Raw genomic sequence first — 71,650 nt, 5'->3', positions numbered from 1 at the left:
TTTGTTTGTTTGTTGGTTTTTGTTGGTTGGTTTGTTTCTTCCTTTACTTCAATCTGCTCTCACAGAGGTGCAAAAGACATCGCTTACTGGCTCGGCTCTGGGCAGCAGCGGGTCCCTTTGGATCTGGCTGAAATCGGCCCTCATCTAACACGGGGCGGCTGCTGGGCTCTTCTCACAGAGGGCACCACTGCAGCCCTCTGCTACAAAACCCTTGCCACGTAAACCCACTACGCCTCGACTGGCTGGGTGCCTGATACACCCCAGGATACGGATGGCCCTCCTGGCTGCCCAGGCTCACTGCCGGCTCGTGTTCAGCTCGCCGCTGACCAGAACCCGCGATCACTTTCCGCAGGGCTGATCTCCAGCATCTCACCCCCAGGCAGTACATATAGCCAGGGCTGCCCCTTCCCAGGTGCACAATCGGGCACTTGTTCTTGTTAAACTTCAGATTGTTGGTGATTGCCCAGCTCTCCAACCTGTCTAGGTCTCTCTTCAGGGCCTCAGCACCCTCGCTGGAGTCAACAGCTCCACCCACTTTGGTATCGTCTGTATTGGTATCCCAGTTTGGTATGGGATATCCCTTTTGGCAGTTTGGGTCAGCTGTCCTTGCCCACTGCTCTTGCAGAGCCTCTTTGTCGTCAACAGAGCGCTGGGGGGCTGCTCTGGCTGCTCTTGCACAGCCTCTTTGCCACCATTTGTCCCTCGTGGGGCCTGGAGCTGAGCTCTCTGGGTGCCTGTTGCTCCAGAGCAGAAGGAGCTGAGCCCTCTACTCTTGCAGGGGACCTTTTCCCTTCCTTGAGCACCGTGGGGCCTGGTGCTATAGACGAGTCAGCTTCTTGGTGCTGAGCTGAGCACCTCTGAGCTGGGTTGCTTGCTCCTGCTGGACCTCTTTCCGCTCACTCATGTCCCACCACTGCTGGTACCAGGGCCTTTTACGGTGCCCTTTCCCTGAATCAAGCACCATGGCACCTGGCCCTCTGCTCCTACAGGGCTCGAAAGCCCTGCTCGGAGCTCCACAGAGAGGGGACGTGTGCTCTCGCAGGGGCTCTGCGCCCTGAGGAGAGAGCGCCCCATGGAGCTGGGCCTTCTGCATCAGTAGAGCCTCTGTGCCTTGCCTGGGCTGCAGTGAGCTCATTTGGGAACCCTGTCTCCATTTCACACGGGCGACGCTTTCCCTCCCGGGACTTCCTCGTGTGTCCCTTCCCAGGCTTGTGACCCTTGTGCTCTGGGCTGGGTCCGCTCAGCTCTTGAAAACCCCCATGCTCAGGGGTGACCCCAACTTGCTAGAAAACCCACTCCTAAGCCCGACAGGGCTTCCTGACTGTTCTTCATAACCCTGAGAAGACTTCTCTGGTTTTCCCTATCACCAGCCTGGACTTGTCCAGGCCCAGATCTGCCTCTGCTCTTCCTGCCAGCTACAGCGGGGAAGATCTTCAACGAGGTGAAGGGCAAAGTCCTGCAGCTGAGCAAGAACGGCCCCAGGAAGCAGCACTCGCTGGGAGCTGTCCAGCTGGGGAGAAGGGCTTTGCAGGGAAGGAGCTGGGGTCCTGCTGGACTCCACCTTGGAGTCACTGCTGCTTTGGAGCACCAAGAGTTGCTGGAGGGTCCTCCAGTGAGAGCCAGGTCCCAGTGGCAGAGCCACATCGGACCCTGCAGACACACAGCAGGAACCTGGGGAAAAGCTGAGCTGGGTGAAGCTCTGCAGCCAATGGACCCTCTGAAACAGCTACTTCTGGAATTTCTTGCATATTTGGAAATGTTTGCTGGATTTCACACTGGCAATGCTGTATCTTCCTGGACTTCCCCGGGAGTCCCTCCCTACATGGGCTTGTGACACTTGTGCCCTGGGTTGGGCCCACGCAGGTTTCAAAAACCTCCAAGCTCTGGGATGCCAACAACTTGCTGGACAAACCATTCAGGTGTTTTGTGAGCCTCACAGAACTTTTGGTATTTCCTGATCTCCAGCCTGAACCTCCCCAGTCCCAGCTGATGCTGCTTTTCTCTGCTCCTGTTGCCAGGCACCGCTGGGAAGAGCCTGTCCCCATCCCTGTCATCCCTTCTCCCAGGCGCCAGGCAGTGCTGTCAGGTGTCCCTAAGCCTCCTCTGGTCCATGCTGAGCCAGCCCCAGCTCCACGCACCCTCCTCACAGGGCAAGTGCTCCAGCCCCACCGCATCAGTGGCCTCTCCTGAACCCCTCTGGCTTGCTGATGTCTCTCCCACCCAGGACCCCCAAAGGATGACAAGTGCTGACCCCTCTCTGGGGTCATCTGCTCTAGATGACCCCAGAGAGGGGTGAAAGAAGGGAGAAAAACACTGAGAACAAGTCAAGGGCTGCCTTTGGCTTGGCGTGGGAAGAAGCAGGGCAACTCAGAGAACTGGCCAGCAGAGCTGGAGGGTGGGGAGAGCTTGTGGGACTGTGTGGTGCTGCCTCAAGGGCAGGCGTGAGGTTTTATTGACTGGACACTGTCGTCGAATGGACTTGGAGATGTCTGCCGTGGTCAGGGTGAGCTGATGGTGCCCTGCGGAGACACGGCCAAGGCTGCAGAGACTGGTGGAGAACACTGATGCCCAGAAGAAGACAACCACTTTGTGGGGCAGAGTGGTAATGACATTGTGCTAGGCACAGACGCAGGTGCCGGGGCCAGAGCCCTGCCAGAGCGAGCGCTGTGGGGCAGGACGGCCCATTGTGATGGCTCCGAGCGATGCCCTGTGAGAGCCGTGAGCGACGCATTGTGACTGCGTGGCCCTCGCTGCTCATATGCGGGCGCAGAGTCCCACCGCGCCGGCTAGTGCCCGCACTCCGGCTGAGCGGTTCCGTGAGGTCTGGAGTGAGGAGCGAGGTTGGCCTTGGTGCTGGTGTCGTGCCCTGGGAGTTGCTGCAGTAGCTCTCAGTGCCCTTCCCAGAGCCATCGGAGCTTCTTCCGCAGCCCTGCGTCGTTCGGGCCGTCGGGAGACCCAGGACGAGCGCTCAGAGCAGCAGAGGTGAGCTCAGAGCAGCAGCGGTGGGGACACCTTGCCCTGGGCCCTGGGCAGCTGGAAGGGTTTCGTCCTTGAGGGAGCTGCACAACTCTTGCAGCCGCCCCCGGCTCAGCCCATGACCATGGCCTCTTGTCTGCCTTTTGCAGCGTGACTCCTGCTGCTGCAGCGCCGGTGAGAGGGAGCGGCTCGTCATCGCCACTTCTCCCCAGCTCACCTCAGCAGGTGGAGAGCATGGCCACGGAGCTGGACACCCGCTGTCCCATCTGTCTGGACAGCTGGGTGAACCCCAGCTACGTGCTGCCATGCCTCCACCGCTTCTGCTTCGCCTGCATCCAGCGGTGGGCTGAGAGCAAGCCCGAGTGCCCCCTCTGCAAGCGCAGGGTGAGCTCCATCGTGCACTCGGTGCGGGCGGACAACAGCTTCAAGGAGCTCGTCATCCCACCACCTGCGGAGGCACCGGTCAGCGCCCAGCAGGCAGATGCAGACGCAGCTCCTGCCCAGCCAGCTGCCCGACCAGAGGCTGCAGGACCAGTGCCCACAGCCTCTGTGGGCGGCCTCCACCCCTTCGTCTGGGCGTCCCTCTTCCGCGTCTACCCTGCTGTGCTCCAGCCCCTGCTGCCCTGGCTGCGCCACGAGCTGGGGCAGCTCCTCGGGGATGGCGGCAGGGCAGCCTCAGAAGCGCAGCGCAACGTCATCTCAGGGCTGCGCTTCTTTGGCCTGGACGAGGGGGCCCTCGCCCTGCTGCTCAGGACCTCCCTGGGAAGGCAGACGGCCGGCTTCGTGCAGCGGCTCCTTGCCGCTGCCGTGCAGCGCTGCAGCGGGGAGGCCCGAAACATCCTGGGCCTGGGGGCCTCCCCAGCTGCCGGAGGACAGGAGGGCAGCCCTGCAGCAGTCCCCAGCCACGCCGCCGCATCGCTGGGGACACCAGCAGCCGGCCCAGAGAGCTCCGAGGGAAGCAACGCACAGGAGCTCCCTGGCACCTCATCCGCTGCCCTCCGCCGGGGACCCAGCCGCCGTCCATCCACCCCGGTTCCTGCGCCTGGAAACCAACAAGCGCCAGCGGAGGAGCCAGAGGAGGCCGCGGCCGGTCCCTCCAGTGCCGGCCAGGGCAGGGACCAAAGACGCAGGGGGCCCCGGCGAGCTGCAAAGAGGAGGGCCCCCGCTTCCCAGGACTCTGCCCCACCCGCAAAGAGGCCACCCCGCCGGCGACACTAGCGCAGTGCCCCAGGAGCTGGCCTAGCTGGGGCTGGGCCAGTAGATGGGGCACTGCCGGCAACCGGGGGGGAACAGGGAGGCTCACAGCAGTCTAAGGCTTTTAGACAGCAAATAAAGCCATGAAAACTGCAGAAAATGTCTCAGTATTTGTGACAACACAGCTGGTGTCTCTGTCCCTACCCTCGCTGCTTCCTCCCCCTTTGCCTCCTGATATTCCCACCACTTCCTCGTGTGTCCGCTGGGCCTGAAGGCCAGTGGCTTCAGACAGGTGGCAGAAGGATACGTCGATGCAGCCCTTCACAGGGCCAGCTGGGGTGTCGGTGTTGGTGTGATTTTTCCCCATGAACAAGGCACTACTGAGCTGCTCCCCCCAAAAACGCTTGCTGCCCGTTTCCAGGCCTGCACGTCTGCAGCTGCCCGGTGTCCAGACAAGGCAGGAACCCCAAGAAGCTCAACGAGGTGAAGGGCAAAGTCCTGAAGCTGAGCAAGAACGGCCCCAGGAAGCAGCACTCGCTGGGAGCTGTCCAGCTGGGGAGAAGGGCTTTGCTGGGAAGCTTCTGGGGTCCTGCTGGACACCACCTTGGAACCATAGGATCGCAGAATGGTTTGGGTTGGAAGGGTCCCTCGCGACCACCCAGTCACACTACCCCTCCCACCATGCCCCGTCATGGCCACGAACACCTGCCGTTAATTGAGGAGGCCCAAACCTCCGTCCACTGTGGTCTTGACCGCTTCCAGCGAAGGGGAATCCACAGCTTCTCTGAGCAAGCCGTTGCAGTGCTTCAGCACCCTCTGAGCAAAGAACGTCTGCCTCAAGTCTGATCTACGTCTACCCTCTTGAAGTATAGAAGCGTCACCCTTTCTCCTGTCACTACCTTCCCTTGTAATGCTGAGCGGGGAAGTGCGTTGGGCTGACGTGGCAAGGCCATGAAGGGGAGCTGCAGGGACGGCTTCTGCCAGAAGCGGGATGGAGCTGGCTCCCCCACAAGGGACCCGCTGGTGGCCAAAGCGGAGCCAGCGTGCAATGCGCAGGGTACAGCTCCAGCTGCAGCAGGCTTGCCTGTTAGGAAGAGTTTCTTCCTGGAGAGGCTTCTCCAGCCTCGGGACGGGCTGCCCAGGGAAGTGGTGGGATCCCCATCTAGCGGTCTTTGCTAACGGTCTGTCGCAACGGTCTTTGCCATCCGTGCTTGTCCGCTGCGTGGGAAGAGCCCAGCCATGGTATCCACCCCGCAGAAAGCCATGGCCTCCGCAGCTCTCGCGGCCTCTCCAGCCACAGCTAGCGACGTGGCGACCCAGACGGAGGTGTCGGGGAAACACGCGGCCGTCCCGCTCTTGGGCTGCAGGCTGTGCCCGAGTCTTCTGTCAGTGTCTGACAGCAGCAGCGCTGGGTATGCCTGTGGGAGGTGTGCCCAGGCTGAAGAATTGCTCAGCCTGGTGGCAGAGCTTTGCGAGGAGGTGATGCTGAGGAGCATCAGGGAGTCAGAGAGGGCAACTGGCTGCTGGAAGCATCCTCCAGCCACCCGGAGACAGACACAGGAGCCAGCCGCCACACAAGAAACAAAGGGTCCCCCGTCCCACCAGGCAGCCACTACCCAAAAGACAAGGTTTCCCCCATCGCGCCAGGCAGTAGGAGGGGACCTAGGTCAAGGGGGGAACGGAAGCAGGGTTCTGCTCGGCATGGTAGGTGAGCCCTCTCCCTGCCCACCTCACCTTCCCGACCACCCTTCTGTAACAGGTATGAGGCTCATAGAACTTGACAGTCAAAACAACGATGGAGATGAAAGCCCATCCCGGTTGGAGGGGGTGCCAAAGACAAGGCAGCCTCCCCCCTGCATCACTCCATCTCCTGTCTAGAAAGACGGAATGGTTATCACCATGGGGGACTCCCTGTCAAAAGGGACAGAGATTTGCCACCTGGACCCAACCCACAATGAAGTCTGTTGCCTCCCTGTGGCTCGGGTAAGAGACATTGCCAGGAAAGTCACTCGCCTGCTGCAGCCCTCTGACTACTACCCGCTAATGGATTTTTAAGGCTGGAATGACAACGTAGCAAGGAGAAGTCCAAGAGCAATCGAAAGGGACTTCAGGTCGACTGGTTGAAGGATCAGGGGCACAGGTCATGTTTGCCTCTGTCCTTCCGATGGGAGGGATCAATGTTGACAGGCAGACTCGGCTCGTCCAAATGTGACTCTTTGAGACTGGTGCCACCGGCAGAACTTTGGGCTTGTTGATCATGGGAAGGTCTACGTGACACCAGGCCCGCTGGCACCACCAGATGGGATGCACCTCTCTCAGAGCGGGGAAAGGAGTTTTGCCCAGGAGTTAGCGGGGCTGACAGATAGGGCTTTAAACTAGAATCGAAGGGGGAAAGGAGGGGCTGGACTGTGTGCAGCTTGCTGTTGGTGATGGCAAAGTTGAGAGCCTCCGGGTAAGGATTAAGGGACAAACAAATAAAGGGGATGTCGTCGTGGCAGTCTGTTATAGACCACCTGGCCAGCACGACGACACTGATGAATTAGTCTTTGAGGAACTACGAAATACCTCGAGATCAAGTGCCCTTGTCCTTACGGGGGACTTCAAGTTGCCAGACATCAACTGGGATTACCACATGGTCAGCCCAAGCGTGTCCAGGAGGTTCCTAAAGCACCTCTCTGATATCTTCCTGGTGCAGGTGCTAAGGGAGGCAAGTAGGAAAGGTGCCCTCCTAGAGCTGTTGCTGGAGAACAGAGAGGGTCTTGTGGGAGACATGGCAATGGGTGGCCGTCTTGGTCATAGTGACCATGGAGTGGTTGAGTTTAAAATTTTTGGTGACAGGAGGAAAACTGCCACCCAAACTTCAGCCCTGCATGTGGGGAGAGCAGACTGCAGGCTGCTCAGGGAACTAGTTAGCAAGGTGCACCAAGCGTGGCATTGCTAGTCGGTTGAGGGAAGTGATTGTCCGTCTACACTCTGCGCTGGTGTGGCCTCAGCTCGAGCACTGTGAGCAGTTCGGAGCACCTCAGTACAAAAGGGGTGTGAAACTATTGGAGAGTGTGCAGAGAAGGGCCACTAAGATGGAGAAGGGCCTAGAGGGGAAGGCATACGAGGAACGGCTGAGGTCACTAAGCCTGTTCAGCCTGCAACTTCCAGCAAAGCAGAGCGCATCATGCCTAACGGTTTCTTGAGAAGACAAACGCCATCACTTCAGATGCCCTGCCCTTCCTTCCTCCTTCTTTACGCCGGCTTTTACTGCTGAGCGTGGCAGCATTTGGTATCATAGAATCGTAGAAGACACCCACGTTGAGGGAACCCGCAAAGATCATAGAATCATTATGATAGGCTGGAAAAGACCTCTAGATCATCTGGTCCAACAACCACCCTACCACCAATATCACCCACTAAACCATGTCCCTAAGTTCCAGGTCCAACCTTTCCTTAAACACCCCCACGGACAATGACTCCACCACCTCCCTGAGCAACCCATTCCAATGCCTAACTACTCTACAGGAGAAGAAATATCTCTCAATTGCCATCCTGAAATGCCCCTGGCCATGCTCTCCAGTCCTATCATTAGTTATCTGTGAGAAGAGGCTGACCCCCAGATCCCCACACCTTCCTTTCAGGTAGCTGTAGAGAGCGGTGAGGTCTCCCCTGAGCCTCCTCTTCTCCAGACTAAACAACCCCAGTTCCCTCAGCCGCTCCTCACAGGACTTGTGCTCCAGGTCCGCCACCAGCTTCGTAGCCCTTCTCTGGACATGCTCCAGGCAGGGCCTTGATGTCTTTCTTCTGCTGAGGGGCACGGAACTGAGCACAGTGCTCGAGGTGCAGCCTCACCAGAGCAGAGCACAGGGGGACGATCACCTCCCTGCTCCTGCTGGCTGCACGATTCCTGATACAAGCCAGGATGCTGTTGGCCTTCTTGGCCACCTGGGCACGCTGCCAGCTCATGGTCAGGTGAGCGTCGATCAACATCCCCAGGTCCTTTTCCTCTGCACAGCTTTCCAGCCACTCTGTCCCAAGCCCGTAGCGGTGCATAGCCTTGTTGTGGCTGAAGTGGCCCACTGGCCTCTGCCCATCACTGCAGCGTGTCCAGGTCCCTCTGCAGGGCCTTCCTACCCCCCGGCAGATCAACACTTTCCCCCAACTTGGTGTCATCTGCCAACTTACTGAGGGAGCACTCAATTCCCTCCTCCAAATCATCAGTAAAGACATTAAAGAGGATGGGCCCCAACACCGACGCCTGGGGAACACCACTGGTGAGCAGCCTCCGGCTGGATCTCACTCCATTCACCACCACTCGCTGGGCCCAGACGGCAAGCCACTTTTCAAGCCAGCAAAGAGTGCACCTGTCCAAGCCACGGGCTGCCAGCTTCTCCACAAGAATACTGTGGGAAAGCATATCAAAGGCTTTGCTGAAGTCTAGGTCGACTATGTCAATAGCCTTTCCCTCATCCGCTAGGCAGGTGACCCGGTCAGAGAAGGAGATGGGGTTGGTCAGGCAGGACTTGACTTTCATGATGTCGCGCTGACTGGGCCTGATTCTGCGCTTGTTTTGCACATGCTGTGCGATTGCCTTCAAGATGACCTGTTCCACCTCCTTTCCTGGCACCGAGGTCAGGCTGACAGGCCTGTAGTTCCCCGAGTCCTCCTTCCGACCCTTCCTAGAGATGGGCATCATGTTAGCAAGCCTCAGGTCATCTGGGATTTCTGCGGATGACCACAACCGCTGAGAGGTGCTGGAAAGCGGCTCAGCAATCACATCCACTGGTTCCCTCAGCACCCTCGGGTGGATCCCACCTGGCCCCATGAGACACTGACAGTCCAGGGGGAGCTGCAGGTCTCCCCCTGAGAGCTGGACTGTTTCCCCCTGAACTGTGAAGGGTTTCTTCTGCTCGTCATCCCAGACTTCCAGGTCGGGAGGCTGAGTACGCCAAGGATAAGTGGTCTGACTAGGAAAGACAGATGTAAAGAAGGCATTCAGAACCTCAGCCTTTTCCTTATGCTCAGTACTCGTCTTCCCCCCTGAGTCCAATAGAGGATGGAGATTCTCCTTGGCCCTCCTCATACTGTAAATATATCGGGAAAAACCTTCTTTGTTATCCTTTACCATAGTGGCCAGATTAAACTCATGTTTGACTGTAGCCTTTCTGATTCTCTCCTTGCATGTGCTAGCAAACTGCTTGTACTCTCCCCGAGTTGCCTGTCCCTTCTTCCACTGGATACAGACTCTCTTTCTCCCGGAGACTCAGCAAAAGTTCCCTGTTCAGCCACACCAGTCTTCTTCCCTGCCAGATCATCAGAAGGATTGAGATGAGGCAGCGTGGAGATGTGCTCCATGTGGCACCCATGGGCTGCAGGGGGACAGCCTGCTCCTCCAGGGGCCTCTCCCTGCACAGGCCTTGCGGAAAGTGCTGCTGCCTGCCTGGAGCACCACCTGCCCCCCTGCTGCACTGTCCTGGAGGGCTGCTTCTCACTCCTCACCCTACCACGTGCTGGTGTGCAGTAGATTTTTGTTTGTTTGTTGGTTTTTGTTGGTTGGTTTGTTTCTTCCTTTACTTCAATCTGCTCTCACAGAGGTGCAAAAGACATCGCTTACTGGCTCGGCTCTGGGCAGCAGCGGGTCCCTTTGGATCTGGCTGAAATCGGCCCTCATCTAACACGGGGCGGCTGCTGGGCTCTTCTCACAGAGGGCACCACTGCAGCCCTCTGCTACAAAACCCTTGCCACGTAAACCCACTACGCCTCGACTGGCTGGGTGCCTGATACACCCCAGGATACGGATGGCCCTCCTGGCTGCCCAGGCACACTGCCGGCTCGTGTTCAGCTCGCCGCTGACCAGAACCCGCGATCACTTTCCGCAGGGCTGATCTCCAGCATCTCACCCCCAGGCAGTACATATAGCCAGGGCTGCCCCTTCCCAGGTGCACAATCGGGCACTTGTTCTTGTTAAACTTCAGATTGTTGGTGATTGCCCAGCTCTCCAACCTGTCTAGGTCTCTCTTCAGGGCCTCAGCACCCTCGCTGGAGTCAACAGCTCCACCCACTTTGGTATCGTCTGTATTGGTATCCCAGTTTGGTATGGGATATCCCTTTTGGCAGTTTGGGTCAGCTGTCCTTGCCCACTGCTCTTGCAGAGCCTCTTTGTCGTCAACAGAGCGCTGGGGGGCTGCTCTGGCTGCTCTTGCACAGCCTCTTTGCCACCATTTGTCCCTCGTGGGGCCTGGAGCTGAGCTCTCTGGGTGCCTGTTGCTCCAGAGCAGAAGGAGCTGAGCCCTCTACTCTTGCAGGGGACCTTTTCCCTTCCTTGAGCACCGTGGGGCCTGGTGCTATAGACGAGTCAGCTTCTTGGTGCTGAGCTGAGCACCTCTGAGCTGGGTTGCTTGCTCCTGCTGGACCTCTTTCCGCTCACTCATGTCCCACCACTGCTGGTACCAGGGCCTTTTACGGTGCCCTTTCCCTGAATCAAGCACCATGGCACCTGGCCCTCTGCTCCTACAGGGCTCGAAAGCCCTGCTCGGAGCTCCACAGAGAGGGGACGTGTGCTCTCGCAGGGGCTCTGCGCCCTGAGGAGAGAGCGCCCCATGGAGCTGGGCCTTCTGCATCAGTAGAGCCTCTGTGCCTTGCCTGGGCTGCAGTGAGCTCATTTGGGAACCCTGTCTCCATTTCACACGGGCGACGCTTTCCCTCCCGGGACTTCCTCGTGTGTCCCTTCCCAGGCTTGTGACCCTTGTGCTCTGGGCTGGGTCCGCTCAGCTCTTGAAAACCCCCATGCTCAGGGGTGACCCCAACTTGCTAGAAAACCCACTCCTAAGCCCGACAGGGCTTCCTGACTGTTCTTCATAACCCTGAGAAGACTTCTCTGGTTTTCCCTATCACCAGCCTGGACTTGTCCAGGCCCAGATCTGCCTCTGCTCTTCCTGCCAGCTACAGCGGGGAAGATCTTCAACGAGGTGAAGGGCAAAGTCCTGCAGCTGAGCAAGAACGGCCCCAGGAAGCAGCACTCGCTGGGAGCTGTCCAGCTGGGGAGAAGGGCTTTGCAGGGAAGGAGCTGGGGTCCTGCTGGACTCCACCTTGGAGTCACTGCTGCTTTGGAGCACCAAGAGTTGCTGGAGGGTCCTCCAGTGAGAGCCAGGTCCCAGTGGCAGAGCCACATCGGACCCTGCAGACACACAGCAGGAACCTGGGGAAAAGCTGAGCTGGGTGAAGCTCTGCAGCCAATGGACCCTCTGAAACAGCTACTTCTGGAATTTCTTGCATATTTGGAAATGTTTGCTGGATTTCACACTGGCAATGCTGTATCTTCCTGGACTTCCCCGGGAGTCCCTCCCTACATGGGCTTGTGACACTTGTGCCCTGGGTTGGGCCCACGCAGGTTTCAAAAACCTCCAAGCTCTGGGATGCCAACAACTTGCTGGACAAACCATTCAGGTGTTTTGTGAGCCTCACAGAACTTTTGGTATTTCCTGATCTCCAGCCTGAACCTCCCCAGTCCCAGCTGATGCTGCTTTTCTCTGCTCCTGTTGCCAGGCACCGCTGGGAAGAGCCTGTCCCCATCCCTGTCATCCCTTCTCCCAGGCGCCAGGCAGTGCTGTCAGGTGTCCCTAAGCCTCCTCTGGTCCATGCTGAGCCAGCCCCAGCTCCACGCACCCTCCTCACAGGGCAAGTGCTCCAGCCCCACCGCATCAGTGGCCTCTCCTGAACCCCTCTGGCTTGCTGATGTCTCTCCCACCCAGGACCCCCAAAGGATGACAAGTGCTGACCCCTCTCTGGGGTCATCTGCTCTAGATGACCCCAGAGAGGGGTGAAAGAAGGGAGAAAAACACTGAGAACAAGTCAAGGGCTGCCTTTGGCTTGGCGTGGGAAGAAGCAGGGCAACTCAGAGAACTGGCCAGCAGAGCTGGAGGGTGGGGAGAGCTTGTGGGACTGTGTGGTGCTGCCTCAAGGGCAGGCGTGAGGTTTTATTGACTGGACACTGTCGTCGAATGGACTTGGAGATGTCTGCCGTGGTCAGGGTGAGCTGATGGTGCCCTGCGGAGACACGGCCAAGGCTGCAGAGACTGGTGGAGAACACTGATGCCCAGAAGAAGACAACCACTTTGTGGGGCAGAGTGGTAATGACATTGTGCTAGGCACAGACGCAGGTGCCGGGGCCAGAGCCCTGCCAGAGCGAGCGCTGTGGGGCAGGACGGCCCATTGTGATGGCTCCGAGCGATGCCCTGTGAGAGCCGTGAGCGACGCATTGTGACTGCGTGGCCCTCGCTGCTCATATGCGGGCGCAGAGTCCCACCGCGCCGGCTAGTGCCCGCACTCCGGCTGAGCGGTTCCGTGAGGTCTGGAGTGAGGAGCGAGGTTGGCCTTGGTGCTGGTGTCGTGCCCTGGGAGTTGCTGCAGTAGCTCTCAGTGCCCTTCCCAGAGCCATCGGAGCTTCTTCCGCAGCCCTGCGTCGTTCGGGCCGTCGGGAGACCCAGGACGAGCGCTCAGAGCAGCAGAGGTGAGCTCAGAGCAGCAGCGGTGGGGACACCTTGCCCTGGGCCCTGGGCAGCTGGAAGGGTTTCGTCCTTGAGGGAGCTGCACAACTCTTGCAGCCGCCCCCGGCTCAGCCCATGACCATGGCCTCTTGTCTGCCTTTTGCAGCGTGACTCCTGCTGCTGCAGCGCCGGTGAGAGGGAGCGGCTCGTCATCGCCACTTCTCCCCAGCTCACCTCAGCAGGTGGAGAGCATGGCCACGGAGCTGGACACCCGCTGTCCCATCTGTCTGGACAGCTGGGTGAACCCCAGCTACGTGCTGCCATGCCTCCACCGCTTCTGCTTCGCCTGCATCCAGCGGTGGGCTGAGAGCAAGCCCGAGTGCCCCCTCTGCAAGCGCAGGGTGAGCTCCATCGTGCACTCGGTGCGGGCGGACAACAGCTTCAAGGAGCTCGTCATCCCACCACCTGCGGAGGCACCGGTCAGCGCCCAGCAGGCAGATGCAGACGCAGCTCCTGCCCAGCCAGCTGCCCGACCAGAGGCTGCAGGACCAGTGCCCACAGCCTCTGTGGGCGGCCTCCACCCCTTCGTCTGGGCGTCCCTCTTCCGCGTCTACCCTGCTGTGCTCCAGCCCCTGCTGCCCTGGCTGCGCCACGAGCTGGGGCAGCTCCTCGGGGATGGCGGCAGGGCAGCCTCAGAAGCGCAGCGCAACGTCATCTCAGGGCTGCGCTTCTTTGGCCTGGACGAGGGGGCCCTCGCCCTGCTGCTCAGGACCTCCCTGGGAAGGCAGACGGCCGGCTTCGTGCAGCGGCTCCTTGCCGCTGCCGTGCAGCGCTGCAGCGGGGAGGCCCGAAACATCCTGGGCCTGGGGGCCTCCCCAGCTGCCGGAGGACAGGAGGGCAGCCCTGCAGCAGTCCCCAGCCACGCCGCCGCATCGCTGGGGACACCAGCAGCCGGCCCAGAGAGCTCCGAGGGAAGCAACGCACAGGAGCTCCCTGGCACCTCATCCGCTGCCCTCCGCCGGGGACCCAGCCGCCGTCCATCCACCCCGGTTCCTGCGCCTGGAAACCAACAAGCGCCAGCGGAGGAGCCAGAGGAGGCCGCGGCCGGTCCCTCCAGTGCCGGCCAGGGCAGGGACCAAAGACGCAGGGGGCCCCGGCGAGCTGCAAAGAGGAGGGCCCCCGCTTCCCAGGACTCTGCCCCACCCGCAAAGAGGCCACCCCGCCGGCGACACTAGCGCAGTGCCCCAGGAGCTGGCCTAGCTGGGGCTGGGCCAGCAGATGGGGCACTGCCGGCAACCGGGGGGGAACAGGGAGGCTCACAGCAGTCTAAGGCTTTTAGACAGCAAATAAAGCCATGAAAACTGCAGAAAATGTCTCAGTATTTGTGACAACACAGCTGGTGTCTCTGTCCCTACCCTCGCTGCTTCCTCCCCCTTTGCCTCCTGATATTCCCACCACTTCCTCGTGTGTCCGCTGGGCCTGAAGGCCAGTGGCTTCAGACAGGTGGCAGAAGGATACGTCGATGCAGCCCTTCACAGGGCCAGCTGGGGTGTCGGTGTTGGTGTGATTTTTCCCCACGAACAAGGCACTACTGAGCTGCTCCCCCCAAAAACGCTTGCTGCCCGTTTCCAGGCCTGCACGTCTGCAGCTGCCCGGTGTCCAGACAAGGCAGGAACCCCAAGAAGCTCAACGAGGTGAAGGGCAAAGTCCTGAAGCTGAGCAAGAACGGCCCCAGGAAGCAGCACTCGCTGGGAGCTGTCCAGCTGGGGAGAAGGGCTTTGCTGGGAAGCTTCTGGGGTCCTGCTGGACACCACCTTGGAACCATAGGATCGCAGAATGGTTTGGGTTGGAAGGGTCCCTCGCGACCACCCAGTCACACTACCCCTCCCACCATGCCCCGTCATGGCCACGAACACCTGCCGTTAATTGAGGAGGCCCAAACCTCCGTCCACTGTGGTCTTGACCGCTTCCAGCGAAGGGGAATCCACAGCTTCTCTGAGCAAGCCGTTGCAGTGCTTCAGCACCCTCTGAGCAAAGAACGTCTGCCTCAAGTCTGATCTACGTCTACCCTCTTGAAGTATAGAAGCGTCACCCTTTCTCCTGTCACTACCTTCCCTTGTAATGCTGAGCGGGGAAGTGCGTTGGGCTGACGTGGCAAGGCCATGAAGGGGAGCTGCAGGGACGGCTTCTGCCAGAAGCGGGATGGAGCTGGCTCCCCCACAAGGGACCCGCTGGTGGCCAAAGCGGAGCCAGCGTGCAATGCGCAGGGTACAGCTCCAGCTGCAGCAGGCTTGCCTGTTAGGAAGAGTTTCTTCCTGGAGAGGCTTCTCCAGCCTCGGGACGGGCTGCCCAGGGAAGTGGTGGGATCCCCATCTAGCGGTCTTTGCTAACGGTCTGTCGCAACGGTCTTTGCCATCCGTGCTTGTCCGCTGCGTGGGAAGAGCCCAGCCATGGTATCCACCCCGCAGAAAGCCATGGCCTCCGCACTAGGACTGTGCCCCAGGAGCTGGCCTAGCTGGGGCTGGGCCACCAGATGGGGCACACGCCGGCAACCGGGGGGGAACAGGAGGGCTCACAGCAGTCTAAGGCTTTTAGACGAAGCAAATAAAGCCATTAAAACTGCAGAAAATGTCTCAGTATTTGTGACAAGACAGTTGGTGTCTCTGTCCCTAACCTTGTGGCAGACAGTTCTCCAGGCGAGCCCGCACTAATGTAGAGTAGAACAGTACATACTCTTCCCCCAGCCAGCTGGTAATGCAGTGTTTGTCATAAAAAGAAACTGAGTTCATCAAACACAACTTTCCCTTGGCCCACCCATGTCAGTGGTGACCAATGGCTGCGTTTTCTTTCAAGTTTTTTTTTCAGGAATTCCCAGAATAATCTACTGTATAATTTTAGGAGACACTGAAGACAGACTGACAGACTTGTAATTACGATGGTCTTCTTTCTTCCCCTTTTTGAAAACTGCGACAATATTTGCTAGCCTTTATGCCTGGGAGCTCTCCATATTCCCAAGACCATGGAAAATTAATTGAGAGGTCTCTTGATGGTATTAGCCTGCTCTTTGAGTACCCTGAGATGAATCCCATTTTGCCCCATACACATATATATATATCCAGCTGGAGTGGCAAATCATGCTCAAATTCAGAGCTTGCTGGGAGTTTATCATTCTTGCTGTCATGGTCTTTCCACTCAGTGCTCTTGTGTTCCCAGGGCTCATCATGGATTTAAAGTCAGAGGTGAAAAAGGCATTAAATGCCTCTGCTTTGTCTATGCCATGGATTGACAAGCTGCATCTGCATGTTTCTTTCAATGTCACTCCCTGTTACTGAAGGATAGAGAAAACAGTATTTATCCTCCTGACCCTTTATGTAAGTGCCCATAAGGCCCCAAAGTCTCTTCTGACTGCCTTTGGACTTCTCTTTGCAACTTCATCACTGCCTACATTAAAAAACAAGAACAGATAATGATCTGAGAGCTGTACCAGGCTAGAAAGTCTTCTAGCAAAATCTTTCACCAAGCCCACAGGGAGGCAGCACAACCCCTATGGGTTGTGTTTCTCAGAAGGGAGTCAACAAAGACAACGTCTTGATTTTTCTCAATGGAGGTGGCCATGATGTGGGGGTGGCTTGCCCACGGTGACTGTTCCAACCTGGATGGGTCATCGTCCACATCATTGTCTCTGTGTCCTTCAAGTTCCAAAGCCACACACCTCTTGTGTAGGAGTAGCTGGGAAGACAAGGTAGGTGAGAGGGGATTCACCTGCCACCCCCAAGCAGAAACTGGCTTCTCTTCCCCCTTCTCTCTTAAGCCACCACTTTCTATCTGGTGGAGAGAGAATAAGGGGTCCTTTGTATCACGTGTGAAAATGTTGACACATCTGTCCCTGGAATGGTGGAATATTACTCCATCAGCTGATCTCTTCACAGGCTCCCTGATGCTCCTCAGCCTGCCCACCTCCTCCAGTAGCTCTGCCATCACGCTGAGCAGTTCTTCTACCTGGGTGCACCTCCTACAGGTGTGCTCACTGCTGCTGTTAGCTACTGAGAGAAAACTTGGGCAGACCTCTACTAATACATCGGTTACACCTTCAAAATAACATGTTGTAGAATGAAACTGTACGATTTTAAGGATCCAGAAAACAATTATTTTTGAATTAATAAAGAAGCAATTTAGAAGAATTTGACCCCTATACTTAGCTACACTTAGCTGATTGTTGATGTAGGTTTTTTTTTTTTTTAATAAAGTTTCTGACCTCAAGGCACTGTTATTTAGCTGTTTCATATATTTGTGCAAGTGAATGATCAGTATTTTTCCATCATATCCATTTTGACTGATTCTCTTGAATGTTTCAAAAGCCAGTTTCACAAGACACGTTTTCAAATGTTCCTACCTTCATAAAGATTTTCTTTTAACCTAATCAACGTTTCAAGATACCTGCTTTTAGCATGCCAGTTACTGTGGTTTAATATCAACAACATCTCAGTAGTTGTGCCTTCCTGAACCACAAGCATACCAATTTTTGAATAGCTAACTACCTTGAAAATTAGAGTCACAATTTAGACACTTCGGAGGCTAATTCCATCACTGTGAGGATTGTATTTTTACTCTTTGTACTTGAATTGATTTGATTCTGCTGTTTTCTTTCATCTTCGCCCTGACTCAATTCTGTAAGACTACAAAGTGTTTTGTGTGCTCATTTAGCCATGACTTCTGTAGGAAGGACATAAAGGACATATCAAATAAAAGACAACCTATCATTTGATTTCCCATGAATGAACTTCACACCATTGTGTCAATCTCCCTTGTGACATTTTTGCAACTCCAGCAAGGGTATTTGATATTTCAACAAATCTCGTTGCCTTAAACTATTCTATATAACTTCATGTTATGAACTTAAAAAAACACTTTTTTGATTTTTTTTTTCAATCGACTCATCAAAATAAAAACACAAAAGCTGAGGAAACTGAAGATTCCTGCAATAAAGCAGTGGAAAGATACTGTAAGTGAAATGTCTATCATTATTTTGTCTGAGTTCTGTAACAGCTTAAACAGATTTAGATCCAAACTGAGGTGGCTCTGCCTTCCATCTTCCTGCCTCTGCCAGCTCTAGCATTCATGTAACTCAGCAGTAAACTGGTTCAGGGATTTCATTTTCATGTAGCTGAAAAGCAACCCTTTTTCTGTAAAATTCTCAACTGCACCTAGCACATGATGCAGCCACACACCTGCTAGCTCATGTAAATGGGCTTATTGACTGCAGACGGATTTAGATCACACTGCTGTGTTCTCAGTTATTGGCTGTTATTTGCTTGTTGCATATTCTACGCACACACTACAGACATAAATGGTCTACAGGGACTGAAAAATTTAGGGAGTTTTCTTTTTCATTTGCATAGACATATAGAGAAATAGCATAATCACTTTTAAAGTGACATCTCTGTCATTTGAATTTACACCCATGGAGGTGAGAGGAGCAGCAAACACTTCACAGACAGTACTTCAGGTGCTCTGCAAATTTACAGAATTTTTTCACAGAATTTTCACAGAATTTTTTTCTAGGTTGGAAGAGACCTCAAGGTCATCGAGTCCAACCTCCAACCTAACGCTAACAGCCCTCCACTAAACCATATCCCTAAGCTCTACATCTAAACGTCTTTTAAAGACTTCCAGGGATGGTGACTCCACCACTTCCCTGGGCAGCCTGTTCCAATGCCTCACAACCCTTTCAGTGAAGAAGTTCTTCCTAACATCTAACCTAAAACTCCCCTGGCTCAACTTAAGCCCATTCCCCCTCGTCCTGTCACCAGGCACGTGGGAGAACAGGCCAACCCCCACCTCGCTACAGCCTCCCTTGAGGTACCTAAAAAGAGCGATAAGGTCGCCCCTGAGCCTCCTCTTCTCCAGGCTGAACAAGCCCAGCTCCCTCAGCTGCTCCTCGTAGGACTTGTTCTCCAGGCCCCTCACCAGCTTCGTCGCCCTTCTCTGCACCCGCTCAAGCACCTCGATGTCCTTCTTGTAGCGAGGGGCCCAAAACTGAACACAGTACTCAAGGTGCGGCCTCACCAGAGCTGAGTACAGAGGGACAATCACCTCCCTTGCCCTGCTGGTCACGCTGTTCCTGATACAGGCCAGGATGCTGTTGGCCTTCTTGGCCACCTGAGCACACTGCTGGCTCATATTCAGCCGACTATCCACCATCACTCCCAGGTCCTTCTCTGCCTGGCAGCTCTCCAACCACTCATCTCCCAGCCTGTAGCTCTGCTTGGGGTTATTGCGCCCCAGGTGCAGGACCCGGCACTTGGCCTTGTTGAACTTCATGCAGTTGACCTCAGCCCATCGGTCCAGCCTATCCAGATCCTCCTGCAGAGCTTTCCTACCCTCAAGCAGATCGACACACGCACCTAACTTGGTGTCATCTGCGAACTTACTGAGGGTGCACTCAATGCCCTCGTCCAGATCATCGATGAAGATATTAAAGAGGACCGGCCCCAGCACCGAGCCCTGGGGGACGCCACTAGTGACTGGCCTCCAACTGGACTTGGCTCCATTCACCACGACTCTTTGGGCCCGGCTATCCAGCCAGTTTCTAACCCAACGAAGCGTGCGCCAGTCCAAGCCAAGAGCAGCCAGTTTCTTGAGGAGAATGCTGTGGGAGACGGTGTCAAAAGCCTTGCTGAAGTCAAGGTAGACCACATCCACAGCCTTTCCCTCATCCACCCAGCGCGTCACTCTGTCATAGAAGGAGATCAGGTTCATCAAGCAGGATCTGCCTTTCATAAAGCCATGCTGACTGGGCCTGATCGCCTGCTTGCCCTGCAAGTGCTGCGTGATGACTCTCAGGAGGATCTGCTCCATGAGCTTCCCTGGCACTGAGGTCAAACTGACAGGCCTGTAGTTTCCCGGGTCTGCCCTCCGGCCCTTCTTGTAGATGGGCGTCACATTTGCTAGCCGCCAGTCAACTGGGACCTCCCCCGATAGCCAGGACTGTTGATAAATGATGGACAGTGGCTTGGCCAGCTCCTCTGCCAGTTCCCTCAGTACCCTTGGGTGGATCCCATCCGGCCCCATCGACTTGTGCACATCTAAGTGCCGTAGCAGGTCACCAACCAGTTCTTCATGGATAATGAGGGCCACATCCTGCTCCCCATCCCCTTCCGCCAGCTCAGGGTACTGGGTATCCAGAGAACAACCGGTATTGCCGCTAAAGACTGAGGCAAAGAAGGCATTGAGCACCTCCGCCTTTTCCTCATCTCTTGTAACTAAGTTTCCCCCCGCATCCAGTAAAGGATGGAGATTCTCCTTAGTCCTCCTTTTTGTGTTGATGTATTTATAGAAACGTTTTTTGTTATCTTTAACGGCAGTAGCCAGATTGAGCTCCAGATGAGCTTTGGCCTTCCTAATTTTGTCCCTGCACAGCCTCGCTACTTCTTTAAAGTCCTCCTTAGTGGCCTGCCCACTTTTCCAAAGCTTATAAACCCTCTTTTTCCTCCTAAGATCAAGCCACAATTCTCTGTTGAGCCAGGCCGGTCTTCTTCCCCACCAGCTCGTCTTTGGGCACGTGGGGACAGACCGTTCCTGCGCCATTAAGACTTCCCTCTTGAAGAGCGCCCAGCCTTCCTGGACCCCTCTGCCCTTCAGAACCACCTCCCAAGGGACTCCACCAACTAGTGTCCTGAGCAGCTCAAAGTCAGCCCTCCGAAAGTCCAATACAGCGGTTTTACTGGTCCCCTTCCTCGCCTCGCCAAGAATAGTGAACTCCACCATTGCGTGGTCACTCTGCCCAAGACAGCTCCCGACGATCACGTCCTCCACCAGTCCTTCTCTGTTTGTGAAGAGAAGGTCTAGCGTGGCACCACCCCTGGTAGGTTCACTAACCAGCTGCGTCAGGAAGCTATCTTCCACGCTCTCCAGAAACCTCCTAGACTGCTTTCTCTGGGCTGTGTTGTGCGTCCAGGATATGTCAGGGAAGTTGAAGTGCCCCATGAGTACAAGAGCTGACGATTTTGCAACTTCTGTCAGCTGCCTGTAGAGTTCCTCATCCTGGTTCGGCGGTCTATAGCAGACCCCGACCAGGACACTAGCCTTGTTGTCCCTGCCGATCCTAACCCAAAGGGACTCGACCTTGTCATTCCCAACCTCGAGTTCTACAACCTCGAAAGACTCTCTAATATAGAGAGCCACACCACCACCCCTTCTATGCTGCCTGTCCCTTCTAAAGAGCTTATATCCAGGCATTGCAGTACTCCAGTCATGAGACTGGGCCCACCACGTCTCCGTGATGGCAACCAAGTCGTAGCCTGCCTGCCGCACGATGGCTTCCAGCTCCTCCTGTTTGTTACCCATGCTGCGTGCATTGGTGTAGATGCACTTCAGCTGGGCCATTGCCTTATCCTCCAGCCTTGCCATTGTTCCCCCTGGCACAGCCCCAACAATCCTAGCCTCAGCCCCATCCCCCTTCCTACCTAGTTTAAAGCCCTCTCAATGAGCCCTGCCAGTTCCTGGCCCAGGATCCTTTTTCCCCTAAAAGATAGGGACCCGTCTGCGGCCATCAGGCCAGGTGCTGAGTAAAGCGCCCCATGATCAAAAAACCCAAGATTTCTGCGTTGGCACCAGCCCCGGAGCCACGTGTTTAACAGGTGGGCTTTCCGTGTCCTCTCTGAACCCCTCACTGCCACCGTAGGGATGGACGAAAACACCACCTGCACTCCCGCTCCATCCACTAACCGACCCAGTCCCCTAAAGTCCCTTTTGATAGCCTTGAGGCTTCTCTCTTCAATGTTATCACTACCCGCCTGGACTATCAAAAGGGGGTAGTAGTCAGAGGGGCGTACCAGGTTAGGAAGCTTCCTGGCAACGTCCCTGACCCTGGCCCCAGGGAGACAGCAGACTTCCCTACGGGTAGGGTCAGGCCGACAAATAGGGCCCTCTGTTCCCCTAAGAATCGAGTCACCAACAACAATAACCCTCCTGTCTTTCTTGGTGGAAATTTAGGAAGAGATCATTCTGTATTTGCTTCACATAAGTATTTTTGCAGGTCAAATGACCAGACACTAACCCTGAATAAAACCTCAGTTTTAATCCAGATTAAACTTTTTTTTCTTTTTTTAATAAAAAATGAAATACATTTATGATTATGTAATAGAAGCACTTGGACTTGCCAAAATGCAAAACAAATTTCCATTAACATAAATGGTCTAAGTATAATATATTATGTGTCCTAAATGAAGTTCTGAATCCGACCAACTCTTCCTGGCTGAACATCCTCCAGAAGAACATTAACTGAACCTTGGGGAACCATGCACTAACTAATTCAGTGGGACAATTTTCAAAGTTTCTTCTAGAAATGAAAATATAGGCTGAGGCTGCTAAAGAAGCATTGTAGTAACATCTTCCCCTGACCAGCATCAGAAGAACCATTCACATAAACAGTGGCAGAAAAAGGAGAAAAACTGTAGTTCCACCTACCCAGCAGGAAGGTAAACAAACTTACTGTAAAAGAAAAGCCATGTTTATCAAGCTTTCACTGAGCTTAAAAATAAGCCAAGTAATGGATTTAAAAATACCCTCTGAATACTTAACTGATGATGTTTCAAGCTTCCCATCAGCTGAGGAGCAAGGAGAACCAAACATCATGACCCTGTGGAGTATCGCTATTCCAGTTAAGATGGGAGGCACTCAACTGCTGTAGTGAGGGAATTAACATCAAACCCCTTATGGCTCTAGTCCTCAGTTGCAGTCTATCACATAAAATAAAGACAGATGACACAATCACCAGGTAAGTACTCTTCAAGATACCTTCCTCCGCTTGCTTCAGAAATACAAGAGAGTAATTCAGCCTGCGCCATCTGTGCTGGCTCTCCATTGCAAGAGAGGTCACAGCCTGTGTCCCTGTGATCGCCCTGCTCACAGCCCCTCTGCTCACTGGGAGGCGAGGGAAGCTCTGGCACTGAGGTCTGGCAGGCCACGCTGTACAGGAGACACTGCTGGCTAGACCATCCCTTTACCTGTATACCTTGAGTCATGGTCCACACAGAGAGGTTTTGTCTCTTGATGCACTTTAGATACAGCTGCAGCTATTTTTATTTTTTTTTGTATTTCCACAAGATATCTGCACAACTACAAAACTCCACTGTCATCAGAACGCTGAAGAGTATGCTTACATGGGAGCAAATTAAAGAAAAAAATGTTATTGAAAAAAGGAGAAAAAAAAGTTTCCTGAACTTTTTTCCATTTTATTCCTTTAATTGACAGTTACCCCCAGGCAGGTTTGTTTGTTTGTTTGTTACGTACATGATAAAGGTAATCATAACCATTTCATTTGTGTTCACTGTATCATTTAATAATGGGAATGACAAGACTTATGAAGATACATTTTAAGTTTGCAAAGCAGTTTTGAGAAAAAAAAATGGATTAAGCAAAATTAAGAGTTATGTTTGTATGACAGAAATTGTTTCAAGAACATGCTATTAAGCTGGTTGCCACAGAGTTGGTAGAGGCCAGACTGAGATCAATGTAACAAAACAATTCTGAATGGTTTCCTAAGAATGGGGAGTGCAAAATCTTCATTTACACAAATCAATGCACTTGGTGATCTCAGCAATGTCACGATGAATGCTGAGCAGTTTTTGATGGGTTTACACTTAACTTTCAAATAATCACACACCATGCTGAAAAATGATCGGCATGTCTTCCATTTCGCTAAATGAGGGAGCAACTAAATGGCCTTTTATTTAGCAGCAGCTAAAATACTGGAATGTTCCAGCCAAAGACAAGGGTGAATTCAACTCAAGTGATGAAGAATACTTGGATTTCTGAGGCACGGAAGAGAGAACACAAAAAGCATCTTGCACACACGATACAGTAATAAAATCACCAAGGCCATGGGGGGAAAAAAAAAAAGAAAAAGCAAGAAGGCAAGTTCTCAGACGCTAGTGCAGAGTGGAATGGCATCCTCTGAATGGAGAAGAAGGGAACTGTCTCTTTAACCTTATGAGGATTTTGAATATAGTATTTGTAAGAAAAACTATGTTTTTGCATCCACATTTCCACTTGACAATCTGATTCAGGCAAAAGGGGGAATGATACAGCCAAGGAACAGATAAAATTAGTCCCACTGACACACATGGCTGGTTATTTTCTCATCACTGAAATAACATGGATCAAATAATGATGGTTTTTGAAAAGTTCAGAAGTTTCTCTTAGGCTTCATTTGGTTCAGTTGCTCCACATTCTTCTGTCAATTCTCCATTGCACTGGCATTTTACAGTTTTCCTGTATCATTAAAGCCACTTCTTTTTTTACAAACCCTTACTGTACTAGGTTATTTTGCACAGAAGATTAGGTTTTCTTACTGGGCTGTTGTTCACTAGTCTGGCAGCTGACAGTTCATTCTGGCATTTCTGACCTGGGCCATGCCAGACCGGTGTTAGTTTACCTTCTGTGGCCGAGCACAGAAGCCCATACTGTGATACTGACAAAATACGGGGGCAGAGAAGTATTTGAGGTATGTATTTTGACATCTCCTTGTCCAGGTCTTTGAATCATACACCCATTCGCGGTTGCGTGTGGCTAAAAAGCCCAGCTAAAAGCCAGCAGCCCGTCAGCCTGAACTCCAGGGTGCCCAGCGGCGCGGCTACGGCTGTAAATAAGCCCGCCACGCCAGTTTTTACCTGGTGGCGAGCAGGCAGGGCGGTTATTTACACACATGAAGCCGGCAACACGCCTCGCTACGACTAACGGCTCCCATCTGCCGCTCGGAGCCGCCGTTGAACGTGGCAGAAGGGGCGGGGCAGCGAGCAGCACCCCCTCCTTAACCCCCCTCTCCCGCCGCCATCTTGTGTGGCAGGCAGGGGCGGGGCTCCGCCCGGGCGGCGGCCGCGGGAGACGTGGCAGCGCGTGGCGCTGGGCGGGGCTAGGGCGGGTGGGAGGGGGGGAGTGTAGCAGCGCGCATGCGCCGCGCCGCGGGGGCTGCCGGGACTTGTAGGCGGCGGCGGCTGCGGCCCGGGTCCGTGCCTCGTCCCTGCCGGCGGGGCGCGGGGCGCGGGCTCCCCCCGAGGCCGCGCGGCGGCGGCGGGGGCCGGGCGGCGGGGGCCGGGCCCGCGGGGGGGGCGCGGGCAGCGCGGGGCCAGGGGGGCCGCGCTGGCAGCTGGAGGCCGAGAGGGAGGGGCCGCAGGGCTGGGCAGGGCCGGGCAGGGCCGGGCCGGGCGGCGGGGTCGCGGTCGCGCTGCTGCCGTCGCTGCCCCGCGCTCACCGGTGCCGGCTGCGGCGGTAGGGACGGGGCCGGGGCTGGGGCTGGGGGCGGGGGGGGCTGGTGCTGGCAGAACGGTGGCTGGGCGGCAGGACAATTTCCCAAGGATTAGAAAGGTTTTGGGAGAGTAAAAACGACCCATTTATACAGTGCTCAAAGTGGAACTGCCTATTACATGGTGGTGGTTGTTGTTGTTATTATTATTATTATTATTATTTATGAACTGCGATGTCCCTGTCTGCAGTAGTCTCAAATTGGGGCCGGCCGCTGTTGGCATGCCCCGCGTTGTGTGCCGCCCTGTGAGGTGGTGGCAGGGCTGAGGCAGGCCGGGCTCTGACCGGTGATCAGTGAAGGCTTTTCCTCTTTATCTTGTAAGTGAGACCTTGATGCGGGTGTTTCGATTGCCATTGTCTATGCTACGAATATAAAATAACTATAGGAGAGTTCAGATCTTTCTTTTATTTTTTATTTTTTTTCGCCCCTTCGTTGCCTCTCCTTAGAGCAAGTCATTTAACACCAGGTGATTAAAATGGTGATCCCTGCGTGCCCTTCTTTTGGCTTCAGCGAGGCTTTGTGTGTCCTCTAGGACCTGTCTGCAGGTTCTGAAGGAAGTTTTATCTCTGTCTCTCTCTCCCTCTCTAAAATAGAATAAAGCAGCGTGAGGAATGTTTCAGATGAGACTTTAACTTCTCGTGTTGCAAGTATGTGGTCTTTTTTACCGGCATCAACTTCATCCTTAATGGGATGTCATTCATCTTTGTCACTTTCTTTATTGCTTGCCCCTTGGGCAGTCAGTCTGTTCTAATATTTTATTTGAATCTTTAAGTTCTTGGGCTTTTTTGCCCCTTGGGCTTCTATCCTCTTCAGTGGAAGTATGTGCCTGTGACTCAGTTAATGCAACCTAGGATGTACCATTTTATTTGAAGTGGTGTTTGCTTTGGGTGTATGGCTCCAAACAGTTGATTTGCTCAGATAAATAAATAAATGGCTACTGCTTACTCTGGAAAGCTGTCAACTCTGTTTAGCCATTACTAGTGTGAGTAATCACACACAGTGTGTTTCTTTACTTTACTTTACTTACACTTTAAGTAAAATAGTTATACATATTGTGATTTAAAGATTAAAAGTTTAATAGTGTTTGGATTCGATATTCCAGCTGTACTTTTTTTTTTTTTTTTTTTTTTTTCCGTTTTAGACTCTGGTTGGAGAACAGTTTTGTCCCCTAGAGCTCTTGAGTATATTGTGTGTTTTTTATTAGCAGGAGTATCTACTGAAATACAAGAAGGGGTTAATTAAGAATGACTGAAAATAAGACCTTAGTATAAACTCTGAAGTATGACTGATTTCTGGATAATGTGTTTTTATCCATGTGAAATCTGCTAATCTCCATTTGTGGGTAATCTTATCATTAACTGTCAATTTCTTATATTAGAGTAATAACCTGAAGAATGCTTTTGAAGTATGGTTATGTCATTAAGATTATTGCTGAAATATTAAAGTAAATGTAATCACTTCCTATTAAACTTAAGTCAAAAGATGATTAATTTCCCAGCTCAGCCTTTTAGTCTCTAAATCGAATGATTTAGTTCCTGCTTTTAACATCAGCTCCGTTCAAATTTTCAGTCAGAGCTTTAGCCTGTCTTTCCGTCAGCATACGCAGGCCTTGCATTTGGGAATTAGGTTAATGGCTGAGATTCATCTGGTGAGAATCAGTAAAATACAGTTACCAGTCAGCTAAGGACAGACCTTGCGGATATGGCACACTTTCCCTCTGTAATGCTGGGATTAAGTGTCCCTGATGCATCCTATTAATACTGATAAAGATTTCTTTTAAACCAACCAAACAAACAAAAAAGATGGAAGCCTAACAAAAGTAATGTCTGTCCTTAAATGAGTTATTTTAAGGAAGGCTGGTCATTGGGAATGTAGGGAAGTTGTTGTTTTGTTTTGTTTTTTCTGTATTTTCCTTTTCTGCATCACTTCTTTTGCTTTCATATAAGCATAAGTAAGGGTTTTCTTCCAATTAAAAATGTGGTGAGATTATCAAACTTGTGATATCAACTTCTGGTCAAAAATCGGTAGATGGCGGTACTGCTGTAATTTTCACCTACTTGTACATACCGCAGTTTGCTTGTCTCAAGTTTTTCCTTTGTCTCTTCAGCTTAGTAATACACAGTGTTCCAGTTTGCAGGAAGGAATATAAAAGTCTGTGTATTTAAATTAACGTTTGAATTAATTTTTCCATCTATTTGTGTTGCATTACGTGGCTATATTTGCTTGAAAAATATTTGCTGATGATAAAGCAGCGACAGAGGAGAGGGGAGAAGTAAAGAACATAGTAAGTTGCACATTAGCATGTATTTTTGGCTAAACAGAATGGCTTGCAGATTTGCAGCATGGCTGGCTGTGATGAATAATATTTTGTAGAAAGTTAGATGGAATAAAAACTGTCTAGGTAAAAAGCAGAAAATCTCACTGTAGCTTTCTATAGACTTATATCCTTAAGAAATGAATCTTTATTTTCAGGGGCTACTCATTGTAAATTGGTTTTGTCTTGTCGTATAAATAATGACTTAAACATTTATTTTTATTTTTTAGACAGGCCAATTCAAGCAGTAGTTAAGGATTTGTAGGATTTACTGGGGAACTTCTGCCCAGCAGCTTCTCTCAGGGAAGTTGGAAATCCTCATTGGAAACTTTGAGGACATTATTCTTGAAGTTTGTGGATTCGTTGTATTTTTTTTTCCTGTTTCTTTTTTTTTTTTTTTTTTCCTGTTCTTACACATTTCTCATATAATGCTTGCTTCCCAATTTCTCATACATGTCTGTGTTCAGACAGGCCATTTAGATTCAAGTGCTAACCCATACATGCTGCAGAATTAGTTCTAATTACATGTCATGCTGGACTCTTGACATGATGAGCTATTATCTTCCAATTACATCTATTGTGTTTTTCCTTTCTTTTTGCAAACTCCCTTCTGTCCTGTCTTATCTTGTTTTATTTCATGTCTTATTTTTTTCTTTAACCTTTTTTTTTGTTTGTTTAAATTGTTTCTCCATGCAGCACTTGTAAACTATGACTAGCTTATGTTGAGAATTCAGTGTTTAGAAAGCAGTTATTTGTGCATGCTGCCAGGTCAGGACTTGACAATGAATTTGACTGTTGCGTGACATTTCTCAATCTTGTGTTCTTCATAGCCAGAGCACAGTCTGTTTCCTTCTCAGAGCTGCAAAAGGATGTCTTGGGGCAGGGGGGAATCAGGGAGTAGGAGCTCATAGAAAACGTGAAGACATGTAAACTGAAAGGCAGAGGATTGGGTAGATGGAAAAATAAAAGAGTGAAAGTAATGAATTGGGAGGGGGAGGAAAATATTACAGGCTGCCGTGGCTGTGTGATTTGTGAAGGAATAAATAAATCTCTGCCTTTCCACCCAGAGGTGGGGAGAAGTCGCCTCTTCTCCAGCTATTGGCAAAAATCCCAATGGATTATAGTGGACAATACATGAAGGAGTATAGGATGTGTTAGGGTCAGGGGATAAATCTTGAGGCAGGCAGAAGGGAGGCAGAGCAGTGTACTTGTGACAGGGTACCAGCAGGAAGGCATCCAGCTTACTGTGGATGTGTACTGGTGGTGCACACCCAGGGCTGTGGGCCCTGGGGTAATGGGAACAAACCCCACTGCTGGCAGGGTTCCCCTCGTGAGCTGCTGTCTTTGGCCAGGCTGGGTTGGCAGATGGTTGGCTGTCCTGCAGTCTCCCCAGTGAGAGGAGAAAACGTGAAAACACCGATTTTTATTTTTATTTTTTTTTGTGTGTTTTGAGCCCCCTCTTTATTTTATTTCTGTTTCAGGAACTGACTTGCAATTTCTGACTTGCAAGCTGGGGGGTGCTGTAGCAGTTCTCTTATTTTAAAGGCAGTAGAAAAAAGCAACTACAGAGTCTATTTACATTACTGCTTATCCCTAGTTTTCCAGATGCCAGTTCAGGTTTCTTTTTTTCGTCAGCATCTTTTTTTGGCCCCACCTCCCTCCCCCTTCCTGCATCTCCAATGTCTGTCAGGCTTTGAGAAATGCTTTGTGTGGAGTTTTTGAGAAGTGGCCCTGTGGAACCTTTTCGGTCATTCTGCGTGGCCAGGGTGTTTAATTTTGGTATCAGCTGCATTCAGGGAGCAGATCAGCGGAGCCTCAATAAAATAAGATGTTTCTAGGAGGTTTGGGTCAGTGATTACTTCAGTTGCACAATGGAAAATTCTTCCTGGCTTTGCAGTGTATAATTGGAAGAAGGATGACTTAGAAATGCTTTTACGGATGGAATGTAAACTCACATAACCTGATTAAAAGACAGAAATCTTATCACTGCAAATTCCTCTGCGTAGTGAAGTTTAACGGGAGGCTGTGTGCAGTTCCTTTCTAAGGGACGACGAGATGGATGTGCTAACTCTGTAAGGACAGTCTGTGCCCCACCAGGCTGTTACTGACCCATCCATCCTGCCTAAAGCGAAGCTTTTAAATGGATTAAAGAGGTCCCCAGAAACTGAAGTCTTTCCATCATAAGAGTTTTCATGAAGAGTGCTGTCTGTATATTGTATACCATGTTTGCTTGCTGTCTGAGGCTGGGCGCATTTAATATTGAATCATTTATGCAAAGCCTAGTGGTTTGGCAGTGGGTCTGGAATTTCTCCTCCCGTAAGATTTTGATGCTTTCATTGTTTTTTGAGTTATGCTATAAGCCTGACAGGACTAAAAGTTGCATCCTACTTTTTAGATCTTTCAGTTTGGTTATGAGTTAATTCTTTCCTCCACTTTAAACTTACAGTTGTCTATGCATTTAGACAACAGTGGGATAGTGAGGATATTGTTTTTGGTTTATGCTTTTTTTTTTTTTTTTTTTTTTTTTTTTTTTGAGAGTGGAAGAAATGTATTTTTGCAAGTGGAATTACTTTTATATACATGTGGGTATTCTTACTCAACACATTATCTACGCCTTTTCCTCTATAAATTGTTAAGGGAATAATCTGGCACTCCTCAGTAGCTGCTGACGTAATGGATATGGTGGAAAATGTTTGAGTGTCTCAGTTTTTCATATGTATAATTATGTAGGGTTTTTATTTTATTAAAATTTCCTTAAGAAATGTTCCTTCAGGGAGTCATACAAATCCTTGGTGTGTAGCTTACCAGGCCTGGGAGGAGGCAGGGCTTTCTGTTTGCTGTCTCTGCACTGAAGAACGAAATTCTCCAGGTGTTTTTGAGTCTTGATTTTTATATATATATTTGTTTACCTCTCCTTTTCTTGTCCAAAGGCTTTACACATTAATTTTAAACTTTTAAATGAATGCGTAGCTTTACTTTTTCAGTAGTGGTATATTTTGAAGGTTTACTTAAAAGTGTTACAAGATGAACTTGGTCTTCAAAACAAAAGCTGAATTTGTCATTTGTCTTTGTTTCTAACACTGTTACCAGACTAGTACGATACATGGGTTTTACAGGAATTGGCTGTACTGGAAGTCTTACTCAGTGTACTATTCATAACTTCTCGAGTTCATTTGATTTCCATGTAATTTTAGCCGTATTTGAACTAAATCCTGTCTGGTTTCATTTAGCTTTCTTGGGGCTTAATTCAACTGGCCCAAAGTACTTCCTTAAGGTAGGCAAACTGCTGCTAGAAATTAGGTCACAGAGTCAGGAGCTTCTGGGCTGGTTCCCTGCCATGCTGATTTTATTGTTCATAGCGTTCAGCCAGGTGCTTTGGTCCAGGTGCGATGCTCAGCAGCATCTGCTGAAATTCCTAGGCCTGAGATGGCTACAACTTGTTCAGTGCTGTTTCTCTGCTGCCAGCAGGGGGAGGCTTTGGTCCTTAGTCTTGCCCTGGTCATGTTTTGCATCCTTTCCTGCTGTAGCTCTGAAAATTACAGGCCTTTGAATTGCTACCACTCAATAATGCAGCAAAATACTGCCTAGTTGATAGGTTTTTCTTACAATGGGATGAGGGGGTTGAGATGGGTAACTATGTCTGTAGTATTACTCATCTAAATACCATCAGTATGTATTAGACACAGTAAGATTTTTAGAAAGATGCTTGGTGTCTGACATTATTACAGTGCTAAAGATAAGGGTAAGGTGTAGGAGAAATGAAGCATACTAGATAATTACGTACTTGAGAGCAGACTTTTTTTTTTTTCCTAGAGTTGAGATTTCCCCATTCTGTTGGGTAATGTAAATCACTGTGTTGTGGCCCTCTCATTTTAATTTAAAATCTTTTGTTTTGTTGCTGAAATTATGCTTTTTTTTTTTTTCTTATAGGTTTTCGTAGCTGAAGGAAAATGATGGAAGAGAGTGGAATAGAGACAACTCCACCTGGCACACCCCCACCAAGCACAGTGGGGGCTACTGCTGCCTCTGCTACACCTGTCTCATTAGGTACCGAAACTTATTTTGCAACTTGGTCACATTTGTTCATGTGTTCTGAAGCACAGCCATTCATTCAAAAATGTTGCAATTAGCATAATTACGGTGCTCTTCTCCAGACTAATTTGAAGGATTTAAATTGTTTCTTAATCATGGAAGTGTGCTTATCTGATGCACATTTGACACAGAATATTTTAAACTTTTTTTTTATTCTTGAAACTTTTTTTTATAAAGTTAAATGGATACACTTGTGTTTTTTAAGGATGTGGCCAACTATTAAGAAATAGCACCTTATGCTACAATGCACGGTTAGAAGATCGGCATAGAAGGAAGTTACAGTAGTAAACCTGAAAAGTAATCACTTTTTTAGTACTGTGGGTGGAAGTCAAAGCTATATGTGCACTTAATCTATTTTTTTAAAGGATCTGAACACCATATGCTAAATACCAAATATTTTGTTTTTCTGACACGTCTGGTATTTTGTGCAGTGGTCTCCAAAGTGCTGTGTGCTTACCCCATGAGGTGCACCAGACAATTCACTGGGGTGTGAGAAGAAAACGTTCAAACTTCTACTGACATTTATTTTTATCTAAAAAAATAAAGCAATTAAGTTCTTTGAGCATTTAATATATGCCTTGACACCCACCAACCTGAGTGAATAATCCAGTATGTCAGACAGTCAAGTTGTGTATGGTATATGAGGTGTCCTTACAGAAGAGTGGGTGTTCCATAACACAGAGGGGTTGACAGTAGCAGCCTCACTTGTTATCTTGCTTTCAGTGTTTCAACACTGTGTGTCTGGTTTAGTGGAATTGTGGATTATATTACCTAGTTTAACTAAACTAACCCTCACAAAATGGGCAAGTGTTTTAGGAAGATTCCAGCACAGATTGAAGGTAATGCTAACAATGTGAACACAAGCAGGCAGCAAGGAAATGACAGAGGTGATGCTTCTGCACATTGTAAGAACTCTTTGTTAGCCACATTGTGAGATAAAAACAATGACGATCTAGTCAGATCAGAGAAGAAATTGGTCAAAAAAGTTTCAAAATGTTCAAGACTATTTGAAATGCTGTTTTATATCTGCCACTGTCAGGGATGAACCTTATCCAAAGTTTATACTGTACCTTTTGATACTAGCTAGTGATAGCATGAAGCCAATATAATTAGCAAGACATTTAAAAGCTAAGCATCCAGAACATGAAGACTAAACGTTACATTTTTTTGGCAATATTCCAAGTCATATAGTAGTCAGTACAGTACCTTACTAAATTTCACTACAGTTAATACTAAAATTTTAGAAGCCTCTGTAGAGGCTTCTTTTTTTTTAACAGTGAAAGACAAAAACCTATGTACCATTGGGGAAACATGTTCTTCCTGTGATGGTAAAAATGGCTGAAATAATACTTGGAAAACAATGCAGTGACAGCACATTGTCAGCAAATACTGTTGAAAGATGTATAGAAAACATTGCTGAAGATTTGAAAAAACAAACTATGCAGTGTGGGAGGTTTGCTATACACTTGGCTGAAAGTATGGGTGTTCCTAGCATGTCTCAGCTTGTGGTATTTGCTAGATTCTGTTTTAATAATGACGTACAAAAGCTATTTCATTGTGAACCACTAAAGGAGAGATGTGCTGTAGAAGACATATGCTCAACAGTAAATTACCTTTTTAGTAAAAACACAGCTTTATGGGACAACTGTATAAGAGTAACCACTGATAGAATGGCTGGATGCTTTGGCTGGAATTAAACAGATGCCAGTGTAAGGTTAGAGAGGTATCACCAAATGTGAAATTTATTCACTGCATTGTTCATGTCAAGCTATAGCAGCAAAGAAATTGGAGCTGGAACTGCAGAGTACTACTGGGTGTTATTGATATGGTTCGTTTTATAAAAACAGCCTTTAAATAGCAGAATATTTACAATAATTTGCAGTGAGATGAGGGTTGACCAGTGACATTTTTTTTGCATGATAGAGGGGTTTGCTGGTTATTTTGTGGCAAAGTGCTTAGAAGAGTTATTGAGCTTAAAGATGAGTTGCATGTTTTTCTGCTATGAAGAGACAACTTTTCTAAATTGTCTAACCTTTTCTGTAATGACAGTATCAGCATTGTGCTACCTAGCAGATACTTTCTAAAACTAATAGAAAAAAGTAATGTATCCCATAGAGGCAAAGGAGGCATTTTAACAGGCAATGAGAAAGTACACTTTTCATTAGAAACTCATGGTACGGACACAGCATTTTGAAAATAGCTGTTTGGGAAAGTTTCAATTATTATGTGATGCTTTTTCTGAAAAGTAATACAAGTGTATACCTTTGAAAACTCCTGTCTGTACACATAAATTTAGATGTAGAAGTTCCTGTCCTGTTTAAAAATCTTCAACAGAAAGAGTTTCTGTGGATTTTGAACTGATTTGTTAAAAAATATGAAAGTGTAACATTAGTTTGCTTTCTGATTAGCTTACATGAATTTACTATCTGAATTTCAAGAAAAATGCATTAAAGAATTAATGGATGGAATGGAAAAGAAGAATCATGATTTAGAAAGCACAGTGAATGATGCGATTCCTCCACTTGGATGTGGATCTTCGTGAGGTGTTTTTTCAGCTATGACAGTTAGTAAATCCAAGTGTCAGATTAAACTGAGCATAGAACCAAACCTTTTAATCACTATATGAAAGTGTTAGACCAAGACTTCAGAAAATAATGAGGCTTACTCAATCACACTGCTCACACTAAAGAAAAAGATAAAGTATTAAAAATAGAATTATATACTATATTAATACTTGGACTTGAGAGGAGGATCAAAGATCGGCAGAGAGTTGTAGCATCTCAATTAAAAAGACAGCATTAGAAAGGTGGGGTCGCTTAACCTAGCTCTGAGCTGCCTTCCAGCGCCTAAAGGGGGCCCACTGAAAGCTGGGGAAGGTCTCTTTACCAGGGAGCGTAGTAAAAAGTAAAGCATTAAAGGCTTTATACCAAAATAGGCTAGATTTCGATTAGACATGAGGAAGAAATCCTTTACTGAGGGTGGAGAGACACTGGCACAGGTTGCCCAGAGAAGTGGATGCACCATCCCAGGAAGTGTTCAAGGCCAGGCTGGATGGGGCTTTGAGCAGCCTTACTTAACAGAAGGTTTCCCTGCTTATGGCAGGTGGGTTGAAGCAAGATAGTCTCTAAAGTTCCTTCCAACCCAAACTGTTCTGTGATTCTAATAGTTATTAATAGTATATTAATAATAAAAAGTGTTAGGGAGAGCAGAAAGGTGTTTGTATTACTACTAAAAAGTGTTCCAAAAAAATGCCATTCATCTTTATCTTATCCTTTTAAAATTTTGTTTTATAATGCACATAATATGCTGGTACAGTGCTACAAGAAAGTAATTTATAAATAAAGAAATGTGCATGTATTGGATGATGCTTGCTCAATTTTTTACTGAGAGGAGTGTATGAGATCAGTGCTTTAGTGTAATTCAACGCATCATTTGACTGTTGATCATGTTTAGGCTGAGGTGCATGAATTGCTTGAGCTGATCCAACAGTTCATTGCTATCAAAAAAAAAAAAAAGATCATTTTTGTTTTTCTAACTTACTTTTCTGGCTATCCTTGATTTAGTGGGCAAAACTGGCTTATCCAAGGATCATGTGGGGCCAGAATGAGACAGAGAAAGCATAGGGTTTATGGGACTAGATACCAAGGAATACAGGTCTGCCTGGTCAGTGTACCTTACAGATTGACACCTCTGAAGTAACTACCTTAGCCCTATATCTAACCTGAGTATACATTTGATTTTTCTTGAAGATGGACACTTCCTGCATCACCGTAACTCCTGTTGATTAAGCATTGACTTAGCTGGCTAGAAATTTCTGCAGCAGCCTTCAGCAGCTGTCCATTCAGTAGACAAATGTTGACTCATCTTTTTCTGTTCTCGGCTAAGGCAAATAGGGTAATGCAAGAAAAAGGGACGTGGATTACATGATACTGTCACAAAAAAATGAGTGGAATCAATGTTGTGTGCAAACTTAAGCAAAACTAACATTCCCTTTCAAGGGAAAAAAGCAGACTTGTTCAAAACTTGCTTTTGAAGTTATCTGACCAAATCTGTAACTGAATTTCTGAGGTTAAGGACTGATATTGCTAAAATACATTTTTTTCTCTCTCCTAGCTTTGTCCAGTCCCCTTGCTACACCAAGCATGTCATCTCCAGCATACTCACCACCTATGCCAGCCGCAGTGTCTCCACTTCCTCCTCCTATGATGACTTCGGCTTCTCTTCCATTTGTACCTTCCGCAGCAGTTTCTACTATTGCACCACCTTTAACTCCTGCCCCACCTCCTATTGCCCCTTCAGCTTTTAGTACCTCCCAGTTCTCTACACCTCCTCCATTAAGCTCTACAGCTGGCCCTGGTCTTTCTGCACCTCCCACTGGTCCACCTATTTCAGGATTTTCCATGTCTTCAACCTATGACATTACCAGAGGTCATGCTGGTCGAGCACCACAGAGCCCACTGATGCCGTCATTTTCTGCACCTCCGGTGACAGGTATCTTTTTTTAATTTTTTTATATGCTTTCGTGTTTGTGAGACATGGAGCGCGTTGACCTCCTGGGTGGTGGTCTTTTTTATTCCCAACTCTGCTAGAGTCCTGCAAGTTTAAGTTCTTATCATTCCAGGTACAATTAATTAATGTAGCCACGCTCAGAAGAATGGAGAGTAGCCTTTAAATGCAGTCATGGTCTAGAACAGAGTCCCCTTTTATGGAGGTCTGCTAGCGTCCAGGCTTGCAAAAAACTACTTGCGAGATGTGGGTTTTGTTAACTTGTGCAGAAGAATCAGACCGAATGTGGAGACCTATCTTTTGTTTAGGACAGAGAGTCAAGTAGAGACATGATATTTCCACAGTATGGTATGACATTGCAGGCTGTAATCTCATATTTTAGTTTTATTTTTTAATCTTTAATGAACTGCTCATCCCCTGACACCGGCTTCTATTTTCTTATTTCAAGTCACTAAATTGCATTAGGACAGCTAAAAATACATACCTTCCATGCAAGCAGTTTCTGTAGTTGCTTGCTCTACTGATGTCATTTTCTGCTAGTGGAATGGAAACTTGGCTGTTTACTTGCAATTGGGCCAGGCTTTTTCTGTTATTGGTGATATCTCTGTTAAGTGTTCTGTATTAGGAAAATGTTTAAAAAGACCTATCTGTTGGGCAATGTAAGATAAAAATAACTCTTGATTAAGGCCTGTGTTGGAAAATCTGTTAAAATAGACCTGAATAATGGGGTAAAGGTTCAGGCTAAAATTTTCTATTGTTTGAGTTTCTTTTTGTTTTCCTTAAAAATATGTAAAGCTTTTCATTTGTTTGCTCCTTTTTCTATTGCTACTAATTTCCAGCACCCAGGGTTAGAAATTTTCCTACCTCTCTTTTTATTATGTATGAGAACATTCCTATCTTTATATGCAGAGAGCAACACCCATTCCTCTTTTTCCTCAACTGAGTGCATATTACTAAAATTTGAATACAATTAAAAGCACCACTATTGAACTAAGCTCTAATAAAAAAAAAAAAAAAAAACATTGTTTAATTTTACACATAATGTACAGGCAGTCTCAGTTCTATTAGTAGACATTGTTGAACTCATTTACAGTAGTTATATCTGCTAACCTTTAACAAGCAGAATTGTTCTGGGGCCATCAAGAAATGAAGCAAAACAGCCCAGTATTCTTAAATTCTTCCTGCTCATTTTCCTGTTAAACAATGCATGTTGCTACAGTATAACAAATTAAGTGCAGTAGAATAAATGAACACTTGTGTTTTATTTCTCCCTTTTACAAGGTGTTTTGGCAGATCCTATTACTCAACAAGCATCTTTCTCATCCCCTTTGGCTTCTGGAACTGGAAGTGGTTCTGCAATCACTTTTCCTGAGGAGCATGAAGACCCCAGAGTGTCTACTACTCAGGGTGGAGCACCTGCTGGAGGACTGTGGGGGTTTATAAAAGTAAGGTTTTTTTCTCTTGTTACCTTTCACAAGAAGTTATGACTTCTTAGTGACTGCAGTAGGACAAACCTTATTTTTTAAATGCATGTTAGTATGAATCCCATCTTTCCTCAGGTGTCATGTGAAAGGTGGCCATTTTTAGTTGTGATGTTTGTTGAGCTAATGCTTTTTCTCTTCCTCTGCATAGAAGAGGAAGGACTACACAAATGCAGGTGTTCTAGATTAATTTTAGTTTTTGTGACAGGAAGACTTGCCTAACAGGTTCTGTCACCCATTCTTAAATTAGGTGACGTTTTAGAAAATCCTTAAGACTTGAAAGCTGCTTTGTACTTCATAGCAATTGGATGCCGAACAAAATGATAATGTTTTACCTCGACAAAATTTATTTTTTTAACATTTCCTTATGAAGTGAATTTGATTTCTTTGGGATGCAAGTCCTGCCTGTTCTGTAACAGATAAGTCTCTTCAAGGGGAGAACAATAAAATCTCTACCACCTAAGAAAAGTTTACCTGAGAAATGCCTAAGACATCTTGTACGATTTTTCTGTTCTACTAAAAAGTGTGAAATGTATACTGAAGAGTAGCTGCTCTTGGAGCAGTCCCACAATCCCGAGGAAACAGCAAGCAGCATCCACAAGTAGAATTTATTAGTCTGTAACCTTTCTGAAGCTTTGGAAAATGCTACGTATAAGTAGCTTTGTGTAGATTGTAGCAAAATCCAAGGGCTGTTAATAAATGCTAAACCCCATCCTCAAGAGCAGCACCATCTTCTTTGCTGGTTTATGCCAAACCTGAAGGAAAGATTGAGGGGACTAAAGTCGTGATGGGAATGTAGAGTCTTGGAGGGACATTCAAGCTCTTTTGAATGTGAAAAGCTGGGAGAAAAAGTTGTGACATGGCAAACTCTACCAGCAAGGAATATACATCTTGACAGTGAAACAGCTTTGAAGCGCCAGATTAAACCTCCATCACTACAGAGAGAGCAGCGTGTTGTGCTGCCCTTTTCAGGAAGATATGTCTTCTCATGGTTATGAAAATACATGGTTTTTCTTCCCTTAAATAATAATGTCCTTCTCTCAGTCATTATGTTTCTTTTTGTATTTGCAGTAGATGGTAATGTTCCAGAGAATGTTGTTCTTGTGGCGTGGTTTTGTAGCCATTTTGAAAGTACAAGAGCTTGCAGTTGCAAATTATCAGAAAAGCCAATCTCATCCCCATTACTGGTGCCTTTATAGCAGGAAGGTTCAAAAGGTGTCCTGTTTCCATTTTTGGAGAAAATCACTATCTGACATCAATAATAAAAACTAAACCTTTATTGACATATTAAGTGTTCTGTGTGGTCCATGTGCTCAGTGGCCTCTTTTTGAGGACTTTTTAGGTCAGAGAACAAGGAATCATTAATTACAATGAAGCCACCAAGTTCTTGATGTTTGTCCGCATACATCAGACTTTGTTTTCTGAAGATGAGCCGGAATCTAGGAGACAAACTGGTAATTACTGTAGAAATGCATCCTGGATTCCTGTTGAAGAACTAAAATAGTAGTTGGAGTAGTTACCTTATTTTTATTCTAGATATAGTCTGAACTACTTTTTTCTCAGGTGTTCTTAAGATAGATGTTTATACCTTTCTTCTAGATTCCCTTCAAGTTAGGTAATACTCAAGATTGTGACAATCTAAGATTGACAAGTTTATGGTCTAGAATTGAGTGAGACTGCTTCAGTTCCCTGAATCTGTCAAAGGTGGCCAAGGAGCGTTATAGATATATTCCAAAATTGATTCCATGTGTCAGAAGCAAAGTTGGACACTAAAGCAGTCTTTGCACCTCATGGCCTGAGTATTTGACTGGTTGAAAAAAGAGGACATCAATACCTAAATTTTCAACAGATGTGTATTTGCAGTCTTCCAAAGTTGAAGATTCCCCATCTGTTTGGATTTATGTTGACTTAGCAATGACTTGGTAGAAATTCCAAATCTAACTACATTATGGTTCATAGTGTTGTGAACCTTAGTGTTTTGCACTGATAGAAAAAATGTAGATTATTTCTCCCTGCTTTGTGACAGGCCAGTTACCGTAAGGCAGTGTGCAAAGGCAGAAGCAGCAGTTTCTTGCACTTCATGAATTTGATTACCTGCAGGAGAAGTGTATTAGTTATTAGTTAGGAAGCCAAGATGGAAGTGATTGGAGAAGTACTGCTTGACTCCAGAACTGGAACTTCCTACTGGCAGCATTTCTGAGAATCTTATTCCCTCAGGTCTCTTCTTCTTCTTCTTCACTTGAAGCAGACAAACCTCAAATTTTGAGAGAACTGAAGAAGGAATATTGCTAGAACTGAAGAAGGAATATTACTGGCCTGCTCATGACAGCATCCTGTGGATATATGAGAAATCACAATAACTTACGTATTACTGAGTGATGCTACCATTCAGAAAAGTGTCTGGGGTTGTATGCATGGGAAAGAAGAGGCTACAATGGGCTCTGCCTTGAAAAAGTTTCACTATATTAGCATTAGAAATTGTTCTATTTCCTTTACCAAATTCTATACGCAGGCTTAGTGCTCTCCACGGTGATGGGAAGAGTACCTGAACTCAGCAGTGAGCTATTTCAATGTGAGGTGTGGGTAAAACAATCCTTATTAGTATCTATACGATATCTCAGGAGATATAGGATTGTGGCTTTTTGCCTTTGTTAAGTTTGCAACAAAGAAATAGAAAGCATTTGTATTTGTGGAAACAAAGCTTTGCTGAGCAGAAGTTATTCTAAGATAATTAAAGCTTGTCTGATTCTGCAGTTCACTGAAACATGTTAAATATTAAGCAAGCACTTGCCAAAAAAAGTGCATGCACAGTGCTTCCCTGAATAATGCTTGTTCTAAAGAGAAGCAAATGTAAGCATTTGCATTTTTAATGTTAGACCTAAAGCAGCCTGCCTACCAAAGAAATGTTACAGGTGTTACAGTTCTTAAGTTATAAATGTTACAGTTTCCAGTTATTTATCCCTCCCTAATTAAGCATTGTTGTCTTTCTTCTTTCACTCTATAATCTTTCCTGGATTTAAGTAAACTTGTGAAGAGATACAGACATTCATTAAGACTATTTGCAAGACACAGGACAGTGTTTGTGTTTATATTTAATCAACTTTGAAGTCTGTCAGCAGCTCCACCTATGATTTGGCTGGAGAGTACAGAACATTTTTCCAGTATTGTTTAGAATCTATTTATAAATTGAGGACTTTCAGCTCAATTGCCCTAGAAATATTTCTTAGTAATGGACAATACAAAAATAGATCCTATTGTCTTTATGAAGGTTAGAAAAGAGAGTTCTTCAGCCTAAGTTAGCACAGAGTAAATCTAGCTGCATACTCTGATGGTGCTTATAGTTAGCATGGGAAATCTACAACCTTACTAAATGCTCACAGATTCCAGTCCCAGAATAGAACCAGATAAAGTGTGTTGCACACTATCACTGATTGAGATGTTTCTTTTTAAGCTAATCTGAGTAATGCATTAATGCAGAGGATGGGAAAGACAATACTTGAAGTGTATGCTTTAACTAAAGAGTCATTCGGTGATAGTCATCTCCCATAGCATATATGCTGAGGAGTGAGATGCAATGTTATATAGGGTAAATGTGATAAGGAAAACACAAAATAGTTTAATATTTTAAGGGATCTTTTTGTTTGTTTGTTTTTTAACTGTAACACTTTGGCATCCTGATAGAAGATAAATATGGAAATCTTATTTGCTTAAATTTAGGGTGTAGCTGAGAATCCCATGGTGAAGTCTGTCCTTGATAAAACCAAACATTCAGTGGAGTCTATGATCACAACACTGGATCCTGGGATGGTTCCATATATCAGTAAGTATTTGTGACAAACCATTACATAATACTTGCAAATAATAGGTTAACCTAATAGCGTGCTACTTACACACTTGAAGTTTGTATATCATAGAATGGTTTGGGTTGGAGGGGACCTTAAAGATCGCCTAGTTTCAACCCCTGTGCCTTGGGCAGGGACACCTCCCACTAGACCAGGTTGCTCAAAGCCCTATCCAGCCTGGCCTTGAACACTTCCAGGGATGGGGCATCCACAGCTTCCCTGGGCAACCTGTGCCTATGCCTCACCACAAAAAGAGTAAAGAATTTAAATATGTGGTATGTTAATTCAAAGCCACAGTACTGTACTGATTTTTCAGGTGTATTGAGGTGTATTTTCCACTGTGAGGCTGGCTTCATTTATGTCTTGAGGTTCATTTGGCATTTGTATTCCACTATAGTTCATGTAGTGGCATAGTAATACATTTTTAATACAAACTGTGGAAGATGAGGAGAAAAAAAAATGATAAAAACAATAAAGAGCACTCGTGTATAATGTCTGAGTTTCCATACTTTTTTCTCCCACTGTATCTCCGTTTAAGTGTTACGGAGTTTAAAGTACATTGTAAGTATCAATTCTATTATATCGCATGATTAAATACTAGTATTGTATAAGGTACCACATTCAAACTAAAACAAGTTGAAAGGTGGGCAGACTCAGAGAGGCAAAGGACAGAGGTATTTACATGGCTTTTGAGGCTTTCTTCTGACTTTGATCTGTTCTACTTCTCTACTCTGCTAGTATTATACTATTTTTAGGAAATTTGGCAAACTTAAAGCAGTAGGAAAATGAAAATTTTTAAGCAGTCTAATGAGGTCTGAAGCATTTCTGGGCATTGAGCCTTCAAGGAAAAGCATAGCATTTCAATTAGTTTGAAAATTATTAGGAGGGAGAAACTTTGTTGTATTCAGCGGTTTTTGTTTTACTGAAGTACATGTTATGTCACACATAGTGACCTGAGATTTCTACTTATTAAATATGGAACAGAAGACATAATTTATCTAGGGTGGTAGTTTGTTTTTTTATCCTTACCCCCCCCCCCCCCCTTCCTTCCAGCAGTTCTCTAAGCAGTCCTCCCTCTTTTGTTGTGCCAATACTGCCCTTTGTCTGAATGTAGGTCAAGCTGATCAGGAAGCTGATGTGGCTGAGAAGTAACTATTAATATTTTTTGCATTTTGTTTTTCGGAGCTGTTTTTCAACTGGATTTATTCTGTGATCAGGCTAACGATATTGCTGCAGTCTTGCACTAATGCAGTGGACAATATGTCAAATAAAAGGGGAAGACGACCTTATCATTGAAAGTAGTTAATCATCTTAAATTTAACTAAATATATCCTAGCAGTTTATTAGTGGTGAGACAGGGGGATATGAAGTCAGTGAGAAGTACAGCCAGCAATTGAGAAACTATTGAGTGGAGTATCAGGAGGCAAGGTATAGTAAATAATGATGATGCACAATTAGGGGAATTGTAGTTAAGGTTGCCATTGCAGTCTTGACTGTCCCTTTTTAATATGGAATATCTCAGAATTCACTGACAGTTTGGAGCACTATTCATTGGACAGAACAGAATTACTTAGAGGAGGAAGTCATTTTAATAAAATGCTTTGCTTGTAAGATTCTGTTAAGAGTATGGAAGCTCAGTGGTTGTCGCAAAGTTCTCTGCAATCATGCTAGAAGGGAAAACAGCCGTGTATGTCTGTTTGTAGTTGCAAGTTGTGGAAATAGGTTGGAAATTTGTAAACTTAGTATTTACCTTTTTCTAGAAATGTTCTCTGGAATTGGCAAAAGTCATGCTGTCAACAGAAATTGGCCCCCTTCTCTCTGCTCTCTCTCCATTGCTGCAATTCCAAACAAATTTCAGATTTTTTCATGCCAAAGCCTGAAAGTACCAAAGCTTGTAGATGAGGTGGTCGAAAGAATATTTGCATGTGAAAAAATAGGATTTGTGTAATCTCCTCCTTGAAAATAGCTGAACTGTTTTCAGTGGCTCAGGGTAAAGACTTCGGTCTGAGTCAAACACATGGAATGGAATATCTGTCTGCACGTTAAATGTTGGGTCACCTTATAAGCATTTAAAAAAAAAAAAAAAGTTTTAGAACAAAAGAGGACAATCAATCTCAAATTGTCTTTGGAACCAGCATTTCAGGAACGCGCAAGGTGTACAATGTACAGGGACTGGACCTTAACTGGATGTGACAGTTCTGTCTTAAATATACACCAATACATTCAAATTTTTGCACTTTAGATTTTACTATTTCCATATTACCATAATGTGTGACAGACGCAGTCACAGATTTTCTTTTAGTGCATGTTTTACCTTTGTTTCGTTTCTGTGGTGAAAAGAGATAAATGCTTTTGTTACATGATGATCCTTAATATAAAAGCACATAATCTAAATTCATCATGTGCAGAATACAAACATGAGTCAAAATTAGTTCTTAAGTTAATATGCAGTAACTTATTATTAGATATGTTTTGGCTTAGTTTTCAGTTGACTAAAAAGCTCATTATCAGTTTTTCTATCCCTAGGCCATGCAAAACAAGGCTAGCTTCAGCAAAAGCCTGCAGTCAATTTTAAGAACATGTACTTAACTTGATTTTTATCAAGAAGGAATCAATGAAAAAAGATATTTTCAGTAATTTCCCTATTTTTATTGGCCTGTTGTTTTGCTATGTTGAAAATAAATGCACCAGAGTTCAATGATGTGTACATCCAATTCCATTCAGTAAACTAATTAATATATAACAAGATTTTTTTTTAAAAAAAAAAAAAAGCTTACTACTGTTCTGGCATACCTTTGGGAATTCTTCATAAAAAGAAAATATTTCCCGTAATTGAGGTCTGCTGAGTAATATGAGCCAAAGAATAAACTATTCTTTCCTTTAAAATTTAAACTTAAAGCTTTGTTTGGAGGATTTTATTTTAGATCAGGATAAATACTGCAGGCTTTATCAGCAGGTGTAATTGAGATTTTCTGTTTAGAATCACAGAACATCTCGGTTTGGAAGAGACCTTAAAAGATCACCTAGTTCCAACCCCCCTGCCATGGGCAAGGATGCCACCCACTAGATCAGGTTGCCCAGGACCTTGTCCAACCTGGTCTTGAACAGCTCCAGGGATGGGGCATCCACAACCTCTCTGAGCAAGATGTTCCAGTGCCTCACCAACCTCTGCATGAAGAGTTTCCTCCTAACCTCTAATCTGAATCTCCCCTCTTTTACTTTAAAACCATTCCTCCTTGTCCTAACATTATCTGCAAAAGCAAAATGTTGCTTCTTTTTTTATAAGCCTTCTTTAAGTTTTGAAAAGCTGCAAAGAAGTCACTCATAGGAGAGGTGCTCCAGCCCTCTGATCATTTTTGTGGCCCTCCTCTGGACTTGCTCGTCCCACAAAAGCCCCACATCCTTCTTGTGGTAGGGGCCCCAGACCTAGATGCAGCACTCCAGGTGGGGCCTCATGAGGGCAGAGCAGAGGGGGATAATCATATCCCTCAGCCTGCTGGTCACACCTCTGTTGATGCAGCCCAGGATGCAGTTGGCCTTCTGGGCTGCAAACGTGCTCTGCTGGCTCATGGTGAACCTTACATCCACCAGAACCCCAAGGTCCTTCTCTCCAGGGCTGGTCTCAATGAGTTCTTCTCCCTGTCTGTACTCCTGTTTGGGACTGCCCCAACCCAGGTACAACACCTTGCAATTAAGACTTGTTGAATCTCATGAGGTTCATGTGGGTGCAAGCAAAATCACTGGACTTAGTCCTTTTTTTTTCCTTAGAGGTGCAGTTTGTTTTTCTACAAACAGTGGGCCTGGGTGATGACAGGTTAAAAGGCGTTATTAGTTTGCTGCTCTTGTCCTAAAAATGTCCTGATGTGTCACAGAATCACGAAGTGGTGGAGGTTGGAAGAGACCTGGAGGTCATCTTGTCCAACCCCCCGTGCTCAAGCAGGACTATCTAAAACCATGTACCCAGGACCATGTCCAGATGGGTTTTGAAGATCTCCAAGGAGGGAGGAGGTGCCACCACCTCTCTGGGCAGCCTGCTTGGTTGCTTAGTCACCCGCGTAGTGAAAGCGTTTTTCCTGATGTTCAGAAGGAACTTTCTGTGCTTCAGTTTGTGCCTGTTGCCTCTTTACCTGTCACTGGGCACCCCTGAAAAGAGACTGCCTCTGTCATCTTTGTTCCTTCATTTATTTCTATGCATTGATGAGATCCCCTATGAGCCTCCTCTTCTCCAAGATGAGTCACAGCTTTCAGCCTTTCTTCATAAGGTAGATCCTTCAGTCCCTAATGCATTTGGATCAGACCAGTGGTTCATCTAGCCCAATTTTCTGTCTTCAGCAGAAACAAAAGGACATGCTATTTAGTAAATGACAGTGGATCTGGTGACTTTCTGTAGTCCATTCATGTTGTACTTCACCGTCATTCACAGCCATTGGACTAAGGATCGTAAGTCATGTCCCAGCCCGTTATTTTTAGTGCCCATTTGTGGACATGTCTATGAAGTTGCCTCAGTTCTTTAAACTTTCTGATGCAATTTATTTATGTTACTTACTCTGAAATATTCCATGTTTGAAAAAAGTTAAAGCTGTTCTTAAGAAAACTTGTCACAACAGAGACGAGTTTTCAGAGATATTTTTGCATACATTAAGTTTGACAGTAAAATGATTCAGTGGTGATAGACAAATGCAAGGTACATTTGAGTTCATGAGTCTTTCGGAGTAGTCTTAGATTTCTATTAGTTCATGAAGTGTTTTTATTGTAAAAAACAAACAAACAAAAAAAAACGTTAGTGAAAACTCACCCTTTTTTATGAAACTCATCTTTTTCATATGGAAGTTCTTTGGAAATACTGACAACTTTTTGATCCATAGATGTTTAGTCTATAATCAATATAAAATTGTAGGGAGGAAGACTAACAACAAGATACTGAAACTTACAGTCCAAGGACCACTAGAAAGTGATGCAATCCTTTGTCTTAAAGCTTATGTAATTTGACATTTGTTCACTGATTCTGTTAATTGAATCTGTGTTCTTGGTCTCTTTCATAAGGACAAATTTCCATGTCACACCAACATTCTTTACTGCTTCCCTGAATATCAAAACATCCTTAGAAATGGATGTCCGAGTCTCCTAAATCCCCAGACTGTCATAGTAAATGAGGAATCTGCTTTTTTTCAGGGTACTGAACATTTCTCAATTTCTGTTGTCTTTTTTTCATCCATAAATCTCTTTGCTGTTCATCTGACTCTTACTTTCTAGTTTCGGTTACTTCTGCTTCATGAAGGAACTTTTGTGCAGTGCATGGGAAAGAAAAGACCAATTGGAGCGTATCCTTAAGATATAGAACATATTTGAACTAGCTTATATATAATGTGAACGTGGAGAAATAAATACCAACACTATGTATTTTACAGAAACTGGTGGAGAACTGGACATTGTGGTTACTTCTAATAAAGAAGTGAAAGTTGCAGCAATTCGAGATGCTTTTCAAGAAGTCTTCGGAATGGCTGTTGTTACTGGAGAGGCTGCACAGTCTAACATCGCACCCCAACCTGTAGGCTATGCTGCAGGTTTAAAAGTAAGTTGATATATAACAGTACTAATGTGCCTCCAATGCAAAGACAGATTGTGGAAACGTTCACCCAAAGCAACCTTATCTTCCATAAAGGGAAGGTCAGTTGGTAGTATAGGTGAACCTTTGCTTTTTTTTATGATCTGAATCGTTAAATGTTTTCAAGTGGCTTGTTGAAACATGCTTTTATTTCTTACTGGAAATGCATTCATCTCAGATGAAGAATGGTTTCATCAATTTCCTTATGTCTTGTTTCCTTCACATCTAGCATACTTTGTGAAATTTTTTTGTTACAGTTTCTAAGTATATCAGGCATTTGTTCTCCAGCTATTACTAGCGCAGTACTTTGGGAATGTTAGAAATGAAAGGAGACTCTGAGGCTGAGGTTGTCTCTGCACTAATTCTGTAGGTCAAAGATAGTTTGATCACTTTGATAGTTGGAACGCTTGTCACAGGGATCTTCCCAAGCAGATCTATGTAACCCTTAAAAGGTAAGAATTAACTGTGCAGCCTCACTAACAGCTGTGCTGGCCCAAAGAAATGGTTAGCAAAGGGTGTTTCACCAGATTCTAAACTGCATGTTCATTGGGTATATATAGGTAGAACCTCCTGGCCAATAACCAAAAATGCTGTAAAAAACTACTTCCAACTTCCAGTATGTTGTTTCTTAAATGTAAGCAAATCATTCATTTATTATAAATTAAATAGTTTCTCCTAATTGTTGGGGCAGCGTTCACAGCTGAGTTAAGACTACCCTCATACCTGTGTATTAGCTGATACGATTTCATACTGAGGTAAAGGGGGATAATGTATATGTTCTTTACCTGCCTCTTCTTTCCCTTTGGGTACTACTGTGTAATTCTAATATTTTTGTTACAACCTAAGAGTTGTAACAGATTTGGGGAGGTGATTTCTAGATCTTACTTGAAGGGGTACCACAACAAAGAGATTCTCCTTTGGTCTTACAACACTCATAAAGGATCTAAAACAGAGAAATATTAAGCTGCAGAAATGGTAAAAGAAATATATGCTTATGCATTAGCTGACAGTAAAACTCGGTGCAGTTACAGATTAGGAATTCTTTGTATGCTAGTGTAGGTCTTTTTCATGGAAAAATAGTAAACTAAAAATATTGAATTAGTCTTATAGTTTTTGTAACTATTGAGGATTCCCCTGTGAGCTTTTTTTTTTTTTTTTTTTGTAACTATTGAGGATTCCACTATAAGCTGTTTTTTTTTTAATTTTGAAATGAGAGTAATTTTTCCAAATCTCTCATATTGTTTAATGCAAAAAGTACATTGAAGAGTTCTTTTTGTATTCATCTGCAAGTATTGCACTATGTTGTGACTCAGACTGTTGTGTAACAGTTTACATTACTTTCTAGGGAGCCCAAGAAAGGATAGACAGCTTGCGTCGGACAGGAGTAATACATGAAAAACAACCTGCTGTGTCAGTGGAAAACTTCATTGAGGAATTGCTTCCTGACAAGTGAGAACCTGATACCTGTTCTTGGTGGCAGGGGGGAGGAAGGGAGTATTCTTTATTGACTCAAAGGGGCCTACTATAAAAAGTTACCATTATCACTTTCTCAGCAGAAGACAGGAGGGAGTCTATCTTCAGTATTGCTTTGGCAGACTTGATTTTGGAGAGGTTGTTCAGCTTATTGGCCAGACGTCTTTAGAGTTGAATAGACAAGATCCTTGTCAGCTTTATCAAGACTCACGTTACAAAACCACGATGAAGTATACAAAACTGACAAAATTAAGGAGCTGTAAAAATTGAAATTTGTCTTATGACTTCCTTTCTCACGTGTGTGTGCGTTCTTTTCTCTCTCTGAAACTGTATTCATTTCAGAAAGTATATTTAGAGATGTTCTGGATTTGGAGTAATGCAGTTTCCTGAGGTACTATATTATGCATTTTCATTTCACCAGGAGTGTACTGCTTCTAATCTGTTCCACACAGATGTAACATATCTGAAGGCACAATAGTTACAACTTGATGTCATAACACGCTTTTTGACAGACAGTTCTTGAAGTAGTTTTATAATTATTTTCCGAAACAAAGAGACAATTTCATGTTTCCTTGATACAATCTGAAATAATTTGCTTTCTCATCTTTGCACTGTTGTTTGTGTAATAGACTTTGATTCATTTTTTGACACGTTTGCTCCATTTTTGGAGGTACGTTTAGTATCCCTAGTGGAACATGAATGGTGAACTTTCTAAGTAAAGAAAATTAGGAAGTATTTTAATTCTTGTTAAGTATTTATCTCCACCTAGTTCAATTTAGATGTTTTATTATGTTTACACAAAGGAGTAACTGTGACAATAAGGTCTCTGTTTCAGAATAATTGCTGTTCTCTTTATTTGAGTTTACTCATTCCTAAACCTGAGAATTTTGGATAAAACATTTGAAATGAAAGAGCTGGCCCAGGAAGATCATAGAACAGAATGCTAGCTTTTCTGTCCATACCATACGTGCCCCAAGAACATCATAATCTTCAATATTATTTACAGTAGAAGCAAAGAATTACTTGATGCTTGCTTCATCCAACAAGTGACTTTGAAAGTTTCCCTGCATGTTGTTACAAAAAAAAAAAAAAAAAAAAAGAACTATTTTTGGCTCTATTTTTTCTGCAATGAAATAATAGATCATGGTGTTAATAATTGATAAATAATAATTCTGAAGTGAGCATTGTGGTGTTGCACTTCAGTATCAAGGATAAAATTTGTGTTCTGCTGATATCCGTATCATGCTTACAAATATCTGAAAGGAGAGCAGTGTTTCCAAATAACCACACAATTTTCAATGGTCTTTCAGAGAGCTGAAGGACATCACTCCCCTTCCAATTGTGCATTCTGAATACTGTTTGCAGAATAAGTTGCAAAGTATTTTGTTATCTTTCCATTTACCAACTTTTTTTATATAAATTGAGAGCGCTTTATCCTTAAAGAAGTCTTTCATAGTTGCAAGTGAGAGTAGTGCTCTATCACAGGGCATTCCAGTACTCTGTTGCCTCCTGCAAAAGAGAATGCAAGTGAAAGTACTTCTTCCCCTCTCACTCTACTGCAGTCTTGCTCTGACAGTAAGCTATTGTCACCCCCCCCCAGACAGTCATTTTTAAAATTTGAGTCTTGCATTTCTATTCATAACAACATTCTTGTTTCTCACACTTTAAAGTATAAAACTTAATTTATATGTAGACACGGGTAATATGTAGAAGACAACAGCTTCAATATTTAGCTTTCTAAATCTTTTATGATTTTGGTCTTGCTTTTGTGTTTGTTTTCTATGAAGTGTGTCTCTCCTGTGGCAGCTCAACTGTAAAAGTGTTCTGGAAATTGAATACAGTGAGGCAATGATGAGTTGCCCTTAGTTTTGTTTGGATTGTATCAATGTTAAAAGTTTGATAGGGAGAAATTGCTTAATATTTTTGTAAACTAGATAGAGAAACGTTCTTGGTACTGCTTCAGTAGTTTTACCATGCCTTCTGCAGCAGGCACCATTTTTTCTGAAAGGTGCAGGTTTTTTTCAGAAAGGTTTAGTCTTCTGACTAAATCATTTAAGTGATTGTAGTAAGATTATATATGCAAAAAAAAAAAAATCTTCTGAATATAGAACGTGAATAAGAATTAAGGTTTTTGATTGTTAGGGAAAGTTATTTTAATGAGATGCATTATAGAAAAGATTGCATGAAAAAAGTAACATAATAAGTATGTCTAAAAGAATATATCTGTACAGGCCCCCTCTCCTCCAGCTTTCTGTGTTTCTTTGATCTGTTCCTTGTATTTTGTATAATTTTGTTTATTTTATGCTTATTAGATGCATACTCATGCACTATAGTACACACTATATACATACACACTAAAGATGATGTATACAAATTTTATTTAAAATATGCAACACACTTAAATGAAACTTCATTACATATAATTACATATGTAGCAGAATTTGTAAAATGCATGAGTTGTAATTCAACTACAAACAAGTTTTCAGTCAAGTGATACACAGTACTAAAAAGTGAATTAATTTGCATATTATTGCAGGTGGTTCGACATTGGATGTTTAATTATTGAGGACCCAGTTCATGGAATTCATCTGGAAGCTTTTACCCAAGCAACACCAGTGCCTTTACAGTATGTTCAGCAGGTGAGTTTTCAGGTTTCTTACAGGTGTTGGATTAACAGTCAAGACATAAGATTTAAGTTTTAATTTCATTTATGATGTCAGTTCGTATTGTTGCTTCACTTAAATCTTTCTTTATAAATGAGGATAAAAAATGCTTCTAAGTCATAGGTAAGTACTACTTAAAAATCTTTCGGCATTTGTGGCAAAGTAATCCTTGCTCAGGAGTCTCATTCTGCAGTATACAGCACATGAAACATTTGTTTTACTTTTCTATTAATTAAGAAGAAATATTCCAAGAAGAAATTAACGAAGAGGAAATATTAACCAAAAAGAAATTAACTGAGAAAAAATATTTCCTCAAAATGGAATATAATTTTAATCACTGTACTACATCTGTCAGTCTGGTTCAGTGTCTAAAAATAAACCTTACCAATCTTTAGATAAAGTAAGAATACTCGCATTTCCCTCGGTCACACAGGAAAGCCTTGCAGCTCAAGAATGCACTAAGCAAGTGCACCAAGTATACGCAATAAGCACTCTTACCCAAGAAAATGAGTGTTTCCCTTTTCTTAACTTACTTCATGTATGTATTAGAGATTCATCTGAGGTCAACAAAACTGTGTAATAATGGAGTGTATGTGCACACACGTGCACATGTTACTAAATCAGTGAAGTATCTAACATCTCATTCAGGCACAAGTATAAAAACTGAGAACACTCCAATTTTAATAAAACTCATAAAATCTAGATATTTTATGTTGCTAATTACCAGCATACTGATAGGATAGCATCCTGTATTGGTTAGTGTTCCTAAAACTTACTTCAAATAAATCACAGATACCTTTTCATATTTGTGCATGGACCTGATTCCACAACATACAGTCTCTTACCTAAAAACAAGACAGATTTCCTCTTTTGACTGTGCTATTCTCACAAAGGTTTAAAATTTCTGAAATAGGAAGATTTAAGTCTTGGAAATTCCATGGGTCATCCCACTGAAAATAACCCAGTACTGGGCAGTTCTTAAACCGACAATTTTTTCATGAGGTTGCTTACATTACTTGGGCCACACTGGGAATTATTCCAAAATCCAGTCGCTGCATGTTGCCTGACTGCAGATGAGTCATACATTAGTTAATTCTGGTTCGCAAATTATTTTTAATGTTTCTGTGAAGAATTCCAAACCAAAACTGAGAGTTTGATCTGCAGAGGATTGTTTTGAGAAAACAAATAGTGATTGTTTAATTTTTGTGCGTGTAATACCAGTTCCATTAGAGTGGAGATTTGTGGGATAGTTCTTAGTTTTCAGAGCTCTTACAACTTTGAAAAGCTGATGAGTAGCAAAATGAGAAATACTGCTCCATTTCTGTAATTTTACAGAATGCTCTTAAAAAGAGTGGTGAAAGACGTGAAGCTACAGGAAAAAATACTAATTAAGCAGATACAACTTCACTGAGGGATGTAAGCAACCCATCTGAAAATAAGCACAGCAATGTGAAATTACTGCATAAATTGTTACATAGTTCATATCAATGCTCCACAGATGCAAAAAAAATAATAATCATGGTAGCCGTCCTTCTTTTTTGTTTTACAGAACACTGTTTTGTCATTTAAAAGCTATTGTTAATAGCAAATTGTTGGGCTCTTGATTGGGTGTGTGCACCAATTGTTACCTTTATTCCCATTATGTCTCTTTGAGTTTCTCTCGGGGTGTGAGAGAAACTTAGTATGAATCCAGTTAAATATCTGTAATTAAAATCTAGATTACAGAGTGGAGGAGAAAAAAAAGAAGCAGTAATCATATAGTGGTATTTCAGACAGAAAACAGAAGAAATGTGCATTGGATGATAGATCTTATTTGTTACTCACAGTACAAAAGGTGTAAAAATACATGAAAAGCAATTAAATTGCTAGCTGTGTGTTTTGTTGTTTTTGTAATAGAAATAGTGATAAAAGTATCTGCATAGAATGAAACTTTTTAGAATTAGAATATAATTCTTACTGTCTTTACCAATGGCATAAACTTTTCTGAGCACATAATTAGGGACTCATGGCTGTTTATAACTCTTAAATATTGCTTGATTTGAGAAAGTGAAAGGTGAATTTGAGATCTTGTTACGAGAAGCTTCTGTTCAGAGGCCAGATGTCGTCTTTTTTTTGTCAAACCAGAAACTGCAAGAACAGGGGAAAATACTAGACTTTTATTTTTTTATATTTTATTTGGTGTTAACTGATATTTAGCACCAAAAATTCTAAATTTGTCTATGAAGTTATGTGCAATTATGGATCATAATGGAGATACCATAACAGATATTCAGTCCCTACTGTCCACTAAATTATTTTCTTACTGCCAATATGTTTGGATTAATAAGAAGTGTTGAATTTGCTTTTTCCTTACAAAGGAATTCTGCCTCTTCTGTACCTCTGGAGAGCATCAAGTTATTTCCATATTGGAGCAGATTGTATATTCTAACAAATTTGTATGTGGGATTGGACTAGATGATTCTTCAAGGTCCTTTCCAATCCCTAACATCCTGTAATTCTGTGATACATACTGTTACTTTACAAGACAGCGGTTGTAGGAAGGCAGAAACACACTGCTGAGCTTTGGTCTGCTGCACATGCAGTGGAAAAAGACTGACTCAGTTATGTGTCAAAACAAAAACTGTATGAAGAATTTGGCCCGTTGTGCAATGTTATGAAGAAATAAGTAATAGTAAGAACAGCCTTTCTTAGGCTGAAAGTCTTCTTCGTTGTATGTGAGAGTGGCCAGAGGTGGTTATCTGGGGTGAGAATGAAAAGAGATAAATGCAGTGGTACTTACACCGCAATTTACCATCTGCATCCAGTCTTGGGGAATTACAGTGTATGCACACTGTGATCTCATGCAAATAGCTCAGTCTTCCTTTTCTGCCAAGCTGTTTTCTTGTTACTTGTCTGCTCCAAAAGGACATTTTAAGCATTAAAAAAAAAATCTGTGGAGAGTAAGAATTTACTGTATGAATACGTATTGTTACTGATTCCATCTGTTGGCTACTTCAAAAGAGAAAACTATTTCATACTAATAGCAGAATGTCTTTATGCCCTCAAATATGTTTCATATTTAAATTGTTCAGATGTCACTTGGATCATGATAGACACAAATTTAAAAAGTGTAATTGGCTTGCAAAATTGCAGGGCAGTCTGAGATTTGGATTCTGATATTCTTTTATTTGCCATGTAGTCCCATTGTAAGAAAGTTTACTGCTAGTCTTGGTGAAGACAAACAAAACTACTCTTTTCATGCTCATTCAGTAAACACTTCTCAAAACATTACACAGGCTAAGAGTCTCACTCCTCAGGACTACAATCTGAGATGGTCAGGCCTGTTGGTGACAGTGGGCGAAGTGCTTGAGAAGAACATACTGAATGTCAACAGGACTGATTGGCACATGGTATTCACTGGCATGTCCCGTCGACAGATGATCTACAGTGCAGCCAAGGCTCTGGCAGGAATGTACAAACAACATCTACCACCCAGGACCGTTTGAAAGAAGGCTGATCCATGACACTAAGGAATACTGGCTTTGTTTCTGGAATAGTGAAAACTATGTATTCTAATTCTCAGTGGGGATACAGCACAGATTTCTAATCTACCTGTAAACTGTATTTTACTTTTTAAGATGTGGAGGTAGTTTCCAATAGTGGAAATGAGCAATTCCAATTTTCAATAACCATGTGATTTCCAATATAATTCACAAAAGAGGAAATCAGAACAAACAGATATATTTATAAGTAAGACAAATAACATCACAGTTTATAAATTGGAATGTGCTATTACTTGACACCTTAATAGGCATTTCTGAAATGTTTAATATTTCAGTTACTCAATATACTTTTTTAAAGATGGGGATCATTGTTTAGCTACTTATATTAATAATATAAACATGTTGACAGCATAATATGTATGTTAAATGTGCATTTCAATCTAGAGAGACGACTTCTGAATTAGATGTTATTTTGGGGCCTGTGCTTAAGTGGTATTTCACACATCAGAGGTTTGGTGTATGTAAGTTCTCAGGACTGATGCTGAGTAGTTTTTTTTAACATGTAACAGTGGACTGCTGAAGAACAGCACAAACCCATGCCCAGTTAGTTCGAGTCTGGGCTAAATAATTCTTGAAATCTCATTTTCCAAGCTGCATCTTTTTCTATGTATAGCTTCTCTGTAGCAGAGATGAAATCATCTCCAGATAGAACACACAGCATAGTTCAAGTTGCTTCAGTGGCTTTTAGATCAGGTAGCACATACACATGAAATTATCTCAGCATTGCATTTCAACGTCATTTACTACAGTATTTCCAAACCACACATTTTATATGGAATTAGTATAATTTCTTCTATCAAGTTATGGTTGTCAGCAATTGGATGTGGAAAATAGTGAGATGTGTATCACTTGCTTTGCTATCCTGCATTTTCTAAACATTTATAAGTCCTAAATGCCTTCTTGATGTCATGGGCTCACTGTTTCTCATATAAGTTTTTGGTCTTCTCTGATTTTTTTTCATGGCTTCACTTCTTCTATCTATGCTCACACAATCGTAAATCTTTATGCAGAAATATGGAAGTAATTGTGAAGAGAATATTTTGGTAATAATACTTTTTTTAAGAACAAAGAATAAACAATTACTTTTTGTTTGCCTTAAACGGTTTTGCAGCTTGTATTCTTTTGCTTTTACCTTTCCTGATGCTTTCAAAGGACATATTTATATACAATACTGTTAAGCCACTTCATATTTGTACCCAGTGAAAGCCTGTCTATTTCCAAGTAATATATTTTGCCTTAATTGGCTTCCTCTGTAAATTAGTTGAATAAATGTTTTTTCCTAGAGAGTTGTACCTATTATAAAGGTTTACTTGTTTTTAATGTAGCTGATGAACACCTTAATGGGGAAAAAAAAACAAGCCCATATCTGACTGTTGAGGTCATGAAGTTTTTTACTGGGGGAACTTAGTATCAAAAGTTAAAAGGGTGATACTGGGACTTCTGTTTGTCATCAAGAGTGAAATGAAGTTCTTATAATCTAATGGGAAGCTGTAAGTGACCCACATTATTTGAACATTCACACGTCTATGGGGCTGGATGGGATTCATCCAAGGGTACTGAAAGGAACTGGCAGAAGAGCTAGCCAAACCACCTTCAATAAACTACCACCAGTCCTGACTAACTGGAGAGGTCCCAGTTCAGTGAATGGGACTCCAGTCAACAAAGGCAGGAAGGAGGATTCAGGGAGTTTCTAGGAATGTCATTCTGACCACAATGCCAAGGAAGACTATGGGCAGGTGTATCCTGAATGATCATCACACAGCACATGCAGGACAATCAAATAATCAGATGAAGCCAGTATGGGTTTATGAAAGGCACATCCTGCCTGACCAACCTGATCTCCTCGTATGACAAGATGATGCGTTCAGTGGGCAAGGGAAAAGGCTATGGTTGTCTGCCTGGGTTTTAGTAAAATGCTGGGCACTGTTTCCTATAGTATTCCCCTGGGAAAGTGGCTGCTCATGGCTTGGACAGGTGTATGGTTCTCTGGGTGAGGAACTGGACAGATTGCATGGCTCTAAGCTGTAGTCAGTGGAGTTCTATTCAGTTGGCAGCTGGTCACCCATGGCATTCCCTGCGGCTCAGTATTGAGGCCAGTTTTGTTTAACATTTTTATCAATTATCTGGATGAGGGGATTGAGCACATCCTAAGTAAGTTCATGGACAGTACCAAGTTAGGCAAGACTGTTGATCTGCTTGAGGGTAGGGAGATTTTGCAGGGGGATCTGGATGGGATAGTTCAATGGGCTGAGGCCAGTCGCATGACATTCAATGTGGCTAACTCCTTGGTCCTGCAACTGGGTCATAGCAACCTCACACAGCGCTATAGGCCTGGGGAAGGGATGCTGAAAATTTACCGAGCAGAAAAGGGTCTGGAGGTGCTTGTTGACAGCCAGACGAACGTCAACCAACAGGGTGCTGAGGTGGCCAAGAAGGCCAAAGGAATCCTGGCCTGCATCAGAAATAGTGTGGCCAGCAGGACTAGGGAAAAAATTACCCCCTTGTATTCAGCAGTGCTAAGATCACACCTCAAATCTTTTGTTCAGTCTTGGGCCCCTCACCACAAGGATATTGAGTTAATTAAGCATGAGCAGAGAAGAGCAATGAAGCTGGTGAAGGGACTAGAACACAAGACAGAAGACTGAGGGAGCTGCAGCTGTCTAGTTTGGCGAAAAGGAGGCTGAGGGAGGACCTCATTGCTCTCTACAACTACCTGAAAGTAGTTTGTTGCAAGATGAGTATCAGTCTCTTTTCCCAGGTGACAATTGGTAAGACCCAAGGAAAAGGACTCAAGTTGCTCCAAGGGAGGTTTAGATTGAATATGTGGAAGAATTTCTTCACTGGAAGGGGCTGCTAGATAAGTGGTGAATTTCCCATCCCTGGAGGCATTTAAGAGTCACGTTGTTATAGCATTAAGGGACAGGGTCTAGTGATGGGAGTAGGTCAGGCTGATGGTTGGATCTGATGATCTTGAAGGTGTGTTCCAAACTAGATGATTCTGTGAACTCATTATTCAGTGCAGGTATCTTTGCTCTTAATGTCTTTTCAGCTTGCAGTGTATAATATGTTAAATGCTGCCCTCTTATTCACTGCAACAATATCATAGAATCATTTAGATTGAAAAAGACCTCTAAGATCATCAGGTCCAACCTTTAACCTGTCACTGCCAAGTCCACCATTAAACCATGTCACTAAGCACTACATTTACATATGTTTTGAAGATCTACAGGGTCGGAGCAGTGACTCAACTAGGCAGTCTGTTCCAATATGTAACAATCCTTTCAGTGAATAAATTTTTCCTAATATCCAACGTAAACCTCCCCTTCTGCAATTTAAAGCCATTTGCTGTTGTTTTATCAACTAGTATTTGGGAGAAGAGATCCATCCCCACCTCGCTATAGCCTCCTTTAGAGTGAGGCTATAATTGTAGAGTGATGGTATCCTACATGATAAAAAGTAGAGAGGACATGAAATTATCAGTGGGTTTATGTGTGCTGAATTTCTGGTTTTTTTTTTTGTTTGTTTTGTTTTGTTTTGTTTTGTTTTGTTTTGTTTTTCTCTCTTGCATATTTAAGAAAATAACATCCTCACACAAAGAGCAAGAGTGCAGCTTCTTCCCTAAGAGGTCAGGGAAAGGAAAAATGTCTGCAGTATGTACTGGAAAGCTAAAAATAAACAAATAAAAAATTACTTCCTATTTGAGTGAAAACACTTTTCCAAGTCTGAGCTGCAGCTGACACGAAGGAATTTTGAAGCGAGTAAAAGATAACATTCAGCTTTTCACAGTCTGCTCAGATAGGATAGGATGGGATGGGATGGGATGGGATGGGATGGGATGGGATGGGATGGGATGGGATGGGATGGGATGGGATGGGATGGGATGGGATGGGATGGGAGAGAAAGCTCAATAGGTAGGATATTGACATACTGTGTTAAATCTATGCTGAAATCAACTTAGAGAAGCACATGTCAGAACACATTGAGACATGTAACGGCAATTCTCAGCTGCTTGTCACCACTGTGAATACAGAGCAGAAATAGTTGCTGCTGCTTTGTGAATGAGTGTCATAAGGAAATAAATAAAAAACAAACAAACAAACAAACAAAAACAAACAGGAAATTCCCCCATTTGAAGATGAAGAATGTCAATGATTGTTGCAAATGGTCTGGGGATACACCCAGAAGAAAGGGAAAAGAGCTATATAAGGAAATCAGAGTTGCTGTACATTATCTCCACATATGTTGGAACTGCTGTTCCAATGGTTTTGTTTACTATAGATTTTGTAGCAAGCAGTGTTGAAAACAATTTTTCCATGACCATGGACTTTTCCAGCATTATCATGATGTTTTGGAGATAACTTGCCTCAAAGAAGTTGTAATTGTCTCATCAGGAAATATATGTTGATAATCACACTGTAGAAAGAACATAACGTGGTATGACCTGCTGCTATTATAGCTCCTGCCTCACTGCAGTCAAAGTTATGGCAGTGTACCAAGCAGGTTGCAGAAGGTCAGGCTGTGAGAGATGGTCTGCGTCTTGTAGGTATGCTGAAGAGTAACAATGACTGCATGCTCTGCTATGACATTGGTGGCACTGGTTTTCACTGCACATCTTTATAATGATATTGTAATCTCCTTCACTATCAGCATGTGGTCAGTTCAGTCACTTGAGGCTAATTGCAGCACTGCTTCTCAGCACTGCATAGTAGCTTTTTCGTGACCCTGACAAAGACATCCTGATTAAAAACCATTAGTGCCTCTATGCATGTCAAAATACATACTTATCTGCTATACCACATAAAAAAAAAAAAAAAAAAAGCCAAATCTTTACAGCTTGAATTAAACTGAAGGACTGAAGGAGATTTACCTGGGGCAGAATTAAGGCAGAATCTTAAAAAAAATTGAGGGACTATGCATTAGCTCTGCTATTTGCCTGATACCCTACCAAGCAGCAACACTTGCTGCTTTTGTGTAACCCTGTCAATGCTAAGTGTTTAAATATACTGCTTAGTAAAGTTAAGGTAGTGATTCATTTAAGTCACTTGTAGGTTGCATGGTGACAGCATTTTAATTGATGCTATGGAGAATACTAATTAGCAGACCTGTGATAAATTCAGGCTGAAATTGAGAGGATCTGTACATGTTAGTAAGAGATGGATCAGTCTTCAGGAAAAAATCAGTACAAGGATCTTCTCTACAGGAAGAATATGATTTTTTTTTTTTTACTTTTTTTTTTTTTTTTTTTTACTTTTTCCTGAGGCTGAAAAATAGTTTTGTTTAAAATAGTTTTTTGTTTAAAAAATGAGATCTAGCTCCTGATGGCAAGTAGAAGGCTGAAATTCTTTATTATGTACGTGATGTCAGTACTAAGAGTTAGTGAAAGATTGTTTCTGTTTCTTCCTGCAAATGAAATTTTAGTACATAAGAGTGAAGTTTAATATATATATTATATATATATATATATTAATTCTGATTAGTATTCTTTAGGGAAAAAACAACAACAACAAAACAAAACCAAAACTGCTATGTCCACAGCCATCCTGTTAAAATACCACTGTGTGGTCACTTTGACACTTTCTGTACCACATTACTCCTACTGGCCATTCTTGAGCTTTTCCATTTGTAGCAGCTGTTTGGGGTGTTTGTTATTATCAACGGGTTTAGGAAAATAGATGTACTCTTCCTGTTTGGTCCAATTCCACTACAAGTAAACCTCACCAAAAAAAAAAAAAATAAATAAATAGATAAAATAATGTGGGCTGAGAGGTTGCCTGGAGCAGAGTGGCAGAATGAATTAATTATATTAATTATGAAAGTCTGATGAGACTGTGTGACTGAAAATCTGGGAAGCCAAAGCTTGGAAATGAAGCTTCTCAGAGTTCTGGTGCAAGCATTTAATTTGCCTTCCAGTCTGGGTCTGATCATCTAAGCAGACTGAGACAAGCTGAGTGTTTAGGAGAGAGTGAAATATTTTTACGTCTCTTATTTATCTCTTTTTCCTGATATACCTAGAGATTATGTTCCCATAATTAGAATATCCACTCTTTGCAGAAGCAGGACACCCCATCTATTTCGAAATGCCTGCAGCCTGCATAGCAGTTATCCAGCAGAAGTCCAAGTGGAATAAGTGGAATGCTTTGTGAAAAGAAGCTGTGCACTTTTCTCAGTAGTGGAAAGTGTCACCCTCAAAAAGAGGAACCAGTGCCTACCTGGTTACAAAAGTGTGAAACAAAGAGCACATGGGAAAGCAGCAGAGATAGGTTTACCTGCGCTAAATTTATTCTAGTTAGTACAGATGACCACAGAAGGAAAAACAGGGAAACATACTTAGTCTCTGGATACTTTCAAGCTGGTTGTTATTCTGTGGTGAAGCTTTTGGCACTGCTTTTTTAAAACAGTTGTTAATTGTGTCAATGTACAGGTTGCAAAAGTGTGGCTGCTTATGCTCCCTTTCCACTCATACCTCATTAAGTTGACCTGCTAAGTAGGTCATGAATATACATGACTCAGGAGACTGCAAAAGTCAAAATGAGGTGTATGCTCCATATAGGTGCTGGGATCAAATTCAGTCCAGTTGCAAATGATTTGATTTCACTGAAGTTATGCAGTGATGAGTAAGAGCAAATAATTACTACTTACTCATTTTAAGCAGAAAATAATCTATGTTACATAATATTCCTAGCAGAATAAGCTCTCTTTACTCACAGTCAGCTGAAGTTACCTGGGGCTGCTCTCACACACTGTTTGGGCTGCAGCTAGACTGAGTTGAACAGTTACTGCTCTGGGCTCAACATCAGTCTTTTCATCACATTGGTCATTCAGAACTGCACCATTCTGTTAGAAATACCTTGGTTGTAGAACTCCCCACCCATCTGTTGAAACTACTCTGGGTAAATTTCATCCAGCTACCTTCTTCAAATTTACTCTAATTATCTCTGGAGAAGAGTAGGATATGTAGGGCCTGCAGAAACAGCAGATACAATTTATTTAGGTGGACGGTCAGTTTATCTGAAATGAGAAACAAACAACTTTTGAACCTATACACTTCCCAGGATGTTCTTCTTTAACAACAGGTTTTCAGAAATGCCTTCCAAATTCAATCTTCATTTTTAGACACCTGCTCAGCTTGGGCAAGTTAGAGGGCAATGGCAAAAGAGGGCAAAGAAAGGAATGAAGTCTGAAAGGATGTGATAGAAATCAGGATGTACCAGAGAAGTAAGAATGTTCAGTGAGGGATGCAGAACGGCTAAAACAAAGAAGGTAGAACAGCTTAATCATCTTTTAGATGTCTTTTAGATGATTTATTCAATGCACTGAATGCAGGAGGTAGTAGAGTGTAATTGAGGTAGCAGATGGGAATACAGTGTAAATCCAGAATCCCTCTAAAAATACCTTGGGTGTGTCTGCTATTGCTGAATTTGGCCAGCTTTAGAAGAACATGAATGCATCCATGCAAGTCTTGCACTAGAGAGCTTTAGCATAATTGTGATTGAGTATGTATGTTTAATGACGTTGACAAGTTGCCTTTTAAGTTAATCCTTGCATACAGCATATGTTCTTTCAGTGAGTGATTTTCAAGTAGTAGGTTTCTGAAGAAATTGTAAAACCTGTGAAAACTGGTATTTTAGTAAAACTCATTCAGCATATTTGTAAAAATAGTCGTCTTTTTTTTTTTTTTTTTCCAAAATAACTTAAACTTTATATATGGAAAATAACAATATATCTCTGAACTGTCAAAGCTGGAAATCTATGGGTCTAGTTTACAATTACATTTAATATTTGACCAAGTGATTAAAAACAACAACAACAGCAACAAAAGCAACTTTCTTTTCTTCTTCCCCTTAACAGAGATTGGAACAAATAGAAAAATGAGAACATTCTGTAACCCATCAAAAGTTGTTAAAAGATTTGAAAACCAGAATAGCATAGCTTCAAACTTAGTTAATTTTCTGATGTGGATCTTAACAGCCACAATTAAGTCTGCCTGTAATCTATCAAAACCTCACATTTTGACATCATGAATCTTGGAGCCATTTGGCTTTGACTTTATGGCTCTGTTTCATCCATAGTTACACAATTAAGGAAAAAACTATTCACGTAAAAGTAATGGTGTATAGAGCTGCAGTTCCTAAAAGGAAAAAGTGCCAGTTGTTTTGATTTATCATCTCATTGTGTAGAATTCTGTCAAAGCTTTAGATATTCTAGCCAGTTGACTTTGTAAAGTAGCCAGACTATGACCTGGTAATTAAATTGTGAATACACAGTACTCTAGACAAATGACAGGCCCAAAAACACTCAGCTGCTGCTTCTGAACTAATGCATCCATTTTTCATACACTGGAATCAAAGTACATGTAGATTTAAAAAGATTACGGGCAATTTTAAATATTTCTTGTTGAAAAAGTGATTTCCAAGTATTTTTGCATTCTACAAGTATGAGTGAATGTATCCATGAACTTGTCTGTAAAACAGAGAAGTACCTCATATCATTAAGGGGAGAGCAGGCGAGTTAGTTTTCTAAGGTTAAGCTGGCTCTTTTCAGTGCAAAAAGAAATAGAATTCAGTTTGATGTCATAGTTTTTAATCACAAAAACATACATTCCGTAAAATATACACTGTGATGGGAGTGCAAGTGAATTATTTAATTTTAATTTTAAACCTAGTGCTAGTAATGATGAATTTAGACTGAAATTTATTTTAATCTATTTTTGGCAGATCAAAGAAAATAGCATGTATTTGATAAAGATCAAGCTTAAAATTAACTAGTGTAGAAGCTTGTTGTGAACTATGCATTGAGCCATGGAGTCAAATTTCTCCTTCAACTTTCTGTTGTATTCCATCACAGATTTTCTGAGGTTTAAGTTTTCACTGGAAAAAGCTTATTTCTATCTATATTTGCATGCTCTAAATCTTGTGCAGCTGAGTCAATTCTACCGTGATTTTTTAGGACCATTTCCTAATGGAAGAAAACACTTTTCTCATCTAAGAGGACACTGGAAGGAATTTATTTATTTTCAGCTCAGTAATAAAAACAAATAGATATTGCCTTATTTTTATAGTAAAATTGGATTTAATAAGTCTGCTGGTGAGAAAATTAATACATGTAAGATATAGGCTTAATTAAATCTACCAGTGTGAGACAGTCTGTAAAGCACATCACTCAGCTGTAATGAGATGCACTCTAATAATTTATTTTTATTCTCAAGTATTAAGCAGAGAGCTGTTTGGTCTGCTTGTACAACAGACCATGCATTTAAAGTTGTTTCATGATTTAATTCTTACAATTACAGGAACAACTGTTGCAAACGAGGTGATTTTTACCACATGTTCTAGGGAAAGTGCAGGAAGTTGTATTTTGTGTAAAGAAATGTATTATGATTAGTCATGGGATTTTGAAGGGTAGTTATGCCATCCAAGAAGCAGTAAAAATAGATATACTGCAGAGTAACACGTTTAGAAAATCTGCTTATATAGGTCAAGCAGTTATCCCACAAATTCTACAGAAGGGATTCATCCCTGGGTATTCTAGGAGCTGGCTGACATCATCACAAGACCTCTCTCAGTTATTTTTCCATGGTCTTGGGAATCTGGAGAGGTCCCAATCGACTGGAAGACAGTAAATGTTTTTCCAGTTTTCAAGAAGGGTAAGAAAGAAGACACTGGTAATTAGAGGCCTGTCAGTCTCACTTCAGTTCCTCTTTTTATGGAGAAGGTTATTCTGAGAGTTACTGAAAGACAACGTAGTCATGGGTCACTGCCAATATGGGTCCATAAGGGGAAAGTCCTGTTTAAGGGGATTATTATTATTATTAAATTTCCTTTTATTACAAGGTTACCTGCTTGGTTGACCAGGGGAAGCCAACAGTCATACTCTTGGCTTTCAGCAAAGTTTTCGGTACTGTCTCTCACAGGACCATTCTGGACAAAATGCCCATCAGACAGCTAGCCAAGGACATAATACGGTGGGTGAACAATTGGCTGAATCTGCGTCAGGAGAGGTACAGATTTGATACTGGGCAAGTTTTCTTCACTGAGAGGATGGTTGCACTGAAAGAGTCTCCCCAAGGCAGTGGTCACAGCATTGAGCCTATCAGAGATCAGTAAGCATTCGGACAACACTCTCAGACATACAGGCTGGTTTTTGGCTGGTTTGGAGCCAGGAGTTGGACTTGATGATCCTTGAGGGCCTCTTCCAACTCAGGAGATTCTATGATTCCATGATTGAAATGGGTCTCTCTCTCCCATGTAGATGCAGTCTTTGTATCTCCTGCAAACTACTTTGCAGAGTTTAGTTTCTTGGACATTCCATCTCCCTTCAACACACTAGTACCAGACATACAAAATCTGGTGATAAATTGCTAAGTCTAAGAAATTAAAATTGTTACTGAAGACAGGGTGTTGTGGTAGTGCTGTTCTGCTCTGAAAAGTTTAGATACCACAAATCCTGTGAATCTGTGAGGACGGGTTCTCTTACTATGAGTGACAGACAAATAAGCAAGCAAATAACTTTGAAAAACTTCATGTTTTCTGGATTCTTAAGTACAAACAAGAAACAAAAGAAACATGACCTGTAGATGTCACATCTGACTTTGGGTGGATTTAGGAGTTTCTCATTATCTGTATAGGAATCTATCCATGATGAGAACTGTACTTTAGCCTTAGGAAGGTGAGGAAGACCTAAATGGTGATGAAGTATGTAGAATAAAGCTGAGAAAGGAATGAAGTTCATAAACTTAACTTATGATGACATAATGATAAGGGTGAGGGAAAACATGAAATTGGAGCTGTGTTTTGGAGACTGTGTGTGTGTGAAGGAGAGGTGGGTGGAAGCATGGAGTCATGGGTGGTGCAAAGTCTAGCTACTCTTGATGACAGTACCTATATGTAGTATCAGAGTATCTTCTCTTGCCACTGTAACTATCCAAACTAACACTGGAAGACATTGCATGAAGGATTTTGCTTTTGTTCATTATTTTTAGATGATTGTCTAATGCTGGGTGAATAACAATTGAAGATATATATTCAAAGTTTAGACTGATGCATGGAAACAGAATAAGGAATAGCTATGTATGTGAAGCAGTACTAGCAAAGTCAATAGAATATTTACATAGAGTCATGTGTGTGAATGCATGATTTTCATTTTCTTTGCTAATTTTAGGTACCCTTCACTGCTGCCTGTTTATATTACCTACAGTTTACTCTCTATTTTCTTGGTGCAGAAGCCTCTCTCTCCTGTTTCTGTTGGATGAAAACATGAGTTAGTAAACAAACTATTTCCTTTGCTAGCATTTCAGGCTGTGATCAAAGTCACCCTTCTAGTTAGTGCTAACAGAACTCATATGGTATTAAAGAGAAGGGCTGAGTAAACACTGTTTTGTGAGAGCAGATCTCTCTGGTCAGTGTTGACACGTTTTCAGGCTGAAGTTGAGCAGAACTTCTTGCCTCTGACAACACAGAATTCTTCTAACTGCAGAGTTGCCTGATTGCCTATAAATTTACTTTTCAAAAGAAAGGCCTATCTTTGCTGATTTTTTTGAATCAATTCAAAGCACCTAGTCAGAAATTTGCTACTGTATTGCAAATTCTAGCAAATTCCTAATATCTTGGTATGAATAAAACAGTTATAATAACATAGTTTCAGTGCATACCTTTTAATTTACTTAGGCTCATATAGTGTGAGGAAAGTCACTAGTAAATAATGTAATTATATATTCAACACATCCTCAGTGCAGTAATCACTGCAGGAAAGCAGCTTAGAGGCAGAAAACACAACAGTCCTCTGGGAACTTTAGTAAGCAATCACAGACACCACATCGTTTTGCACACTCTGCCTAGGCAGCTACATAAAAGTGATTGTTGTTTGCAAAAGTATCACAACAAAGAGAAGGTATATCTGTGCATGTATTTTTTCACAGTCATCCCGTTGAGTCTTAGTACTCTAAAGCACTGAAGATTTTCCTTCATCTTACTTCATTCAGTGAAGACATACTATCTGTGAGAGGTTACAACTGAAATAACCCAAAGGTTTGACATTCCTCTAATGGTCTGGGAAGCTGTCTGCTGAGCAAGCTAGATCACTTGTACATGCGACATCAATCCCTTTCAGTTTGACTATACCAGTGTGTTGGTGATGGCAAGTTCCCATGGAGCAAATGCTTATGTTCACTTCCTTCATTCTTTGCATGTATTTAGCATTATTTATATGACATCAGTAGTTCTGTGCTTCTACATGAATTTGTTGGATAAGAACACTGAGGTTGACAAGGTTTCGCACATTTCACACACATTCACAAAATCTATTTGGCTTTGGTTTTGGATCAAGGCAAAATATCTCTCAGTCTTCAGAGGTCTGTTTTTCCTCAAGTATTGAGTCACACATGAGAGGTGTTGGACTGAAGGCAGTTGGCATTTTAAATTTTGGATGTGCAATCCATCACTGTGTATTCTCTTCTGTGTACTCCTCCGAGAGAGATGAGCTACTGTGAAAGCAATCCTGTAATTATCCACTCCAGGGATATCAGTGCCAAGACAACAGAGCAAAACACAAAAGGTGCCAGTGACTGTAGCCAATGCAGCCATGTATACCTGGGGGCTTCTTCCCACCTGCTGGAAGGGAAAGCTGACATACACATGCCATGCTCTGTTCCATCTGATGCCAAGTGGAGAAGGTTTTACAACAGCTTCTCATGGGTGGGTGTAGGTGCTACTTTTCAGGCACAGCTGATGAAAACTTTAAAATGAAGACAAGGTAAGATGTGATATATGTAAACATAATGTGGACATACTTTCTTTGTTACTCCCAGCTGCCTTGCACCAGTTTTGCAGTCTCCAAAGAAAATGAACTGCTGATTTTGTTGTTTATCTGGGTTTTATCTGTTGCTGTTATTGTTCTTAACAAGGACACTTCTATAATTCGTGTCTGTTTTGACTACCATGTCAAACATTTATCTGCAGGCAACTTTAACAAGCACCAGAGCACAAGAAAAAAATAATTTCTAAGCATCTAACAGATTTGTTCAGCTGTACTTTTAACTCTCATTTCCTGATTTGTATCATTTCAGCCATCCTAATCTGTCTTTCTATTAATCTCCCCTCAGCCTACTCTGGTTAACTGATGCTCCCTTACCTCACCTCCGCTTCTTCTTTTAATTCTATTCACCTAGTTTTATAGGCTTACATTCATTTTAAGGAAGCCTCACTGCTGTGGAAGGCCTGTCACCCTCACACTGGGTCCCATTAGGGACATGTTAGCTCCTCTAACCTTTGACAAAGCTTCATTCTGCCTTTACTCTGAAGAACAACTTGGTCAATGCTGCTTGCTTTTTTGGCCCTCCACCTTTGTCTTTGCCATTTAACATCACTCAGGAGGGTTGATCTGGCACTCAGAGATATGTGCTTGACACCTCAGGTTGTTTTTCTCCATTATTATTATTAATTTATTTATTTTTGTAATATGTTTGAAGAGTTCTTCAAATATTGAAAGAAGGCCTTAAGAGACAGGTTAGCAGCTATGGAGATGTTGATTTCCTACAGAGGAGGGCAGTGTTGTTCATGCAGTAGCCACCACAGTACATACACTGTACATTCACAGGAGACATACAAGACTCTAGTCTAGTAAATGTTTGATTTAAAAACTTTATTTTGGGGTAGTTTTTCTAATATTTACCAATTTCCTGCTGATGTTTGGCTCCCACACTTCAAACCTGCCAAGCGAACAAGATACAACATGAGGCTTTCCAGAGTAGATGCACTTAGACCTTTGTCAAATTGGTTTTTGAACCAAAATCTATTTTAACATATATATATATATATATTTATAAGCATTAACAGAAAACCTGAATTTTGGTGTTTTATGAATTACTCTTGTATAATTCTTTATAAATAAGGGTGGGAGTAAGTGTGAAGTCTTGTGTATGTGTGTGTGTGTGTGTGTGTGTGTGTGGAATAGTAATGTGTCTCAAGTTATATTTTGTCTAAGCAGCCATCTGAACTATGTTCTCATGTACATGGCAGACTCTTTATAAAACCACAGTTTTATATAAACACTTCTCCCCAAAAAGAGGCAAGAGAAAAATATCTTCCTAAATTCTAATTAGATTATGATATTTAAAATCTATGTGTAGTCTTCACATAACAAGTATGAGAGAGAAAAACTCTTTAAGTGATTCATAGGGCACTGCATTACATGATTTATTGAGAATATTTTGCAGGCTGCTGGTGATTGTAAAGAAGTGCTTTTTAACAGTGTTGAGAGAGGATCTCACTCAGCTTAGATGTGTGTAGAGAAAGTATGAATGCAGAACACCACTCGTGAGGAACTAAATAGAATTTTAGGCTACAGACGAACTGCGACTTTCTGTTTAGTTGATATTTCACTTAATATTTTTTTTTCTTTTTAATAGAAATAGGAAAAATGCTATTCTTTTCATTCATTATTAAAAAAAAAAAAAAAGCAGGGAAGGCATGTAAAGCAGATGGAGGGAGGTACACTGGAGAAGGTTTCAGTCTAACTAATAGCTGAACTTTGCACTTTGTGCTTTTTGTATTTACTGACTCTACTGAAGCTTTAGGTAGCAAATTGCAAAGAGGTGATCCTCCTCCTCTACTCAGTATTGGTGAGGCCATACCTGAGCCCACTTCTGGGATCCCCAGTACAAGACAGACATGGACATAATGCATAGTCTAACAAACAGCCACGAAGATGATTGAGGGAACTGGAGCATGTGTCCTTTGTGAAAAGGCTGAGGGAGCTGGGACTTGTCAGCCTGGAGAAGAGGAGGCTCAGAGGAGATATTATCAGTGCATATAAATACCTGCAGTGAGGGTGCAAAGAGGATAGAGCCAAACTTTTTTCAGTGGTGCCCAGTGCCAGGACAAGAGGCAATGGGCACAAACTGGAACACAAGAGATTCCCTCTAAGCACCAGGAAGCAATTCTATGCACAGACACAGGTTTCCCAGAGGGGTGGTTGAGTCTCCCCCCTTGGAGATCTTCAAAAGAAACCTGGACATGGTCCAGGACAACCTGCTGTAGGTATCCCTGCTTAAGCGGGGTGGCTGCACCAGATGTTCTCCAGAGGTCCCTTTTAACTTCAGCTGTTCAGTATTCTGTGATAAGGTTACTAATACATCTACTTTAATTGAAATATTGTTCTTCCTGGAAATACTCTCTCACAGCAAATATGTTGGCAGACATTTCCTTTTCTGTTTACTACAGGCTGTGTTGTCTACAAGTGAGTGTTGATGTAGGATGTAAATTGGAAATACAATAGTTATTTCTGAGTATTTGAATGTGTGAATGCTTCTGTTTCAGAAGCCTGTTTCTTCCCATTGAACTTAATGCCACACATGGTGGTGAGCAGAAATGAATCTATGCAGACACGTTCTGTATCTGATTCAGTTCATTTTCTGAAGGGAAAAATGCTCTCCTCTTGAAGAGATTCTTATGTTGGCATCATCACCAAAAGTGTATGAACATACTTTGCAGACCAGATTGAGAGTCAATGGGACAGCCATATTCCAGGTTTGCCATTCCAGTCCCTTCCCCTCTTAAAGCAAGATTTCTATTTGTGCTCAAGAGGTAAGAGATGCAGACTGTGGTCTTAGGCATGTTAAAATCACAGGGACTACTGTGGAAAACTTCATTACTTTAGGAAAAACTGTTCTTATAGATTTTTTTAAGGTTGAAATAAAAATGTGTCATAAAGTTTTGTGCTCACACAAACATGTTGTGGGAAAAAAAAAAAAAAAAAGAAAAAAAAAAAAAAAAAAGCTTTAGTCAAGGTCATTGCTCTGCATATTGGCTGCAGAGTCAGAACTAGTATTCTTTGAGGAACCAAATCCTGGTAAATCAGAAGTATAAATAAGTTCAAAAAGAGTTTAATGGAGAAGTACAAAATGTCATTAATCACAAGGATATAGATGCAACTGTATCTCTAAACTACCTCTGTTAGAAAATGGGAGGCCTCAGCATGAGAAGTTTTGCTGTGTGCTGAGCTGTTCCGATGTTATTTCTTATGGAATCAGCTTCTGACAGCATCAGAAATATGATGCATAGCTAGAGGGATCTTTAGCCAGACTCACCATGGCTGTTTTGATATTATATCACAAGAGAGCTGCTGACAAAATCCTCTAAAACTCTCTGGAGATTGAATAAGAAAATGGGCTTTCAAGTAGTTCTTCCATTATTTTCTTAAAAACAAACAAACAAACAAACAAAACAGACAACAACAACAAATACAAATATTCACCAGTCTATATTCTAGTTCTTACTCCTTGGTGACTAAGAAGCTATTAGGTATTTATTTCCTGCAACTCTAACACAGTCTACAGAGAGATATCTGTACCCGTATGACCACATATTCTTGTGTAGTATCATTTTTTCTCTCCTCTCTTCTGAAAACAAATACCTCCTTGGCTTCCTGCTGTTTCTTTTCTCATGTTCACCCCTTTGGCCTCCTACTATCAAGTTTCCCACACTTGAAATACTAGTTTTTTCACCCCTGTATACCAAATAGCCGGATGCTTTCCATTCATTCTTTCTCTGTAATCTGACAAGATAGCCAGAAAGCATCTAAGTGAAAGAACAAATCCAAACCCCAGACCTTGTTGTGTCTGATTTCCCTTGGGTCTCGGATTAGTGCAGAGTTGAACTCCGTGGAGATTCACAGGTGGGCTGGGAGGCAGCCTTGTTACTGGAGGATGCGGTAAGGAAATGGTTACTGTTTTCAATGAGATTTTGCAGGATGAACTCCAGGAGGCAACCCTGCTCTACTCATTTTGTTGTGTGTGGGGGAATTATTATAGCCTGTCTGTTGTACTGAAATCTATCTCTTGATTTTCAGTTGTACCAGTTCCCTAGGCTGGCATATATAGCAATCATTATAGACTTGCCTTGAATTGTCAGTTACTTGCTTAGTAAGCAGATGAAAATATTGTCCGGGCCCAGTAAATTATCACTATAGAAATGTTTGTGGAAACACGTCCATCAGACAGGACTACTGAAGGAAAATGTACCAACAGGCATTCGGAAGGTATCAGAATGAATAAAATGTGTCATGGGATAAAGAAAAAAAGCTAAATGCAGGACTGGTACTAAAGGACAGGCAAGCAGTCTGAATTTGGTGACTTGACGGAGAATTTATGGTGCAAGAAAAAGATGAGAAAGCTGGGAGAGAGCATGAAAAAGG

General features: G+C 43.8%; 1 protein-coding gene across 6 annotated transcripts; it reads left to right on the top strand.

Moving 5' to 3' along the window:
• The first annotated feature begins 24,848 nt into the window (after positions 1–24,848).
• PRRC1 (proline rich coiled-coil 1) lies at positions 24,849–55,754 on the top strand. Of its 6 annotated transcripts, XM_082782888.1 has the most exons (10): positions 24,984–25,262; positions 25,539–25,592; positions 31,190–31,306; positions 35,465–35,842; positions 37,139–37,302; positions 41,056–41,158; positions 46,589–46,752; positions 48,131–48,234; positions 50,795–50,897; positions 54,197–55,754. In XM_082782888.1, the coding sequence occupies exons 3-10, from the start codon at positions 31,210–31,212 to the stop codon at positions 54,404–54,406; spliced, it is 1,323 nt and encodes a 440-aa protein (XP_082639014.1). In that variant the 5' UTR covers positions 24,984–25,262; positions 25,539–25,592; positions 31,190–31,209; the 3' UTR covers positions 54,407–55,754. The 6 variants fall into 6 exon arrangements, with proteins under 6 accessions (XP_082639012.1, XP_082639014.1, XP_082639013.1 ...); XM_082782886.1 differs by lacking the exons at positions 24,984–25,262; positions 25,539–25,592 and adding an exon at positions 24,849–24,911; XM_082782887.1 differs by lacking the exon at positions 25,539–25,592.
• Positions 55,755–71,650: the final 15,896 nt, after the last annotated feature.

The sequence above is a fragment of the Aythya marila genome (genome assembly GCF_965140915.1).
Source record: "Aythya marila genome assembly, chromosome: Z".
Lineage (NCBI taxonomy): Eukaryota > Metazoa > Chordata > Aves > Anseriformes > Anatidae > Aythya > Aythya marila.
Note: the sequence above shows the minus strand (reverse complement) of the source record. Positions and strands in the feature narration are given on the sequence as shown.

Bases quoted from the DNA above. Each gene is read 5' to 3' on its own strand.
- PRRC1 (XM_082782886.1), top strand. From the start codon at position 31,210: ATGATGGAAGAGAGTGGAATAGAGACAACTCCACCTGGCACACCCCCA. The intron at 31,307-35,464 runs GTACCGAAACTT...TCTCTCTCCTAG, and splicing joins TGCTACACCTGTCTCATTAG to CTTTGTCCAGTCCCCTTGCT. The intron at 41,159-46,588 runs GTAAGTATTTGT...TGTATTTTACAG, and splicing joins TGGGATGGTTCCATATATCA to AAACTGGTGGAGAACTGGAC.